Here is a 68,640-nt window from a genome sequence, read left to right as displayed (position 1 = left end):
CCCAAGAGCCTTCCAAGTGTTATAACTCTAGTGGACGCCCAACCATCTTCAGGTCATTCTGAGGCTGCTTTTGCCCTGCACATTACCATGTCCTCCGGCTATTGCTTTTGTGAGGTGGATCTGAAGTCTCTGATCTCGGACTCTGGATACACCATCAAGATACCTCTCTTAATGCAGCCCGGGAACACATACACACATGAACCCACACCTGCAGATTTTGAGGAGTCTGAGGTAACCAAAAGAAACTTATGACTTATATTAAACTTACAAATAACTAAAGCTTCTAAGCCTTTGTTTCATGTGCTTTAGTTCAACCACATTTCCACCTGTCTTAACAGAGGCCACTTTTTAAAAATATTAAAGTACAGGTATTTACATATAACCCTATTAAATTCATCTTTCAAATATGTTTTTGTATTCTATTGTCATGGTGTTAAAAGAAAATTTATAACCCAATTGTACCATCTAGTACATGTGTATTGTCTACTTATGTGGTGGCATAGCTGTCCTGGTCTCAGAGCCCTGGGACAGGAAGACTCTCACTCCCTCCTGGGAAACTCCTGGAGTCTCGAACTGTCTGCCATCTCCTGTGGCGGCATCTATGCTCCCCTGCAAGTCCTCATCTAATTTAAAACAAAAGAGTTAATCTGATTTTAAATCTCCCAGAGGAGGCTATCCCTTTCAGGACTCTGTACATTCAACCCAAATACCAATCTCGAAAAGCCAACCTTCAAGAGGCCATCATGTCACATGATTAACAGCTGAGCCAACCTTTCTACCAGGCAATGGTCTGATGTACATCATTGCACTTTTGGTGTATGTTAGATTATAAGATTCGGGGATCACCCAGAACTCATTTTAAAACTGTCAAAAAATAATATAGTATTTCCTATGAAAAGAAAGGGAAGCTGATGCTATTTTCTTCTAAAATAAATATATCACCAGTGATGTCTCAATGAAGGGATCACCTGGGTAAAGATGGTCAAGGAAACAAAATGTCCGCTAACGCAACAGGCAAAGGGTTAGGGTTCCGGCACGCCTAAGATGAATGAGAGAGCAGTGAAGCTGGGGACGTTCACTACTTTACCATGAATTTTTCTTCTCTTTCTTCCCATGAATAGGTCTCCTCCTCCTTCTTGCCTGGCTGTCAATGTCCACTTATTTCAAAGATCCATTTCTTCCTCTTTAACAAAGACATATTTTAGACTAATTCATGAGAAAAACCCGAAAGGGGGCCACTGTTTCTTCTAAATCATAGGTCAAGGAGGTATCAGCGTGGGCTGCTTGAAATAGCTACTTCCAGAATCATTTGCTGCCAACACGCCATTGGCCTCAGTGGACGTTCACGTCATCCACGTCCACCTTCTCTCCACCCTCATCCAACCCGCACACCAAATTGGCACCCTCTTCAACATCTCCCACTATGTGCACCATCTCCTCTCTTTTCGGCACTAAATATGACTATGTTCTCCAGCTCTCGCTTCTATGAGATGAATCTGAATCTTATCCTGGTTGCTCTCCTCTGGACAGCAATGTGACATTTTACAGGGTTATTCATGATATCTTCATGCTATCCTTGGGAACAAGGTAAACAAATATGGACTGAATGGCAAGTGAGTAGAGTGAGGTTCTCAAACACAGAAGATTCATGACATGAGTTATTTATTTACCCTGTCCCTTAATGGGCTGTTAGCTATAGGAAATACTGACTATGTCTCTCTTACTTCTGTGATTTACAAAACTTCAACAAAGAAATTCAAAGAGAGAGATAGAATTCATGTGAATTTTAATTGTGGTTGGTACAATGTTGGAAGAAATTTGAATTAAATTATGCTTAATAAGAAAAAGAGGACTCCCTGGTGACGCAGTGGTTGAGAGTCCGCCTGCCGATGCAGGGGACGCGGGTTCGTATCCCGGTCCGGGAAGATCCCACATGCTGCGGAGTGGCTGGGCCCGTGAGCCATGGCCGCTGAGCCTGCGCGTCCGGAGCCTGTGCTCCGCAACGGGAAAGACCACAGCAGTGAGAGGCCCGCGTGCCGCAAAAAAAAAAAAAAAAAAAAAAAAAGAAAGAAAAGAAAAAGATAAAGAGGACTCAATAACAAGGTTAGGATATTAACAATAGTTAACGGTAGGTAATAATAGCTAATATTATTGAAGGTCTACTATGAGTCAGGCACTGTGCTGAGTGCTGAGGCATTAGCTCATTTAGGCTCATAACTCTGTGAAGTAAGTACTCTTAAGATGGCCATTTACACATAATGAAAATGACAAGTAGAGAGATTATGTAACTTGCCCAAAGTCACGCAGCTGGTAAATTATAGACATAGACTAGGAACCCAATATGAACACCCAAAGCCATCCTCTTACCTAGTTTGCTCAACTTGAAGTACAAATAACCAATTGCATAAGCCCAGGATGGAAGAAGTATGACTTAGCGATGTTTAAAAATAAAAACAGAAGGGTTTTGGTCAAAGTGAATTGAATCTAATTTGCTGTGTGTTGTGTCCCCTGAAGAGTCCAGTGTCCTCAGAGCAGCATTGGTAGGAAGGGAGATGCTGATTTTCCTCTGATCGGTGCTGGTTAGACCTCACCGGCAATTCTGTGTGCAGTTCCTGGCCACACACTTGAACATATGCACAGTTTATATATGCAGAGGAACTGAGATATATATATATATTCAGAAGGGAGGAAACTCAAAACCCCATAGTCTTAGCCTTAAGTAGAGAAACTTCCAAAGTAAGGGGCAAAGGAGCCATCTCCCACTATTTGAAAAGCTGTCCAGATGAAGTAGCTTCTCTGTGGTCCCCAGGGATGAACCAACTCTAGTGGTGCATGTTGCAGTGTGGCAGATTTCAGCTGACCATGAGAAGCGACAAGCTCCCTGTTGCCAGGATTATTCTGACAGATGCAGGGTACCATGCGGTACCATGAAGGGAACCTAGAACTTTACCCTTTTGTCCTCCTCCGACTGTAGTTTTACCTCTACTGAGTCAGCTCCTCAGCTCTGCAACCCCAGCTTCGATCTCTCCAAAGCGCCCTTTCAGTGCGCTCTTCATCGTGTGTGCATTTCTCCTTTCTTTAAAGCTCTTTGAGAAGGCTCATCCCACTGTGTGAGCACCCCCTATTTCCTTGCATTAGAATTCCTACCCATGGTGTCCATTGCCACACTCCAGCCACTTAGCTGTGCTGGCCAGCCTGGGGCTGTCTAAGGGAGGATTAAATAGGAGTAGAGGAGATACAGACAGTGGACGAAGCGTTTGGCTAGATGACTATATGGCCCAGCCCACCTCTGAAGTTCTCCTGGGAGAGCTTCTCCTCCCAACCTCCCATGCTATTCTAATGGCAGCACCTGTGGTTCTCCTGGACTCCTATTCTCAGAACTGGGGCTGTATCCTTGTCTCTTCATCCTTTTCCCGCCTTCACACCCTATCTTACTGATCACTTCTTACAAATATCTCTCACATCTCTCCTTTCCTTTCAGTGCCCACTCACCACCCTATTTCAAAATCCCTCAAAATCCTTCTTCTAGACTCTTGCAGTGGTCCTCATTTGACCCCCCTACTTTCTGTATCTTCTCCCAAAGCCTCCATCGTTCTCCCCCAATCCAGCCTCTACACTGTTCACAAAATAATCTTTCTGAATCTTTACTTAAGCATGTCACATTTTTGTTTAAAAACCTTCCCTCTGCTTCCTTGTTATCAAATAGATTCCACATCTCTTAGGATGTTATTTAGAATCTGATTCTCTCTTTCTATGCTTATCATCTTTTTCTCACACTCAACTTGACACAACTTCCCTCAGCATGGTTTCTGGTACTTATTAGATACTCAATAAATACGAAATGGATTAATGAATGAAGAGGAATGTCTCCTTTTTACAGAAATTCTAGCAGGTGTAGAGTACCTTTTTACAGTAAAGATGTTCCTACAACCTTATAAGTCCCTTATTCTAGATCTGTGGAGAGAACCGATTTAACCTTTTCAATATTATTTGTGTGTGTGCGTGTGTGTGTGTGTGTGTATGCGTGTATCTGTGTCTGTGTCTGTGTGTGTGTAAGGAGGGTCACTTTCCTCCTCCCCAAATGGCCCCCTGTAGCTCTGGAGGAGGGAGGCTGAGTGACATCAGGGTACATCTGCTAGAGGCTGAATGACTCACGAAGCTAATGAGAACTAAGCATCCTATTATAATCACCTCCTTTTAGCACTGGGAGCCTAGTCTAACTCTGAACAGGTCAGTGCAGCAACCCCCGCCGTCTGGGCTCCCTCAGGCTCCTCCCTTGCTCCTACCCTTTTTTTCTCTAAATAAAAGGTTCCCTAACTCTGCTTCCAACTTATTGCAACGTATTCTGTCTCCTGTTGTACTTAGCTGGCACGTTTGACTTAGTAAGAAATTTACGTTGCCTGTTGGATAGCTCCTTCCACCTCCAAAGTTTTCTCTGCCGTGTCCCCTGATCCAGACTTAGAGCATCCTCTGTTACCCAAGGCATCATCAAAGAGTCTGTTGAGCCAGGGCTAAACAAATCTACCAGCACATTCACTGTCAGATTCTCAGCAGAAGGACAGAAGGAAACGTTGTTTTCAAGCGTGTGTCAAAACAAATCTGGAAAGAGATGCCACTAGCGTCTTGTGGCCACAGTTCAAAGCCCCACAAGGGCCTCACAGGGCTCAAAGCAGCACTCCGAGCACTTGAGCTCCAAACAAACACTGTTGTGTCTTTGCTCACTTCACGGCTAACCGCAGGGAGACAGCGACACTGAGCGCTGTCTGAAGCAGCCTCACCTTGTTATGCGCCCCACAAACCAGGCTGAAACCACAACATCCTTGTGTTCTGCATAGGGCAGACTGCGCCATGGACTCCCAAGGGCGAGGGCTGAGTCTTCTCCCACCAATGTCACCGCCTTTTGAGCCCCTTTCACGGTAAAGCTCCTATAAATCAAGGAGAGCCTTTGCCACCATGCTCCTTGCAAAAGTGTCCGCAGGAAGAGTGCCCTGGATGGAAGACATCTCTTAGCTTCTCATGCTCCAGGAGAACTTTACAACTTCTTTCTGAATGGAGTAACTCTAAAAATATGCTGCTTTTATTTCTTTCAGAGTACAACTTCCTCCAAGCTGATAACCACGTTTCTAAATATTGCATTTTCCTAGGGGAGGCGGGAGAGATAGCAAGCTGGTAGTAATAAATACTTCTTGGGTATTTGACAAGTGCCAGCCACTCTTCTAAGCACTTTCTAAGAATTAACTCATTTAATTCTCATCTATAGGCAACCTTAGAATGTAGGTATATACCTATCCTCATTATAAAGCAGAGGAAGCTAAGGCGTGAAGGGGGTAAGGAGCTCACCTAACTTGCACAGCTAGTAAGAGACTAGGATTCCTACCTGCGGGGCAAGCAATCTGTTTCCAGGGTCTTTGCTCTTGTCCCTTGGACCACGCTGCTTCTCTGTCATGTGGGCGTCAGGTAGAGGCATCCCAAGGTATAACCACGTGTGTAAAATTCCCAATAGTTCCCTCAGCTAAGGATTCAGCCCTCTGCCCTTTGAGCAATGCCTCCCTACAGATAGAAATTTGCCACCAGGGGCCTTGCCTTATGCAATCTGGTGCCACTGACTTACATACCTGACTTTTTTGTGATATGTCAGGTATTTTTTGTGGTATGTCTGTGTTCTCAATTTCTCTGTCCTTCGTCCCCCCCCTCTTCAGATTCCATATGTCTGATCACGGTATCTCTCTCTCTGACCTTCAACCAGATGGCATGTGACCTAGCCCCCCAGTTCAGCAGGAAGGGTCTAAACCCTCTGTCCTGACAAAAACACTTGAGGGCAGAGGGACAGATGAGGCCCCAGAACACACCTCCCAAGCTAAGCCCTCGACTGCAGAAGAGCCGTGCTAGAAGGACTTGGCAGGTATTTAAAAAATACATAGCAGGTCAGGATATCTTTGTAATGGCTTCTTAGTCTATCTTTAATTTTCCCACTTTTCAAAGACAGCACAGGACAGATTTCACTTCTCTTTATTCTACTACCAGAGAATAGAGCACAGGTACTATGATAAACAGCAATTAGCACTCATCCTCAGTGCTGGAGAGGCCGCAGGGCATGTTGAGGACTGTCACACACTGATTGGCTGCGACCCAATATTACCTGGCAGGGCCGAGGGAAGCCAAAAATTCTGATCCTCATGCAGAATCTCTTAAATTGTAAATATTGACAATTAGTTCAAATAGTTTAAAACGTTGTGTGGGTCAACTCTGGGTGAGCCAGACGATTACGTTCATGGGCCTTGCGTGTGGCTCACGGTCTATCAGTTTTCCACGGCTGGGTTTCCCAGAGGAGCTCACTCCAAGCAAGTCAGAGGGCTGGTCGGGGTAGCAAGGGTAGAGGCTGCTGCCAAGCCCCACGTTTCACAGCTTCAAATGCACCCTGAGCCACGGCCACCACTAGCTCGTACGGCACCAGGCACCGTCTGGGAGACACCCCTTCCTGCAGCCTGATATGGCACCATGGCAGGCCACGGCAGATCTAGTTCAGGGCTAACAGAGCTCACCCTCACTCTCCTCTCAGCTGGTCGCATTTTCACAGTACACAAACTGCCCAGCCATGCACAGCAGCCTTGAGGTGGTCCCATCCAGCACAACTGGACACTCCAACCACGTGGACGAAAAGGAACAATAATCTGAAGAAGGAAGGCAGTCAGTGGCCACGGTTCTCCAGCTATCCTTCTGCAGATCCCGGGCTGCTAGGCGTTCGACCTCCCGGCAGACTAGGAGTGCACGGCTAGACCAAGATCAGAGGTACGATCCTCTCTGCAGCCCGTCTTCTTGTTGCCTGTATCTCCCATCTTTGCTAGACACGGAAGGGTAGAAGAGAGCTATGCGTGAGACAGACAAGGCTGAGCTTTGAAGAAACCTGGAGGTGGTGAACTAGGGCAGATCCAAGAAGGAGCACACAAAGCCGCCCACCATCTGCCCAGGCATTTGCCCACACATTCCCTGGATTTGGGATTGTTTAGCCATGCACCTCTTACCGAACTCTCAATTTCACCTGCAAGACTAAATTGAGATGGAAGAGCCAGCACGGCTTCCTGTCGCCACCCCTCCCCCTATGTCTAGGAACAGGCAAGACCACGGAGGTAGTGATTATTAACAACGCACGTATCAATTGTGACCACACTGTTGTTCCGGAAACCACAGCTGGTGGATCGCTCCCCAAATTGGCTGCAGACTCACTTCGTAAGGCGTCCCCTTCTTTTTGCAGAAATTCCCAGAGACAGAAGAGGATTGTCAGGAGATGTTTTCTCCATGCCTATCCCATCACCCTGTCCCCTTTCATTGCCACCATCACACCACCTTCACTCTTTGGGGAAATAAAATAATATTTTATGAAAATAAAATGTATCTTTTGAAAAGCTTGATACTGATTTTAGGGGCTCTGTGGGTGAAGGCACTCCCGCTGTGCTCCTCCCATTCTCTGGTTCCCCACCTCCATCCCAGCACTCCCTCCCACCCACCAACACCAAACATCCCCACCATGAAGCCCGTGACTGAACAGCTGGCTGGCCCCCTGCCCCGGGAAGCTCCACAAGAATTGAGTAGGTGATATCTGTTTGGCCACGGAACCCTCTTATTTAGGTCTCAGAGCCCAGAAAGGTCCAGGCAATAAACCATTATTTCTCATGAACCTAGAGTTTCTGCTGGGGGTGTAGCAGGAACCCTAACATAAACTTGGGGTTTATGAGACTCAGAAGCCCATTGGCAGAAGATAAAATCCTGAGACAAAATGTACCTTGAGCATAGAAGGAGCTAGAGCAGGTAGATTCAATAACAATGAAATGGCTGTGAACTCAAGACAGAGGGTGATGTAAGTAAATGCTACAAGCGCTGTTTCACAAGAACCCTGGGACATGGTGCCTCTAAAAGAGAATGACACCAAAAGAAGGCTAAGTTGTTTGCTCCTCTCCAGCAGAAAACCCTGCAGCCTTGATCCCTTCCACTCCCCACATACGCTGAGGCTCCGGTGTCCCAGATGCAGCTGGAGACAGATGCCCACTAAGGGAAAGAAGATACTCTGCAGAAAAGGAAAAAAAATCCCTGACAGGAGGGGTGATGCTCAGAGGAAGGGGCCAAAGTCAGGGAAAAGAAAGAAATGGCGGATTTTTGGTGGCCCACCTCGTTGGTTCGCAAGCACATGTAAAATCTACCTCTACCCTCCCAAAGATTCCCCAGAATACTTGGGCAACCTTTTTCAGGAGGCTGGTGGTCCTGAGAGAGAGTAGGTGGGTTCAAGCGCCAGGGAAGTTTGAATTATTGTTCTTATCAAACTATTTAGACCTGTAAGGTGGCAACATCTGGAGAAGCTAGATTTAAAAGATTCATGTACTTTAACCTTCAGAGCCTGTATAAAACTTCCATATGTTTTCAATTTAGCCTGTATGAAACGTTTCCTAAGAATAAATTGTACTATACACAATGGATCACTGAGGCAGAAGGGGATTCTTGTCCTAGGAAGATTTCCAGGAAGCGAGAGGGCGGTGAGGATGCTCCATTTCTATCCTCCAGAGGTAGAGCTGCCTCTCTTACTCCTTGAAAATTGCCCCCATCTTGGTGTCAGCAGATCCAGGGTGGATTCTGAAACTGAGATGTTCCAAACTGGCTTGCCAGCTCTCTGACTTACAAGAAACCCAAGAACTCTTGTATTTCAAGAAGTTGGATCAGTCGTAACATTTTAAATGCAATTTTCTGGTGCTGGGAAATCGTATAGTATTGCAAAAAGGAACAGGGAGATGATAATCACAGTTCAAACTATGGGTATGTTACAGAAAATGTTCAAAGGTGCCCCATGACACTGACTCACTCTGTCTGCTCAGTCAAAGCTTCCTTTGTCAGATTAAACCCCCATTGACATCATTACATTTTCATATCTTCAAAAAGGAAGTTGTATGGCTTGGAAAGTTTTCCTTTTCCACCATTTTGCTTAACCCAGAGTACACTAACATGACAAAGTCAGGAGACGTGTGTGAGGAGAACACGTGGAACCACTGGGCTGCCATCTTCCTGGAGATTTGCGGGTGGAAAGTAACTCTATATTTGCAAGAAGTTGCTCTTAAATTTTTTTTAATAGATAATGCATGCTCATGGAAAAGTTCAAAGCTTATAAGGATATATGGTCAAAAGCCAGTTCCCATCTCCGTTCTCTCTGTCAGTCCCACAATACTCCACCCAAGAGTCAACTACCTGTACTAATTTCTTAATTATCCTTCCGGCGAAGATATTTGATCGATACAACCCTTCTCAGTTTAACAGATTGCAAGTGATTTAAAACAGTGATTTTCAAATGGTAATGCATGTATGAATCACCCAGGGATCTTATTAAAATGAAGATTCTGATTGAGTCAATCTTGAGTAGGGCTAAGATTCCGCACTTCTAACAGGCTCTGAGGTGATGCCAAGGCTGCTGGTCCCTGGATCACACATTGAATAGCAAGTATTTAGAACACTATATTGACTCTAATACATCCTGGTAGTAACGTGAATTAGTACTTCCTTTTTGGAAAGTGATCTGACAACATTTATTAAAATTAAAAAGATTTGAAGTCATCAACCCAGCAATTCCATTCTGAGGCTCTAGCCCAGAGGGAACAAACTACACATAACGTTTCAAGCTAAAACAGGAGACTTTGATGTACTTAGAACATGGTCTTCCTCTCGTAATTGCTTTAAAATGGCTTTGGTATGAATGTTCAAGAAGCTTTTCTTAGCTCATTGGTGCTTACATGGTACCTCCCAGTTTGGTTGCTTTCAGCAGAAAAAGAAAAAGAGTGAAGTTTGATATCTCAGTAATGACCAGAGAGGACATGATTTGAGATTCCCAAAATCAGTTGCTCCTAAGGGTGGCCTCTGTAACTGATTAAATCCCCTTGAAGTCTTCATTGAGCAGTACCATCCATTTCTCTTCATGTAGCACAGAAGTTGTCACCTATCCATAACAGTGCTCTTTTCAAAGCTTGTTCTCCCCCAAAGAAATAAACACCAAATTAGCAGTATCTATCCCACATCACGGTGAAGAATGTGGGGCAGATTACCAAAATATGTGAGGCGCACCTAACTTCAAGTCTTTTTATCCTCGGAGTTAAGAAACGTTATTTTTTCCTCCCCACCACTTACCCACATCTAACTGCAATCAGACAGACACCTAAAATACACATACGGCAGATCAGCTAGAAAAAAATATGGCCACACTTGCATCTTGTTTTGAAGATTTTTAGATAATATCAAAGATTGCCTCCAAGCCACTGTTCTGGTTTTATAATCCAGGGCAATGTTTTAACCATTTCAGAAATGGAACTAGGTTTCTAGTTCTTTCTCCTTCCAAAATGCAGAGCAGATTTTTATTTGACTTCAATGGCAAAATTATTAGACGTAAACAAACATGTAATCTAATACGTTCAGTTATTATCACCCAAAATGTTTATTTTTATGGCGAATTCAAAAGAACTAAGACATCTAGACCTCCAGACATCCAAAACATCTGTTATCTGCTTCCTTCTTTTTCTGAGAAGTTTCCTTCATAAAGGAAATTTCTAGTCAAAGATTAGGACAAAGATAGCCTTCCTTGTCTCATTTTTCTTGTCACCTGCGTTAACTTTTCTCACAATAGTGTTGATGGGCAGCATACTCTTTACTCGTGGTTTGTTAAGGTGAGTCTGTAAAAGTTGATGTTCTGAGGGCTTCAGACACTTACCAGACGTAAACATTTAGTCTTCCTTGGCAAATAACTTTGTGTACCCTCCCTCCATCTGTGGGAAACATCAAGTACAAAAAGAGTCCCCAAGCCTGTCTGAATAAGATAATGAGAGCCATCACCAAGGCAATTGGAAGAACCATAGCCGCTGATCCATCGTAACTTTCCCTTCCAGCCAAATATTACACTGCCCCTGTGCAGTAAGTATCCAGGACACCCCACCCACGACAAAGTATTAGCCTCGATAGGTTAAGAAGGCACCAGGGAGATAAAGTCCCACTCTGACTTTTCCCCAGCACCTTAAGAATATTAAAGTCAATTGGGAATTCAGAGTTCTACACCTGTTGCTGGTTCCTGGAAATGCAGCCAAAGAGTACTGCAGGGGAATCTAGGGTGATCCATGGATCGGGAGGGACAACTCATGATAAGATATAAGATTTAGCACGTACAAGTCATGTGTTTTACAGCTTTAGTACCCCCTGTCTTATAACTTCATAGCATGGTACATAGTAATTTGTATGATTTACTAGGGCTTCCTTTCTGAATTAAGGACAAGAATAAGCAATATGACATTCTCCAAGCAGTACAATTCTATTGTTTATAAATATTAAGGACAAACAGTTACAGGAACTAGGGTGACAAAAGTGCTTCTTGATCAAAGGACAGTTTTCATAAATTAGCTTTTTTCCCACAAGTTAACATCTCTGAAATTGGAATGAGGCTTAAAATTAATGTCATCTAGATTTGATGCATTGCAATAAATAATTCACATACAAATGTTTTTGGTTCTAAAGCAATTATAATACTTGTAAAATAAGTTGTTCTCTTAATTATACCATCTCAGGTTTTTGGTTTGTTTGTTTTAAATGTATTGACCTAGGAAGTATTTTATTTATTGAATTACCTAATTAAACATCCTTCTATCTTACCTAATTGACCAACATTCTGAAGTATCTGGTGCCACACTAAAAATATTTTCCTTTAAAGGTAATTTTTACTGTTACCATTGTTGTCTATCTGTTTCCTTCTTGGCTTGAAGCCTGACTGGCTGGGCCATTCTACCCAATTCCATTGAATGGATTGCAACTCATACTGCATCACTTTGGAAGAAGAGCTATGTAACCCTAACTTTATTCCTCTTTGTTTTCAAATGTTACATAGACTTTTATTGTGAGAGCAGAGCTACTTCTTACCCAAGTAGCATTGTGTTTAGCAGGACACTGACCTGACCTACTTTGATGGGAATGGGTTGTATGATTGCAAATCACTTACAAACACTGGCTGACCTCTTTCCAATTCTATAAGGTTTCTCTGAGAGGGCACATGAATTAAAATCATTATGAAATTATCTCTTCAATTAGACAGAAGCAAAATGACAGAAAATTCTACTATAAAAGTCTATTCTACTCTGCTATTCAGATGGCGACATCTTTTCTGTATTCCTCTTTTTTCTCCTTGTGTGTTCTTAATGATTCATTAAGAGTTATCCTTAAGAACCAAATTGCTCCTTTAGTCAACTCTTACCTCCTCTTAAGTGACCAGTTTAATTCATCTTACTAGAATGATTACTCATAGCTGAATGGCTTTATCTAATCCCAGAATTAAAAAGCTGTTTGCAGGACTTAAACAAATTATCTGGTAGGGTTGTTTGTTTTTCGTTTTCATTTTTGTTTTTTAGTATCATGTAAGACACTGCCCAAATATCACTTTTTTGATCCTGAACACTGCTGCACATAAAATATTCACTATTTAGGGCACATGGAAATACAACTCAAAATGGTACTAGATTAAGCTTTTGGAGGGTCTAGTGTTTGTAAGTTCTAGAATTACCCAGATAAATCATCCATCCAACCATTTTTATTATATAATTACCAAAGTGCTAATTACATGTATTTTGGGTGTTCCCTTATTGGGGAAAGTGTTTCTAACACCTATAAACCACAAGCAGAGTGTCAGATTAAACAAACTCTTTGTTCCCGCAGTTTGTTCAAGAACAATTTGTATCCGTAAGCAAAACTTGATATCAACATGGTTCTGGCCCAAAGTGCTGACTTAGAACAGATGCTGGTTAACAGCTCAAAAGGTAAAGGGTCTACAGAAATAAAGGGTCTAAGATTAACTGGACTTCAAAAACGAAGCAGAAGAGAAATGTGGGGAATCCTTTTCATTTCAATTCAAAATTGGTTCAAGATTTTTATTGCCTAGAAAACAAGACCAAACCCTACCCATTTGAACTCAGTCTCATAGCATACTGCTACTTCAAAGTGGCTCAACCCAAATCAACTTCTGGTACATCACAAAAATAAAAGCTGAATTGTCAAGACAGAACTGTTTTCTAAACTACATAAACAGGAAAACCTAATAATCTCTCTGAAGTTTCCTACCTGAGCACGTTTTGTTGTTGTTCAGCAAACCTGTTGGTAAATCAAGATGCTGCCTGCAATGGTTGAGATATTGCTTCTTTGACATAGTCATTCGCAGAGTAACTCATAGTAATCATAGCAAGATAACAAGACGGGAATAGTTGTAGCCAATCAGACCTGAGCCAATTGTGTTATCTGCAAAAAAAAGAGGGAAGGGACTGAAGAGGAAGAAAGAGGAGCAAAAATATGTTTAAGACTGTGTCTTGCTTTCATTAATTGAAATATGAATGATAGGGCATATTGAAACAGGTTGATTAACAATTTTCTTTTTAAACTCAAAGTCAATCCATTTACTTTCATATTTGAAATTTTTATATGAAAAGCTACCTTGTCCCTGGAAAAACTGAAAAATTGTTATTTTCTACTTGTTTCATTGAAATAATATCAACATATGCATTTGCCCTCATGGAAGGTGCAGGGGTATTTTTTTCAGATTATAGCAAATACGGTAGGACTCTCAAGAGTCAGTGCTGATGGACATTTGCTGGCATCCCAAATCCCATTCTGTGATCTTAAACTGAGCAGGAGCAGAAGGATTTGGAGAGACACTGGAAAACCATTCAGAGAGCTAATGGGCTGGGAGATGACAAGGCAATAAAAACATAAATAATTTGAGGTGTGCACATAATTTAGTTATGCTCTTCGTATATGTGAAGGCTCCTCTGAAAATCAATCAGTAGCAACTCTTGATGTTTACTGACCTCAACAAAAGAAAACGAGCCTAAACTCTGCATGAAGGAATTAGCTTAACTCTTTTTACTCAGTGAACTTTTCATGAGGAATTAATCTATTAATCTAGAAGACCTCTAATGAAGTTCCATATGGTTACGATTCTGTGACTCCTACTTCACAAAAATAACTACAAATATTCACCCATGCATTCATTTTCTCAATACCTATTGAGTACCAATTATGCACCAGGTACTATGATAGTGCTATGGAAATGGACAAGGCATCAAGCTTTTTTTCAGAAACTCTCCACTTAGTGAAGGACACTGACCAATAAACAGACCATTACTCCCCATTACCATGAGCACTTAGGAGGCAATGGGAATGCAGCAGAGGGACAACTGAAGTGTGTACGTGTTCAATATAAGAGGACCATCTAACATCGGAGTCAAAGTAGCTTATGGAGTCTGTTTCTCTGAGATGGGATTCAGTTTTCTCTTACTGGGATGCTTTTGAGAGAGTCTTTCTAGGTCCAGACTAACTTTTAGAGTTTGGTTCATTCCAAGGTATAAACATTATCTCTAAATTGTGTTCTTTGGGACAGATTAGTATAGCACTTAAGAGGATGGGTTTGGAATCATACAGATCTGCATTCTCCTTAAAATAGCAGCGTGGTCCTGGGAAGTTATTTAACATCTCAAAGTCTCAGTCCCCTACTAAATAAGGTTGTAATAATTAAATGAGATAAAACAAGGTGCTCAGCAATGATGGTGGTGATGACGATGACGATGATGTAGGATAGTGAGCCCGGTGCATAGGCACGTGCTAATTGGCTCTTTTAGGAACCATTGCTAATTGCAAGCCTACTTAGAGTTGCCCTTCCCTTCAGGGAATTGCTTTTTCACTCGTAGCTTTCCTACTATGAGCTGCATTTCTCTCTCCTGCCTGGGGTTCTTTCCACTCACCTTTCAGAACTTTCAGACTTTTCTTTTGATAAAAGTACGCATGTTTTCCCACCCTCAGTGATGGTCTTAGCGATTCCTAACTCTCTGCTAGCATTAATAATGAATTTTTACTTTGCATCATAGTCAATCCCTTAAATGTTTCATAAACAAACATTTCTTGTAATTGCAAAACATCTACCTAGAAAGTTGAGGGAAAGGAGGAGTGGTACCGGTTTCTTTTTTCAGTGTTAATCAGAGAAAGACTGAAAGTGATGCTTTATGACTAAACTTTTGAAGAAATGAGACCATTCAAGTTGATGACGTCTTTGTCTGGAGTTGGTGGGTAGTGTTAAGTACATACTTCCAACATTCTTTTTCATTATTGTAACTAAATTTTTGATTAAATTTTCCAAGTGATGAAATTTAAAATTTCCAAATAACTATAAATTTAAATATAGTGAAATATACTTTGGGATACCATTTCCCTATTCATTTGTGAATGTGAAGCACAGTGATGAATTATCATCTTGAGAACCAAAAAGGAGAAAATGTTCTGCACAACAGTGAGCCAAAGTTGATGGGAAAACAAAAGGGGGAAAAAACTTTATCTACATTCACAAAAACTGAAAATATGACAATTTTTTAAAATCTTTTTTTTTTTTTTTTTTGCCAAGTGAGGGGCAAATAAAAGTTCACATAAGAAGAAAAGATAACATGTAGGGAATACTTGTCTACCATAAAGTGTTGAAATAAATTCAGACTGTAGTGAAGACTGCTTATTCCTACCCTCCTTCTGTCAGCAAGACGACTTTTTAAAATCATTCCAGAGATGGAGCAGCTTTGTTCCTTCTTCCCCAGCTACCCATCTCCTCCAGCCTTGTGGGGCCAGGTTAACTTGGAGGCAATGCTCAAGGGTTGCATCTGTTGTCAAAGGCAAGTTTGTGTGCCTGACACACAGTGAGGCCAAACAAACCAAAACGTAAGAGTTTGGAGCAGAGAAAGGTTTATTGCAGAGTCAAGCAAGGAGAATGGACAGCTTGTGTTCAAAAAATCCAAACTCTCCAATGGTTTTCAGCGTGGTGTTCCATGAATCTCAATCATCAGCCTTCTGGTTTCAACCAGTCTGGGGTCTCGGTATGTAAGTACTATCATCTACCTGGTTGGGAGCCTTATTTCTTGTAGAAGAACTCAAAAATATATTGTTATGTATATTCCTTGAGGAGGAAACCCAGACTCTGCTTTTTTTTTCCATTTGTTTGGGGGGTTTTTTTGTTGTTGTTTGGTTTGGTTTTAGTTTTGGTGTTTTTTTGACTGCTCCTTCTTTGTTTCTGCATCCCCTCAATTCCCTAGTTAGAAACTGTTTGAATCTGCCCTTTGAAACTCAGGGAAGGCTCAGAGGTTGTATGAAGCCTATTTCCTACAAAAAGGAAACAAGGAAAGGATTTGTACCCAAGAGGGCCCCCAGGGTCCTGCTTGATTTCAAAAATAGAATAAAGAGTAAAATCATTTAAAACTCATAACCTAAATTTTTTTTTTGTTTAATAAAAAAAAATTATGTGAATTCAGTTAACAATATAAGACTAAAGGTTTTCCTTGGGGGGGGGTTGGTATAGATTCTTTTATTGGAGTTTGGTGTTGTTTCTCATGTACACTCCCAAGGCTTCATCCAATAATTTCCAGTTTATATTTCTTTTAAATGAACTAGTAAGCTAATTATACTTGTGAAACTGAGTAAAGAATGTGTTTAGATGTTTATGATTTTTTTCCTTACAATCATTAACATTTGTCCTACACCTAATTTGATTGAAATATTTCAATGAATGAATGAATCAACTTTTTTTTCAATAACTCTGTTGACTGGAAAAAATGCACAACATGAGAGTTGTGAGTTAAGTTTTATTTGGGGCGAAATGACGACTATAGGCCGGGAGACAGCATTTCAGATAGCTCTGAGAAACTGCTCCAAATAGGTAGGGGGGAAGGTCAGTATATATGTGATTTTGGTGAAGGGGGAGTGCATGCAATCAAGTACATATTTTTTGAAGAAAGTTACTGCTAGTCACAAGGAGCAGATGTCACCATGAAGAATTCTAGTGCTTTTCTAGATACTAAGAGATGCAAGAATTGGGTTCATAAAATCTTCTCCTGGAAATATCTAACTATCTAAAGACCTGTTCTGCTCATTTTTCCCAGAGCACAGAGTGCCTCATTCCTATTTTCCACCCTGAACTCCTTTCAGGGGATGTTGAAAGTCAGCAGCTACAGCAGCTCTTGATTTAATCCTTATAGAGGTAGATGGCAAGTGCCAATTTGTGGTTGACAATTCAAATGTGTCTTCATAGAAATAACAATTTGTATATTGTATTAATAGTTCATCAGTTCATGTAGTGTGTAACTAACGTGTATAATTACTATAAGTACATCTGGTAAAACAATGTGGCAAATGCAGTTTATCTTCGGTAAATAAACAGCTCTACTGATCAGAGCACCTGAGATGGTCAGTGTGCCCCAAGTTTATGTTTACAGAGCAGACAGAGACCATTGGTTAATCTAAAGAGTTAGTTATGGGAAGCGTCTGTTATACAAGGCTGTTATTACTGTCTGTTCTCTCTCTTTGCACACATCCTAGGACGGAATGTACTAAACACTATAATCAAAAGAAGAGAGGACAGCCGACTTTTGCCTTCTTGGATCAGTTTATCAGTTACTGATACTGCTGTACCTCCTGCATTTCATGTCAAATAACAAGATGAAACGTAAAGGAAGTAGTGCCAAATCTTCAATTAGACAAAGAAGAGAGTCCAAAGTAGAGGGACAGGATAAATAAGTTGAAGAAATAAACTTTGCCTTTTTAAGAAATTAAATTGTCACTCTTGAGTGTTCACTGTCCCCATCTGTTTCTCCTTTACTATTGCTAATAACAAAACTGCTGGAAAATTAAAAGCTCAGATGTGTCTTCTGATTTCATTCTTCAATGTATTCACATTTATTCTGTAACTCTACAGCAATGACTTTGGAGATCATCTAGTTCCTTGTTTTTCAGTCAAAAGCTCTTAAGAGTGAAATTTTCTCTTCAAAGGAAAATTTTAAAAAGAGTTGCAATATATCAAAAAATTATCAAGGGACCTGGACTAATTATAGAGGAAGCAGGTAGTGCTCTTGCCACCCTTTCTCCGTGTCCCCTGAGGACCTCCACAGAGGCCTAGAGCTCTGTGAAAGCCATCAAATACCTTTCATAACCTTGCTCCTGCCAAACAGCCATTCTGAAACAAGTCACATCAAACACACACGCACACACACACACACACACACACAGTAAAGGCATTGATATCCAATATAATTTTACTGACGATTTCTTGAGAATTTGGAACAGAGCTATCATATGTCACAACACACCATAACATAGCCTAAGACTCTCAGTTTATCCAAAGTTTTACACCATATGGCAGTTGTCATATCAGCTCAGTGTATCTCTCTCTGTCCTTCATCCCCCAACCCCTTCTCTTCTCTGGCTGCTCAAGTCCTCCACATCCACACCCATGTTTCTCCCCACATACATACAACAGCCATTTCTTTCCTTAAGGAAAACAGAGCAAGTCACCTGTCCACTAATACTAACACCTGGTTCTCAGCTGCACGTGATCACTGTGCCTTGGACCAAGCCCCTGGAGAGCCAGTCACCATTCCTTCAGCTGCACGCTAATCTTGTCCAATTTCTGAGACCCAAAGAGAACACCTCAGTGTCCTATTATTCCAATATGCTTTCCACCACGCTTGTAGCTACCATGAAATAAAATGCAGTTTCAAAGAAGAGAGATCACTGTTCCCTGTACATATCTGTGAGTTTATTACTTAATATGAAAAGAGAGATTTTCAGTCAATCCCACTGCAGTCCCCTGAACAATATATAATTTTTCAAATCACATCATCTGAACTATGATTCATCTCTTCCTGTATTTGTGCTGTGATTCTAGCTACTCAGACTAGAATATTAAAATATGACTCTCTTGTTAGTTTCTCTTGTTAGTTACTTTCCCTAATTAGATATCAGAATGGGACTTTATGGGATATTCTCACGGAGATATTGCCCTCCCCTCTTTGCTCTTAACTATTTGCTTAAAATATTTACACTCATGATAAATTAGAAACACATTTGACAAGATCAATGAAATTTACACAGACTTTTAACTAGACCAAGAAAAAAAGAGGGAAGACTCCAATTACTAAAATCAGGAATGGAAGAGGAGACATCACTATTGATCTTACAATAACAAAAGAATTATAAGGAAATATAATAAACAACTGTATGCCAATAAATTAGATAACCTATGTGGTGGACAAATTCCTAGAGAGATGTAAACTACCAAAACTGACTCAAGAAGAAATAGAAAACCTGAATAACCCTAAACAAATAAAGAGATTGAATTAGTAATTTTAAAACTTCCCACAATGAAAAGCCCAGGCTTAAATGGCTTCACTGATAAATTCCACCAAACATTTAAAGATTTAATGATAATTCTTCACAAATTATTCCAAAAAATAGAAGAGGATGGAAGACTTTTCAATTTATTGTATGATGCCGATATTACCCTATACCAAAACCAAACAAAGACATTGCAAGAAAACTACAGACAATGTTCAGTATGACTATATATGCAAAAATCCTCAGCAAAATACTAGCAAACTTGAATCCAGCAATATAATTAGGCCATAATCAAGGAATGGAAGTTTGGTTTAACATCTGAAAATTAATAAAAGTAATATATCATATTAGTAAAATAAAGGACAAAACACATAATCACCTCAATAGATTCAGAAAAAGCATTTGACAAAATGCGACATGCTTTCGTGATTAAAATACTCAATAAAGTAGGACTCGGAAGGGAACTAGTCAACCTGATAAAGGTTATCTAAGAAAATGCCATACCTAGTGTCATGTTTAATGATGAAAGACTGAATGCTTTTCTCCTGTGATCAGGAACAAGACAAGGATGTCCACTCTCTCCAGTTCTATTCAGCATTGTACTGGAGATTCTAACCAAGGCAATTAGTCAAGTAAAAGAAATAAAAGTGTTTCAGATTGGAACAAGAAAAGGAAAACCATCTATTCACAAATGACATGATTTTGTAGGTAGAAAATCCTTAGAAATCCACAAGAAAAAAATAACTATAAGAGCTAATGAGTTCAAAAAGATTGCAGGATATTCGATCAATATTCTGAAAGCAATTGTATATTTTTAACATCTTTATACATATGTCCCCATATTTCTTGCATCTCCCTCCCTCCCACCCTCCCTATCCTACCCCTCTACGTGGTCACAAAGCACCGAGCTGATCTCCCTGTGCTATGCAGCTGCTTCCCACTAGCTATCTATTTTATGTTTGGTAGTGTATACATGTCCATGCCACTCTCTCACTTTGTCCCAGCTTGCCCTTCCAGAAACTGTATTTTCATACAAGCAATTAACAATATGAAAAAGAAATTAAGAAGACAAGTCCATTTACAAGACCATCAAAGAGATTAAAAGACTTTGGAATAAAAAGAACAAAAAAAGAGTGTAAGACTTTTACACTGAAAACTATAAAACATTGTTGAAAGAAATTAATAAAAACCTTAAAATGGAAAAACACTTTTTATTAACATATTGGAAGACTTAATATTGTGAAGATGTCAATACTCCCCAAGTAGATGTTTAGTCAGCTGAATCCTATCAGATTTCAGCCTCCTTATTTGTAGAAACGGGCAAGCTAAAGTGGACCCTAAAATTCATACGGAAATGCAAGTATCCCAGAATAGCCAAAGCAATGAAAAAAAAAGAACAAAACTAGAGGGCTCATACTTCCTGATTTCAAAACTTACCACATAGCTACAGTAATAAAAACAGTGTAGTACTGGCCATGGAAAATCATCTTATACAGTATTTATGGTTAATTGATTTCAGGCAAGAATGTCAAGACAAATGAAAGGAGAAAGAATAGTCTCTTCAACAAATAGCCTTTCCAAAGATGGTATATACATATGCAAAAGAATGAGGTTCTTTTTCATTTTGTATATGGTAGAATTCTGCCTAGAGATATGGTGAGAACTTTGGGAAAGCTGTTATATTCTGAGACTGCATCGATAAGACTTTTCAGTAAGAGATCCAAAGGCTGCCACTAGCCTGGCCTGGAGTGAGGGTGAGGGGTGATGAGAGGTGATGGAAGCGCTTGGATGATAGGGGTGAGAGTATACAGATGATGATCAGCAGTGAGGAACACTCACACATTCTCCAACTAAGCTGTGGAGGAGTTTCCATGACTGTCTCTAGAGAAGGTACCAAGTTAGGCAGGCTAACTTAGTTGGAAGTCCTGATGCAGAGAGGGCCTTCTCTCCTTGTCTCATGACTATGACAATGTTGCATGTGAGAACAATGATACATGCGACACAGAATGGAGGAAAGAGCAGGACAGCACAGCAACCAGGACGGTGGTGGACCAGCCCTGCACCACTGGCCTAGGGGCTCAGGTATTCGGGAACACTGAGGGGATATAGCTGTCCTAATTCTTCTTTAGATGGAATTTATTTGGTAGTGGAGTGGGCAGAGTTTTGGCCATCCCCAGAGGCAATGAAAGCAGGTAGGAATGACCTTCAAGGACAATGGGGGTTTTGAGGTAATGTTTGCCAGTCAGGACCGATGGAGGCATGGGAAAGCAACTTGAGTTGAGTGGCTGTTAGTCAATTGCTCATTAGACTTCATTAGGAAATCTGAACAGGGAAAAGAAAACTATGCTCCCTAAACTCTTTTTAAAAAAAATTTCTTAAGATTCCTTTTCAAAATTTCAGTTCCACTAAACTGTGAGAAAGAGATTAGCATTGAGGATAGGGAGGGGCCAGAAGCGATAGCATTCAGGGTCAGTGGTCAAAGCTGCAACCAGCTCAGCCTGTTGGAAGGAGCTGGCAGAGAAAGAGAAAGGCAGTGGTTCTCCTTCGCTCCTGCATCCACAATCCCCAGTGGACTCCCCAGCCCCACCCTAGCAGATGTTGAGGCAGCAAATCTAAGGTAAGACTGGGCAGGCTAAGTCTTACATGTGCCACAGGTGAATCTGATGCTCAGCCAGGATTGAGAACCACTAGAAAAGCAGATTCTAGAGCGGCGCGGTCCCCAATCTTTTTGGCACCAGGGACGGGTTTCGTGGAAGAAAATTTCTCCACGGTTGGTGGGGTGGTATGGTTCAGGCGGTAATGTGAGTGATGGGGAGTGATGGGGACTGGTACCAGTCCGAGGGCCGGGAGTTGGGGACCCCTGTTCTAGAGGGAGTCAGGAGCAACAGTGGAGCCTGAGCCCTTGACCTGACCATTTTGTGTCCAGCCTCCTACCTCCCGCTTTAAGCCATACAAGCACTTGTTCTTAACATCTTTGAGGTCACAGACCTCTTGGGAATTTGGAGAAACCTAGAGATCTTCTCCATGCTTTAAAAGAATCTATTCTAGTGTGTTCCACAAGATTTACTTTTCTTTACATACAACCATCTCTGGAAACTCAAACCATAGTTAAGCATGGGACCCAACTATCATTTAAACATATGAATTTTATTCTGAATTGGCAAGGTCAAATTTTTCACCGTTGGTAGACTAGGGACTCAAGGTAAAAACAAAACTGAGTTCCAAAAATAAAGGATCACATCTCTTGAACATCAAAGCATTCTTTGATGTTGGAAAAATAGTGCAATCTCCATGTGGACAGAAATAAAGATAAGTTGCAGTAGAAAGGGCAGGGCATCCAGGACTCAACAGAGCTCATCGGGAATCTCTTGTTTTCCAGAAGCTCTCACAGAACCAAACCAATTTTAGGTAACATCCAAACTCATCTACCTGCAGCAATTAGAAGAACTCCACCTATAAAATTGCCCTGTGAACTCTGAAGCCAATGCTTTAGGCAGGCGTTGAAACTTGGGCTTGCTTTACTTTACTTCTCTTTAGTAAGAGGGGATCCATGTAAAGAGTCTCCTAAACACACTGCCCCACTCCCAGTTTTGAAGTTCTACTGTTCAGCTACATTAATTTGTTTGGTTTTTCCTCCTTTCCTTGCTCTTCTTCTATGGTTGACTTTGAGTTTTGTCTGGGGTTTGACATGAGCGATGGTTTTGTGATGTTATGTCATCAGGCGAGTAGCCCTTGAGCCCATGGTTCTCCAAAAGTGCTTTTTCCCCTTTATGGCATCTTTTGGAATGTCATTTTACCCAGACATCATGCACATTATCTCTCTACAATATCATCTGCTGAGGTATCTTAGGTGTTACCCAACCTCCAACATCTCCATGCATGTGAAATCTGTTGACAACAGTCCTTCACCCCAGAGCATCTGTGTCATATCTGCACCGCTGTCAGAAATGCTGAGAGAAACCTCAGGCTTCTCCCTGGGGTTTTGGGACACACAGAGACTCTGAGATGAGCTCAAGCCTTTCTGCATTGGTACCCTTGGCAGACATCTCTACTCTGTTCTCCAGTGCCCTAGTGGTTTAGGGAAATCCGTGGGGTTGGCCACCTCCAAGCATGCAAGTGAGAAGTGGAACATAGGTTCCCTCTACTCGTGAATGCCCCAAGCCTGTCCAGGGACCTTCTCCTCCTTGGATTTACAGCCCACTGCGGGGAGGTGTTAGGATGCTGGGCTCCCTGCCTGCCCCTGCCCCTGCTCCTGCCCCTTTATTAGTCTACATTTCTCATAAGTGTTCATCAGCACTCAAGTCTCTGTTTTCCACTGTTTTCCTCCCCTTTTCCAGTTAGATTCTCTTTATTTAGTTGAGAGAGAGAGAGAGAGAGAGAGAGAGAGATCTGGATTGGTTCAGGATGACGGAAGGAAGGGAGAAGTGTCTGACCTGGCAAACAATTGTTCCAAATCTTTCCTGTCTTACGGAGTGTGGCTTTTGAAATGGAAAATCAGGAATTTAAAGTCTCTGTTTCCTAGTATCACAATTTTCACTTGGGGTGTCAGAGACCTTCTGGAGGAAGGGTTAAAAGTTAATGGGAGGGGAGACATGTGGTTTAACATGTTACAATATCATTTGCCACGTTTGTTACCCTCTTGATGAAAGCAGATGGTGGAGAAAACTTACGTGCACTAAATACCTGTGTGACAGGCAATGCACCATGTACTTCGGCCACAGAGTGACCCTCAGAGTTAAATACCATTGCCCCATTTTGCAGATAGGCAAGTGCAGGTGAGCACTGGCAGGGACAGAATTGGAACTCAAGTGTGATTCTGAGACCATCGCTATTCACTAGAATTCAGAGATTGAAAAATTCGAAGCAGCAGAACTCCTTTATTTCTCAAACAAAATCCTACACAGATAACTACACTATAAAACAGGTTTTTGTGCAGAAGGAAGGTTACCATTCTGACCCAGAGTACTCTCACTCTGTTTCCTCCATGTCCGTGGTGAGGATAAAAGAACAGGATTTTCATTTCCCTATTTCCAGCCTCTTCTGAATATCCAAGACTGTACTTTTCTTCTTCTTGGGACTTTGCAATTAACTGAAACTTTTTTAGGGGGGAAACCAGACCATCTTGGAGCATTGTCATTATTGGGCAGTTGGAGGGGAAACTGATGGCTGTGTTGAAGTGAAGTCCTCACTGGCCCCATGGGAAGGACATATGGCGGAGCTCTGAGTTATGCGGTGTGCAGGGGGCCCCAGAGTGGAGAGATGGGGCTCTGGTTCACCTTGCAAGGAGGCCTTGGATATTGGTGGATGCTTTGCAGCTCTGGGCTCCATCACTTCCCACCTGATTTCCTCCAATTGCTCCTTCATAGCCTGGGAAACTGCCCTCTTTCCCCATCCTTCTCTCCCTTCATTTCTCCCCCAATATGAATCCTTTTCTAGTCTGAGGGATGGACGGAATGGTATTTTCGGGGCCAGAGGAGTTGATAATCCTTTCTTCTGTGGCCCTATTTATGCCATGTTTCTCTTTAACTACCTCCAAGGCTCAGGATTGTGACATTCAAAAGCCTGGAAGAGATTCTTCTCTTCGGTGTTTTCAACTGACATCTTTTTTCCCCAAGAGTTCAGAATGCCTGGCTCTTGCATGAGGAGCAGGGGATAAGAAAAGAAAAGAAAGAAAAGGGAAGTAAAACCCATGGGCAGGGTTAGCGAGGGACAGTGATTAATATTTCCAAACCACCACCATGCTGGAGCTAGACCCATAGCATGCTGGCTCAGCCTCTGCCTCTTCCCTCCCACGTCCTTATGAAGGCCTTTATGAAGGACACTCTGGAAACTTGAGCATAAAACACTGCCCAGAATGACCTGATATGTTACTTAAAATAGATTTTTTCCTTTGGGGGAGACACTGTAAAATGATCAGGGTAAGCAAAATTCAGATTCCCATAAGGAACTGGAAAAACTGAGTCCTTTGAGTGAAAAAACAAGTACAAGATGTGCACTGGTATAAAGTCTAAAGTTCCCTGCCTGCCCCTGCCCCTTTATTATTCCACACTTAGCAGAAAGAAATCCCATCCTCTCTGCTTCCAGCAGTGGGAGAGAGTTTAGCTAAGAAAGCACACAACTTGGTCAGAGTTAAGGAATAGACTACGTCGTTTGTAAAGAGGAAGAGAGTTGCTTTGGAAAAGGCACAAGCAGGGTTTACAAAGGAGAAAATGGTGAGAAGCCTCCCTAGGAACAAGACCAACCTCCCTCCTGTCTCAGGGCTGGAATAAGAAAGGACTGCCTTCTGCCATCTGCTCCTGAGTAGGGAAGGTAGGACCAGCCCACATGCTCAATGTGTGAGTTGCACTGTTGGACATACCTCCCCTCACCTGCCAAGATTGAGGGGAGAGAACTGGCTAAGATCCTGCAGTATCTCAATACACAGAAACCCAAATCAAGAGTCTCAGACACAGCTGCCCGGTCTCTCATAGTCCAGAGGACCTATGATGACAAGTCAACTGCTTTGGCATGGAATCCCCCTCTGGGTCAATGTATGGGAATTTAAAATTTTGAATCACTGACCCTTTTAAGATTCTAGCAAAGGAAAAGGACATTTTACCCCTATATATTGCTTAAAGTTTCAGGAGATTCTCAGATGGAGTACACAGATTTGGAACCCTGGCTTTAGACTTTTGATTCTTTTTAAAGCCTCTCGGGATCAGAGATTGGAGATCAGAGAAAATGGCCCTGATATAAGCCTTAAAAGTCTTACTTCCCCAGTGGCCAAGTGCCAGCTCTGCCCTGCCCAGATTTAGGGACACTCTCCTGATAGGTCATTTCAAATACTTTAATCCCAAGATAGAATGCCTACCCTCCCCTCCCACAGGTGGAGAGAGATACTACTACCTGTGTTCTTCCTCGAGCACAATTTTGCAAAACTACTGAGTGTACAGCTCTTGCAGAGGCTACTTGTTCTCCCCAACATTCATTCTTCCCTTCTTCCTTTTACTAATAGAACCTCTAGTTTTAGTTGGGGACATAGTTACCCCTTTGCAGACTACATTTACCTTTTTCCTTTGAAGCTAAAGATGGTGACTATTTTGTGGCCAACAGGATAAGAGACGTGATATATGCAACTCTCAGATCATGTCCTTAAAAAGGAAACTGATTTCTCTTCACTTACTTGTTGTCTCTACTTCCCAAGGGCTGGAGTGGGATCGTGGTGCTGGTAAACTAACCTCAAATCTGTAGACACAAGCAACATCCCGGAAATAAAAGAGTAGGCTGGGTTCCTAACTAAAGAACTCGTGGAACTTCCAGCTGCCAAGGATCATCTACTATGAAAGAGTAAGAAATTTGCATCTGTCTTAGAGCCACTGCATTTCTGGGCCTCCTTGTTTCAGCAGCATGGCCCAAGTAATACATACAAAAACCATGAAAACATGTTATATTCCATTCCAAAGTCTCCTGAGATTGGTAAGGAACAAGCATAAAGGCTTACATGTGGGTAAGCCAAAATAGGAAGTACTTTCTTGAAAAGTTTCTGGAAGTGACAATTGTATCTTAAAAACTTGGCCCAGGGTCAAATCGTATGGAAACAATGCTGTCTCTCTGTGGCAATTCCATGAACCGTATCAGTCAGGGTCACTTTTCGTGTGGACTTTGCATATTCCACTTGGGTCATCAGAGGATGCCAACGCTGTTCTTGGAGATGCTGGAATCTAAGAGGGCAGGGGAAGTGTAAGATGTAGAATTGAGGGCTCTTGCCAATTTTCCCAGTTGTCTGGGTTTGGATGCAATCAGCATGGCAGTCCTTCAGAAAGTGTTCTGTGAGAGGGTAGGCGCTCACCCCAAGGCAAAGAAATCTGTGCAGGGCCATGGGCCACAGTCTAGGATGGTGTCAATCCAGATTTTTCTCCAAAGCACAGTGGGGCACTGTGTCTGACAGTTATAAGCAGGACCCTGCCGTGGACCGTCTCAGGAAGGGCTCAAAGAGAAACCATGTGCTGTACGTAGACCCATGTCCTGCCAGATGCCTGCAGAAGCTCCGGGGTCTGCAGCCATGGCCAGAAGGTGTGCCACTTTCCCGAAGGATCGGCACTCGTGATCACATTTTTATCAAAATGAGGGCATGTCCTGGCATGAGACTATTCACTTTCTGGCAGAAATGTCTTTAGCAAAGAGTGACCAGTTGGTACTTAAATATTCCATTTTTGTTGCCTCCAAAGACAGAGACTAAAATCTTGTAAAGACAAAACAGCTCTGGCATGTCAAACTCTGCCCAGAAAAAACACAAGCAACAGCAAGTCATGAGGCTGAAGACGTGGGGTAAGGAGGAAAGGGAAATGAAAGAAGAGCCACAACAAGGAAAATATTGTGCTCCTGGAAATGAAACTTCACGATGCTGGGACTCCCCCTTAGAGGCCTGGGGCCTGACTCAGCACACACTGATAAAATGCTAAAGACGAATGACTTAGGACTAGGGCAAAGTTAGATTTCCCCACAGCCTTCTTCGCCCACTTGACACCCTTGAGTGTTTTTATTTCTCTTTTCCCATAGTGCTCGGGGGTCCCCAGTCACACCACTGAGCTCACCTGGGTTTCTCTTTTCCGGCAGAAGGCAGGGCCAATGATTGCTTTCCCTCTTATGGGTAAAATCTAATCTTTAATTTTAAAAGGAAAGTGACAGTGGGCAGAGGGGAGGTTAAAACAGATTACAGATTTCAAAGAATGTATTTTGGGACTTTTTGAGTATTTTTTCCAGCGTCAGATTTTGCCCAGTACATCCCTATAGCAACATACTGCCTATTATTACTATTGTTGCTGTGTTTTCACTTTTTTCTCCTTTAATATTCAATCTCAAGGTGAGTGACTTTTACATCTTTCTCATTTAGGAAAAATTACTAAATGCTTGGGGCTATTTTATAAGCTTCAGCTAAAACCTGACTCAGAGAAATACTTTTGCTTTTGAAACAGTTTGTTTCCCAGGGGTGTTGAAAGAGGCAACACATTGGTGTCTATCCCACTAACTCTATAATTTCTGTCAAGGATGGAAATAAAATTTCTCTTCCTAAGAGAAGAGTCGAGATAGTGAAGATTATCAATAAGTTAAGCTCTCAGCCTGAATTTGCTCAGCAATATCTTTGTCCTTATTGACTGGGGAAAAACAGAAAACATGGGACTTCCTGGGGGGACTTTTACCAAGTGAACAAACAAGAAACAATCAAAGAGTGTACGTACTCCTCCAACTCAAACATTACAGAATTTCAAATCTTGCTAGAAGGTCAATTCTCTGAGCTCTTTAGGACCCTAACCAGTTATACACAGAGGGCACGTAACTTATTACAGTATGAAAATAAAAGAAAATCTTTGTGTGCTTTGTCAGCTTCACAAATGGTCCAAATAATCACAAAAAAGGCAGAAAGGAGAGATGGGATCAACTGATCCTGGGAATCTTACAAGGTCACTCTGTTCTCTTTGTATATGAGAAATAATAAAATGCCTTTGCTACGATTCACCATATCATAGGAACTCCAGAAGCTAAAGGAAGACAACATCAGAAAGAAGAGAAAGGTAGCGATGAGAAGAAATGATGAGAGAAGAGAAGGAGAAAATGTAAGCTCTGATCAAGTTGCCCCATCAAAGACTGCTTTGTGCTCAGATCCTGATTCCACAGTTGGAGGTTCAGGTGCCTTGAGCATCTTTCCACATCTGCTGTTCTCATCTCTCCACTCTCCCTTCTCCCGTAGCCAATAATGACAAGGCAATATAGTAAATGTCTCCTTTTGGGGGGCAGGTGGAGTAAGGCAGTTCTTCCTCAGCTTTTCTAAGCTTCCAAAGATCTGGGTAGAGAATGTAGGCAAGGTACCATTGTTTCCCCAGAATGTCTAGAAGGACTAAGGAGGCTTCTCATTTCTTTGAGCGCCCCACACTTAATCTAGGTTCCTCTCTGAGGTCCTTCAGCAACTCCTGCCCCACCCAAAGAGAGTAAGTACACCCGTGGAAATCCCCTGAGCAAACTAGCACATGCTGTACCAAAATATTGTGTCTTGGCTTTGTTCTTTTACGTCTTCACAACTAAAGGAAAGAGATACAATCAAAATGATAGTCCACTTAAATGATAAACAAGAGAATTTAAAGAGACATGACCCAGTTACTCACCCGTGGAAGTGACAGCCTGTGAGCAGTTCATGAGGTCTGTGTTGGTGGATGGATATGATTTGTGATTTCTCTTTGAAGACTTATTTAGTTCATGGAAATTTATAATTAGAGCTTTCTTGAAAGGATATTCAGCTCAAGATGCAAAACACACTCATTTTTGTGAACCAGGCTTATGATTTTCTAACTGAGCATTCAAAACAAAATCAGAGACGAGAACACAAATTATTATTTGAGGCACAAAACTGTCACCATTTCTTTGGTTTGGAAGATGTGTGAAAGATGCAGCAGGTGGAGGAGGTAGATTATATCCCATTCAGTTGGCTTCTTGCTCTGAAATGTTCCTTGAGCTTGTAGTCCAGAGTGTGACTATTAACAGGGCATCCTGTATCTGTCACGGATCTGCCTCAACCCTGAAGAGGGGCTTCCAGGGGCTGATACAAATGCCCCACCTCCTCTTTTCTCATCTTATGAGATTGTCACAGTAACTGTAACGATGACAAGCTAACTTATGCAGCTTTCAAAGACTCTCTGTTTTACACTTGGGGAGATGTTGTTCATCTTGGTTACTATAGCCATTTTTACAAGCTCATAGGACCGATTTTACCCAGTAACAGTGAATTAAACAGAAGTTCAAAAGTCACTGTCCACTCAGCATCTCTGTACTTGTCACCTTATAATCCTACCCTTGTGGCTTCTTTCTAAAAGAGCCAAGGTGAATCAAGACAGTAGTGTTTCATGGCTGGAATCCAGGCTAGATTATCCGTGAGAAGACATGAGCAGAAGAAGTATGCCTTTTAGGAGCCCTGTCTGTGTGTTGATGACAGAACCGCTATGTACCTGTGCCTTCAAACGTGAATGATGGTTTAAGGGGGAACATCCAACAATTACTAAAAAGTCAGCCAGGCTTAACAAATATCACTGATTTAACCATGAGGCCACGTTGGGGACAATTTTGATGGACAAACTAGTTTAAGGAGAGTCTGAGTGACCTCTGTCATTGTCTCAGGCTTCTGCCCCGTATAAATAGGTACCAGTGTGGTCTGCATGTACCGTATGTTACTGCAAAGCAGTGCGGCAATCAGATTTTCACAAATAGAATCCCATTTTACATACATGGGGAAGACTATTTAAACAGGGGGTCTTTTCCTGTAAAGGGCTAGATGGTGAAGATTTTACACTTTGTGTGCTGTACGGTTTCTGTCTCAGCGACTTCACCGTGCTCTTGCAGCCCCAAAGCAGCCATGTTACAACAGAACTTTACTTACGAAAACAAGTGGTAGGCCAAATTTGGCCCCTAGGCCATAGCTTGCCAACTCCTAAATTAAACAAATAATTCTTGAACGCCTACTATGACGGGTGAGGCATCAGTAACCACCAGGGATACACAAAGAACAAAACAGAATAGTTACTGTGCTTGTGGAACTCTCTAGCGTGTATGTTCTGAGATGAGAGGTAGACAATTTAAAGTATACCTGCCATAAATGACTTCATTAAGCGCAGAATCTTTCTTTAAAGCAAAACTCACCCCAGACATACAACTGATAAGTTTGTCAGTTTAGATTTTTGTTTCATGATACTTTTAAAGCGGGCCTAAGCTAGTCTGAACCTGGGTTTGAATCTACCACCTTAGTCCGAAACAAGCCTAGTACGTTTGGGGGCTGCCAGGGACAAGCATCTCAAAGGCTCCATCCCTTCCTTCCCTCCACTTCTGCTTATAGCAACACTCCTTTTACCCACACTTCCTGTTTCTGGCACTTGCCTTCTTTTCTGCTGTTTATACTTCCCCCAATACTTCCCCCCTGTGGTTAAACAAGTATAAAGTCCTAAAGCTGTAGATTTAAGTTGCTCTCTCTCTCTCTCTCTCATTCATTCCTCCCTACACATAGGCTCATGCGCCTGCCTCTCTCCTCTCTTTCTCTCTCAGAATGACACCTCTAGGTATTGCTTTGGGTATGGTTTTCTATTTACTTCAAGCCGTTTCTGGAGAAAGTGGCTATGCAGAGAATGGTGAGTCATTTCTAACTTTTCTTTAGGATTTCAGATGATCTCTAGCATGTGTTTCAGGTTGCTCAGATCCCTAACAGACCAAAGTGGGGCACTGGGTTAGAAGGGAGTTTGAGGGCTTGCCATGTAGTCAGTCGTTTTGTGCATTCTAAGCACCAGGACAGGGGGCCTGGGGACAACACTGTGAGTGGTTTGTACAGGCTTAGAATTGTCAAGGGATGCACTTGACTCTCTCAAGGTGGATCTTACATGTTGGTCAATGCCTCTGCTCTTACAAAAAGAACACCCACAGAGACACGCTGGTTATGCTTGTTGGAGAATCTTCAAGGTAATTTTTCCTTGTCAAGAAATGAAGCTCATTTTGTTTTGTTTAGCTTTTTAGAAGGTTCTGAAAGCTTCACTTTCAAGATAAAATAATATCCAAGAACAACAGCTTTGTCTGCACTTACCTTTGCTATATCCTCAGCACCTACTCTAGCATCTAGGACATAGTACACATTTAACAGATATTTGAAAATTTCTTCAAAATACTTTAGTTTTGGTAGAATCGTGTGGTATTCTTAGTGAATAACTGAATAGGGTTAAGATCTGAGCGAGTTCTCATTGAAATATATTTAACTATCTCCATGTCAGCAATTTTACCATCATATAATAATTATCTCTGGGATCCTTAAAATACTTAGTATCTAGAGGCAGATGCTGCCTACTTTGTAAATCCCTTGTAATTACAACTGAACCGTACACAAGGTGAAGTAGTCCAGAGGAGCCGCCTGGAAACTTGGACCACCAAATTGCTCCTGAAAATCAAATGCTTTCACTTTAAGACTTACAAAGTGTTTGCTTAATGAAGATATCAAACACATCAGTCTAATGAATCAGCTTGGATATCTTAAGTCACGTAATTTCTAAGGATGGGAATCCCTAGAATATTTTCTTTAAGGGACTTTTCAGAGGGTTGACATTTTTCACAGTGTGACTGTAAATAAATCACTTTGTGGGAGATGATGATTATTTCATGGTAAATGTCTTGTGTCTGTAGATAGATACTTGGCACGTAACACATAAATCTTACTCTTTGGAGTATAGTGTATCCCTTCTATTTCTCCCTGCTGGTCATATTATTTTGAAAAGAAATTAACAATTTTAATTGAAAGCTGAGTTTTCACTTCAACTTTTTAAATTTCAGGGTCTTTTAGGAGATTTGTAACCACCCATCCACATGACTACATCAAAATACTTCCCGGTTTGGGGTGTCAGAAATTCCGAATAATCAACTGTGGTTTGTTGAAAGATAAGTTAGTTCTCTGATAACCACAAGAGTGATCAAGAGAAGAAAGGGAGACTTTTAAAAAATCCAAACCATTTATACTTCTACTCAACTAAGCCCTTTCAGTAGGAAGCTTTTAAACCACACCGCCTTGTCTATAATACATAGACATTTTAACCTTTTAAAAAATAATAGGTTAACTCACTGTTAAAAGCTCTATGTAATTTCAAAGCCATAGTCATAATAACACCTTTGACAGAGAACTCTTTTTCAAAGGAGGCCCAAATGTTTCATGTATATTCTCAGAATTAGAATTCTTATTTTACCCTTTCATTACTTATTTCTCAAAAAAATGTGATAAAGTAGCGAACCCTGATTGAGTGCTTACTGTGTTCTAAGAAGTCTTTGTATACATTTATTCAGTGATTCCTGATGATAACATGAATTTAAATATCAGAACTCTGAAGCTTAGAAAGGTCAAACAACCTGATGGAAGACCACAGCTACACAGTAGAATAGCCAGGATTTTAACCCACATCTGTTCAGCTCTGGTGCCAGAGGTCTTAACCACTGTGTATATGATGCTTAGCTAAGCTTGGAGCAGGTATAACATTCTCTTTGTAAAATGCCATGCGATTTTGCAGGTTATTGAGGAGAATTTTTCTTGTATACAAAGCAACTTGGCTCAGTAACACCTGCTAAAGAGGCAATGAGCTGTTTCTCAAAACATGGCCATTTTAATTGTATAACCACTGCTTTTCTTCTCATTTATTGAAGTATAGTTAACTTACAATGTTGTGTTAGTTTCAAGTGTACAGCAAAGTGATTCAGTTATACATACATATATTTTTTTTTCAGGTTCTTTTCCATTGTAGATTACTATCAGATATTGAGTATAGTTCCCTGTGCTATACAGTAGGTCCTTGTTATTTACCTACTTTATATATAGTAGTGTGCATATGTTAATCCCAAACTCCTAATTTATCTCCCCCCCCTCCCACTATCCCCTTTGGTAACCATAAGTTTGTTTTCTATGTCTGTGAATTTATTTCTGTTTTGTAAATACGTTCATTTGTATCATTTTTTTAGATTCCACATGTAAGCAATATCGTATGATATTTGTCTTTCTCTGTCTGACTTACTTAACCCCTAGGTCTATCCATATTGCTGCAAATGGCATTATTTCATTCTTTTTTATGGTGGAGTACTATTCCATTGTATATGTATACCACCTCTTCTTTATCCATTCATCTGTCAATGGACATTTAGGTTGCTCCCATGTCTTGGCTATTGTAAGCGGCCACTGCTTTATAAAATGTATAAGAACATACAGCAAGCTCACTTTGCCAGGTTGGATGGTTAAGGGTAGTGGGAGTGCTTTGTTCTGTTAATACCCGGCATCTGCTAGACTCTGCTCTCTCTGGCTTACGTTGTATGTTGAAGAATTTTTGAGTCAAAGATGATCCACGAACGTCTGAATCCAAATAGTAATGTAGGTTCTGTTGTACAAGATTGGTGGAAGTTCTAAAGAAGAGAAAACATTAAGAGAGCATGAGTACTGCCATATAAGGGCAGGCTAAAGCCACACAGAACCATTCCATCAAGAAATGTGCCAGCAATTAGGGGACTAGATCTCACTCTATGAGATTAGGAACGAATATGTTTTGAAATGGGAGCCCTAAATGGTGGGCTGCCCCTCATTATTTAAAATTGTCATTAATAAGAGGGCCATACTCTTCTGAAATTACATAAGGAGTCTTTGCTGGTGGCAGAATTGTGAGCCGGATGGGTTCTAGGTATAGTCAGAAAGAACAGTGCACACAGCTCTTATCTAGATGTGGCTTTTTGAGATTTGTCACTTTGACTGAACCGACCTTTCTCTCAACTGGTTGATGCACTCACAACCAGCTTTAGTAACTTTCCCATAGAACTAATAGGTTATTGAAGTAAAGTGGATGCTGCTTGCAATCCCATGGCCTACAGGACACTAAACCGGGGTTTGATTTTTAGTATATTGTCTATCCTATTTAAAGCCCTAGAGCATCTATTTTCTAGTATCAATGGGCCAAAGTAATTTCTAGTATCATTGGATTTTGAAGCAATCATAGCTCACACTCAGCCTGAGAATGGCTTTTGTTACTCTGGATTTTCTCAGATCCCACTTGGAGTATATTTGCTGGCATAGTTTTCTCTATTAAATATTGTAAAATATACACACAATATATCTATATAATCTTAAGGGCCTCAACCCAGCTTAAGAAATCAAATACTATCTCTGACAGACAATACTTTCCAAAAGTGGTGGCAAAAAAATTCTGGTTCCCACATACTTCCAGAATTTTGCTAATACCTAGAAAGTGCAGTATCTCTAAAAGAAGGTTGTATAAGCACAGAAATAGTATCTATAAGATTCATGGGAAGGCCCACCAGATCTGAGTCCTGTCATGTAATTTTTCCTAATCATGTTTGCCTCAGTTAGTAGCTTAAGACAAGTTGCCTTATATAAATATTCACACAATGGAGATAATGGTACTTTTAGTTAGGATGCCTATTTAGGCAAGGGAAAGCTACCATTTCAAAAAAGGGAACTTCTGAATGCAAGTTAGCTATCACCTTCTTTCATCAAAAACAATTCTTGGGAGGGAATAAATGAAGATTAGTAATAAAGCCCAAGACTAGATTAGGTAGCACATAAATAATAAAGTATCTCATTTGAAATGTATACAAACAAAAGAAATTCCCATCTATATAAAAGAAAGCGTGTGTTTAGTGTTTCATTCTAGACCTCCAATGCACTCACCCAATGGCAGAGATATTTAGAAATCTTAGGAGGCTATTTACTAATTGTGATGACTTCTTTTCTATTAGAAAAAAATCTGTGCTCATTAGGTTTTGTTTTGGTTTTGTGATTTTTTTTTTGTTTGAAATCCTATTTCTTGTCTATGTCTTTGGGCTTTCCTTCTTTAGATAAACAACCATCACTCCTTTATGTCCACCACAGAAGGCTGCCATTTTATCAGTCCCTCCAGATTTCAAAAGGATGCACTTACTGGCTTCATTAACAGCTGTAGGTTTGTTCTTTCCCAGGAGACTTTGACGATGCAGAAATGGATGACTACTCATTCTCGTGCTACAGTCAGCTGGAAGTGGATGGATCCCAGCACTTGCTGACCTGTGCATTTGACGACCCAGACGTCAACAGCACCAATATGGAATTTGAAATATGGTAAGGAATGGTGCCTTCAGTGGGTGCTTAGAAATCCTCTGTCTCTCTTTCGTATACTGTACAGCACCAGCTGCAAAGGTGAGAGTGTGGGAGCTAATTGTCAAATATTATAATTGAGTAAATTCCAAAAACTTCCTGGAACTCCTTGTCCTTCACCAAGAGACTCAAGCAAAGCAACTCCCAAGAGCCCATCTGTCAGGTCCCACTGCTACAGCCAAATGATAGTATGGATGTAGGAGATCCCACATCCCTCCTGACTTCATGGCAGAATTTAAATTCTGGTTCTTCTGGGACACTCATCCCCCAAAAGCTCTTTGCCCAACATGAGACAATGTAGTGTCTTGAAGCTGCACTTGAGGGCAGGTGCCTGGTTTCTAATCCCAACACGAGCACTTACTAGCTTTTTAATCTAGAGTAAGTTGTATAACTTTTCTATGCCTTAGTTTCTTCACCTGTTAAATAAGATATACCACCTCATAGGGAGATGTGATGCTTAAATAATCTTTAATAATTTAATTAGAAGACATATCTGGTATATAATAAGGAATGAAAAAGAGGCATTAAGTCAAAGCTCTATGAATCTAGACTTAACTGCCATCCTCTTGACACAGTTTGACTTCAGATGGTACTCTCAATACCAGTTTTCCAAAAATCCACAGAAATAAAGTGGCTCTTGGTTTCATGGAGCCTCTGAGAAAAGGTAAAAAGAAAGTCTGTGTCTGGTTTGAAGGTTTGGTAAAGAACTCAGAACTTTATCTTCTCCCTCTCTCGCAAATCATCTCTTGTTGCCAAGGGTTGCTATCTCTAATGACTTGAAAAAAAATACTCGACCGTGAAATTCTGACTTGTGGCTATTTCCAAATTCATATCAGATGACCTAATTTTAGTTAGTTGCCTAGTAAGGAAAGTAAGTCAAGATCCACCAGTACTAAAAGAGGGCTTCTTAAATTCCGTAGACACTCAGCCAATCCTCCACAATATATAGTCTAGACAAGCCCTGAATCCCACGTCTTACATTAATTCCCTACATCTGTTCATGAAGTGTCTTCTGCTATGGTCATTGGATAAATATGACCTTGGACTTGAATTCCATAGTGTGTTCTCAGTCTGCCTCTGTCAGTTCACTTCTATAACATGCTTTCCAGGAATAAAATATATCAAGAGAAGAGGAACCTACAGTGTTCAGAATCTGTGCAGCAACTAGACTCCACTAAGGCAGCTGAACTCATTCAAAAGATGCACTCATTTTTGTGGGCAAAACCCTCTCCAACACAGAGGTCTGCTTTGGGCTCTCCAGCCAGCCGGGTGGTGAACTGTAGTGGTTTTTCTTGGGGAGGCTGAGGCTGACCTTCTGTCCACTTTCATTCACAATGGTATTTGACCACTTCCTTGGCCACTTGAACAAACTTTCCCGCTTCCTTTAACAAGTCTCTTGATTTCTCCTGTCATATTTTAACCTGTCCATAGCCTCCGTTTGGGTTTTTCAGTTGGGTTCAGATATTTCTGTTGGAAAGCGATTGTTTTAAGACACGTTTTCAGTGTGAAAGTATAAGTATGAAGCCCTTAGTAGGTTAAGGTGCTTCTGGAGAAAAGCCATTTTCGCAAAGGTATCCACACCTTGAGGGAGAGATCCGCGCAGCTCCTGGGTTCAGAGTAGTGATGTAGCTCAAGTTAAAGCCACTTAAACAGAGTGCTGTACTTGCTGCTTTGGTTGGGCTTCTTTTCCACAATGAAACTAGCTTTATTCGAGCTTGTTTTTCTGTGAACATAAATTTATAAAGAAAGAACTTGTAAATGATTGAAAGCTGTGAGTTCTGCTGAAGTCATTACACAGGCGGGATTGTTGATAGAAAGCAGGCGTTGTTTCCCAGAGGGCTCACCAGGGACGTTTTCTAACAAGCATTGCCTGATCTGGCCGCCAGTCTCCCAGGCTCAGAAACCCATTACTTAGTGTTCAGTGTGCAGTTCCATCTCTCAGGGATAGACTTGGATTAGCCAAAATCACAGAGTTGGATCGCCAGCACTCCAGTTGACAACTTTACGTGGACAGATGTAACTATCATAGTGACCCAAATGTTCACCCCCGGCTCAGGTGTTTGGGGGGAGGAGAGAAAGAGAGGGCCAGTAGGTTGTACATCAATATAAATCCACTCTCACTGGGGGATCTAGAAATTCTTCATTCACCAGAACCCTAACCAGCTCCCAGGTACCTGGAGTGACAAAGCAGAGGCGCTGGAAACAGGCAGGGAGGTTGGAATCCCAGTAGCGGCACTAGCTCTGTGACCTGGGGAGTCGTTTAAGCTCTGATCCCAGCAATCACCTTGCGCTGGGGTAGAAGGTTTAGTGTCTGGCTTATGGCCTGTAAATGGTACTTAATTCTCTCAGTGTCGTCAGATTTTCATTGAAAATGTGATCCAAATGTTCCGTAAATACAGCAAAACAAAGGAGATTTGTTTGTTGATTTTAAGACCAGAGTTAATTTGATTCATATCTCAAAGTGTTAATTTTTCTAAATTTAGTGGCCATCATTTAAAAATCTAGGTATCTCTTTAAAAATCAGATCTAGTAATGCTGGGCCTAGACAGCAAAAATTAGCTGAACAAAATTCTGATTGCTTCTATAGATGGGAAATTAAATCTCAGTCCCGAAGTTAGGCTCCCTTTTCTCAATTCTATTACCCACGTGGACACCACAGGCATGTAAATGTGGGACCCTGCTTTTTAGGTGTCTGCATAACTTTCGTATTCAACTCAGAAGGTAATTATATTTCCTTTATTTCCACATTCTTGGGGGCACCACAGTCACTCCCAGGTACTGCCTACAGATACCACTTCAAATATGTCATTTTTTTGTTTTCATCAATTACCACCAACATCACAGGCTGCATCCTGCCAAATCTACTTCAAGCTCCTGACTTAACTAGCAATATCTGTCAAGTGTTTTTAATTTAGTCCTTTCTACGGTAATCCATACTAACCTTCAAAGGTGTTTAATACTTTTGAGAAGATTCTGTCTTTTAGGGCCAAATGAGGAATAAAATCTATGGCTGTTTTTAGTATTTCCATGTAAATATCTGTTTGTACCAACAAGAGAAATGTATTTATCACTCTAAACTCCCGGCGATTGCAGGAGGCTTAGGAAGGTGGCATTGGGGTGAAGAATCAGGTGCAGTGGTCCCAAGCAGTCTCGCCCTGTTTTCAGAACAAAGGAATTTGTGTGAGTGGCTTAGGTTTGATGTCCCTTAGGAAGGTCCTACAGGGCCAAATTTGCTAGCCTATGGTACTACTTGGGTACGTGTAGTGATCTCTTCACCAAAATACCCTAGAACAGCTCTATCCAACAGAAATACAATGTAATCCACAAATGTGTGAGCGATATACATAATTTAAACTTTCCTAGTAGCCTCATTTAAAAAAAGAAATAGGTGAAAATTAATTTTAATATTTTATTTAATGTAATATTGCCAAAATATTATCATTTCAACCTATAATCTGTGTGAAAAAAAATATTCATGAGCTATTTTACACTCTTTTGCATTCTACATCTTCAGAATCTGGTATTTCATATCTAGAGCACATCTCAATTTGGATGAGCCATATTTCAAGTGTTCAACCTCCACATGTGGGGTTATGGCTATTGTGTTGGCCAGTGAAATCCCAGAACATTCCCAGTCCTAGCAATACACAGTTAGCAACCAAGTAAGCTGTTTTAATTTAATTAAGTGAATTGAAATGAATTGGATTGAATTGAGTTGAGCCACTCATGGGGGGACACAGAGTTTCCTCCAATCTCCTAAAGCCAGGGTTAGTGGCGCAAACCAAGGCTGTCTGTTCTAGACGACAGTTGTCTCTTAGTCTTCCGGCGCAGCTTCCCCTCCACGTAGGGCAGCTCTTAGAGCTCAGACCCCATAAAAGGATGCCCAGGCTCACAAGACAGCAATATGGTGATCCTTTATTTTTCTTGCTCATTACTTGCACTCCCTGAAGAGCAGGAATGAACTAAGAATACCATTTTAGATTCTTCTTAAATGTCCAAGAGTACCGGGACCTTGCTACATGTTAAGGATCTGCAATGGAATATTCCACACATGCTTTACTTACAAATATATCCTAAACTCAATGATTGAACCAAAAGCCATTTCCTTCTAATTCCTCCATAGCACATTTACCTAAAGTTCTCCATAGCACATTTACCTAAAGTTCAGAAATGGGATCCTGACCCAGTTCTCCTCTTCCATCCTTACTCATCAAACCGTGTTGCCATCTTCAGAACTTTCCATCTGACACTCTTCTCAAGTCTGTTCCTTGGTATCCGTCTAGCTTACCTTAAAATTTTGCTTTTTATTTTTACTCTTCTCTAAATGGGAAAACCCATGTAGCCCAACAAGGGGCATACTCTAGAAACTCCAACACACACACACACACACACACACACACACACACTCAAAGCCAGAACCGCATACCCTAAATAACAGTTAACAAAGAACTATATTGGGGGGGAAATTTTTAAGGAATGTCCCACAAACAATAAATATTTTTAGCCAATTATTAAACTTAAAATTTATTCATCAGTCTTACGTTTTCATGACTACAAGAGCTTAACCACAAAGACCACAGCAGCCCAAAGGTGAGAGGTTCTTCACGTAAAGCTGAGGCATTCTCCTCAGATTTTAACTCCATGCCCACCTCGCCTCAAGCCACACAGACATGTTCCTTCTGCTCAGACTTCAGGAATGATCCTGGAAAGGCTCACATGGGCACATGCACAGAAGAGAGCACACACATCCAACTCACCACAGAAAACCAACACACATTCTTGGTTGTTGGAAGTAAGTGACCTTTTTAGACTATACTCCCTATAATTTTTTTAAAAATCTGATTAATGAGAAGAATTCTCTTCATGGAAAGCAAACTTTTTTCTTCCACAATCCTCACTTGCAATTTGACCCAACTATGCCTCTTTTTGGGGCTATCTGGCTGGATTTAAAGACCATGTAGGAGAAACAAACTGGTAATCATGGTTATCACAGGAGATGTGAATTAAATAGAGAGTTGAAGGAAAGAAATGAGTAATTTTACGTTTACTCTGCACTGTTTATTTTTACAGTAAGAATACATATTCTGCTTTACTTCCTTATTGTTTATGTGGTTTATTAATTTAATTTCACTTTCTTTTTGGATTACCATTCATTTGGGGGTAAAGTTTACCTATGGTAAAATGTACAGATATTAAGTGAGTTTGGTTTTTTTTTTTGTAAATACTTCAACTCTTTAGTCAACTTTTTTTTTTTAATAAATTTTCTTTTTTTTTTTTTTTTTGAGTGCGTTGGGTCTTCATTGCTGTGCGCGGGCTTTCGCTAGTTGCGGCGAGCGGGAGCTACTCTTCGTTGCGGTGCACGGGCTTCTCATTGCGGTGGCTTCTCGTTGCGAAGCACAGGCTCTAGGCACGAGGGCTTCAGTAGTTGTGGCTCGCGGGCTCCGGAGCGCAGGCTCAGTAGTTGTGGCACACGGTCTTAGTTGCTCCGCAGCATGTGGGATCTTCCCAGACCAGGGATCAAACCCATGTCCCCTGCATTGGCAGGTGGATTCTCAACAACTGCGCCACCAGGGAAGTCCCTTAAATGAGTTTTGAGAAACATATTTGACATGTTGCCATCACCTCAGTTGAGATATAGAACCTTTCTTTCACCCTAGAAGGATGCCTCATGTCCCCTTCCAGTCTTTCCTCATCTCCTGTGGGCAATCACAGTTCTGAAATCTATCACCCTTTGGTTTTGCCGGTTTCTGATCGTTCTCATAAATGAAATAACACACTGCTCACTCTTTTCTGTCTGACTTCTTTCACACAACAAAATGTTTTAGAGATTTATCTATGTTGATGCTTATCTCATAGCTCATCTTTTCAGTTGCTGCATATTAATTCCACTGTTCAAATATATCACAAATTTTTAATCCTTTCTTGATGGATGTTTGAGTTTTTTCAAGTTTGAAGCTATTCTTTTTAGCTACTATTAACATTCTTATACAAATCAGTTTGTTGGTACATATTTTCATTTCTCTGAGGTAAAAACCCCAGAGTGAATTACTGTATCACAGGGTAGGTGTGTATTTAACGTTATAAGAAACTACCCAACAAGTTTTCCGAAGTGGTTATACCATTCTACTACCAGCAGTGTATGAGAGCTACACATCATTTCCAATATTTGGCTTTGAAAGTGTATCTCATGATTTCATTTACATTTCTCAAATAACAAATAACGTTGGCCAGCTTTTCAGGTACAGTTGGCCATTTGTATGTCTTCTTTTGCCAAGTATCTGTTAAAAGTCTTTTGTCTTTTTTCATTGAATTATTTGTCCTTTTATTATTGATGGATGTGAATTCTTTATATGTTCTGGATACAATTCTGATGTTAGATATATGTACTACAACTGTTTTCTGCTAGTCTGTAGCTTGCCGTTTCATTTTATTAATGACATATTTTAATAAGCAGGAGGTTTTCGTTTTGATGAAGTCCAATGTATTTCATTTTTCTCTTTTATGTTTAGTGTTTTTGGTGTGATGACTGTCTGTCTACACTCAAATCTAGGAGGATATTTTCTTATGTTTTCTTCTAATCAGTTTACAGTTTTAATCTTTAAATTTAGAGCTATACTCCATATCCAATTAATTTTTGTGAGATTGAGGTTCATATTTTCCACACATTTGCTCAGTTGTTTCAGGACAATTTGCTGAAAAGATTTATTTCCATTGAATTGATTGAGTGCATGTTTTAAAATCAAGTAACCTTATGTGTATGAGTCTATTTCTGAACACTCTATGTTTTCCATTGATTAATATTTCTGTCATTGTGCCAATGCCAAACTGTCTTGATTATCATAACTTTATAGTAAGTTTGAAATCAAGTGCTCTGTGTCCTCCTTATTTGTTCTACTTTTTTCAAAGTTGTTTTGACTATTCTGAGTTCTTTGGGTTTCCACATAATTTTTTTTTTTTTTTTTTGCGGTATGCGGGCCTCTCGCTGTTGTGGCCTCTCCCCTTGCGGAGCACAGGCTCCAGACGCGCAGGCTCAGCAGCCATGGCTCATGGGCCCAGCCGCTCCACGGCATGTGGGATCTTCCTGGAGCGGGGCACGAACCCGTGTCCCCTGCATCGGCAGGCGGACTCTCAACCACTGCGCCACCAGGGAAGCCCTCCACATAAATTTTGGAATCAGCTTGCCGACTTATTTTAAATCCTGCTGAGATTTTGATTAAAATTACATACACCAATTTGGGGGAAATTTCCATTTTTCAGCCCTGAGTTTGCTAATCCATGAATGCAGCTCTCTATTTATTTAGATCTCCTTTAATACCTCTCAGGAATGTTTTGTAATTTCCATTGCAAAGGCCTTAAACATCTTTTATTAATTTTATTTCTAAGCATTTTATGTTTTTATTGCTATCATAAGTGGAGCTATTACTTTTTAAATTTATTTTCCAATTTTTGGACACTAGTCTATAGAAATATAATTGACTTTTGTATACCGACCTTAGTGAATTTACTATATTCGCTCCTGTGATTGTGTTGGAGAGCCTTTATAGTTTTCCATGTGAACAAACATGCCTGCAAGTAAAGAAAGTCTTATTTTCTTTCTTTTCAAACTGGTGATTTTTATTTGTTTCTCTTGCCTTATGCACCGGCTAGAACCTCCAGTGCACTGTTGAATAAAAACTGTGAAAAATAGATATTCCTGCCTTGTCCTTACCTTAGGAGAAAACTGTTCACTAGTTCACCATTAGGTATGTTATTAACTATAGACCTTTTGTAAATGCCTTTTATCAGGTTGAGGATGTGTCTGCTGAGAGTTTTATCATAAATGGATGTTGAATTTTGTCATATGTTTTTTCTAATCACTTGAGTTGATCAGATTATTTATGCCTTTTATTCTGTTCATGTGGTGAATTGTATTGATTGATCTTTGATTGTTGAACCTACCTTGATTTCCTGCATGCATCCCACTTTATCATTATGTGTTAATATTCAATGTATTGACATTTTCTTGAGGAACATTCATTTGTAAATTTCTTTCCTGTAATATTTTTGCCAGCTTTCTGTACCAGATTTGAGCTAACTTCATAAAATAAGTTGGGAGGCGTTCATTTCTCCTCTATTTTCTGAAAGAATTTGTGTAGGAGTGGCACTATTTTGTATATATACAATAGATTTCACTAGCTTTATCTGGGCATAAAGTTTTCTTTGTAGGAAAGCTTATTAATAATAAATTGAACTTCTTTGAAAGAAAGAGAACTATTGCAACATTCAATCTCTTCCTTATTTTCACTTTTGGGCACTATCTCTTTTTAGATTACTCTAACTGTTGCAATATTCAACCATTTCTTAGAGTTTTCTTAGAGTTAATGTACTATTTCATGTAAAATATAAGAAACTTGCAACAATATCGTTGTACTTATCACATTCTACCCTTTGTACTACTGTCATATATTTTATATCTACATATATTGTGTTTTGGGGGGGTTTTTTTGGCTGCATGGGGTCTTCATGGCTGTGCATGGGCTTTCTCTAGTTGTGGAGAGCAGGGGCTACTCTTCATTGCGGTGTGCAGGCTTCTCATTGCAGTGGCCTCTCTTGTTGCGGAGCATGGGCTCTAGGGGCGTGGGCTTCAGTAGTTGTGTTACGTGGGCTCAGTAGTTGTGGCTCATGGGCTCTAGAGCACAGGCTCAGTAGTTGTGGCTCACAAGCTTAGTTGCTCCACAGCATGTGGGATCTTCCCAGACTAGAGCCCAATCTTTGTCCCCTGCATTGGCAGGCGGATTCTTAACCACTGCACCACCAGGGAAGTCCCTACATATACTGTAAATGCCACAATAACGCTACAGTATTTGCTTTAAACAATCTTTATCTTTAAAGAATTTAAGAGAAGAAAATATGTATTGGCTTCTTTATTTATTCTGGTAAACCTAATTGCTTCCTGTAGATCTGAAATTCCACCTATTATTATCTCCCTTTGGTCTAAAGTACTTCCTAAAACAAATTATCTCAATTTTTATATAGCTGGAACTATCCTTATTTTGCCTTCATTATTGAAGAATATTTTGTAGTGTAAGGATTCAAAGTGGACATATTTTTCCCTTTCCAGAGTTTTAAATAGATTATTCCAGTGTCTTCTCATTCACATAATTTCTGATGAGAAGTGATACTTTTCTCTGGATGCTTTCAAGATTTCTTATTTGCCTTTGCTTTTCAGCCATTTGACTATGATGTACCTAGGTGTGGTTTCCTTTGTATTTATCCTGCTTGGATTGGCTGAGTTTTTTAAACCTAAAAGTTGATACCTTTTGCTACATTTGGGAAATTTGAGAACATTATTTCTTTAAATATTTTTTAGCCAAATTCTTTCTTTTTGTTCTGGAACTCTAATTGCATATTTATTTATCACCTTGATATTGTCCCACAGGTCAATAAGACTTTCTGTTGTTTTAGATTAAATAATTTCTATTGATCTATCTTCAGCTTCACCAACCTTTTCTTCTGCCTTCTATCTGCTATTACATCCATCCCATACATTCAGTACATTTTTTAAAACTTTAAATTTGTACTTGTCAGTTATAGTATTTTCATCTTGTTCTCTTTTATAGTTTCCACTTCTCCACTAAGATTCTGCATTCATTCAATAATTATGACCATATTTTGTTTAACATATTTACAAAAGCTGTTGAAACGTTCTTTTCTGCTAGTTCCAACATCCAGGTCCTCTTGGTGTCAGTTTCCATTGACTGCTTTTTATCTTCACCATTTGTCACATTTTTCTATTTCTGCTCTTTTGTAGCAGCTTTTGAATGTAGGAAGGACACTATCGATAATAGGGTGCTTTGTTGATTGATTGATTGGATTCTGATAACTTCCTCTGGCAAGTGTTAATTTTAACTCTGTTACTCAGTTAACTTGGCTGGATTAATCTCCAAATTCTTCTTTTGAGGCAGCACCAAAAATATCTTCTTAGTTCCTTCTAGAGCCATCTAGCTATTGCCATGGTTTCCTTGGATTTTCCTCCACATCTGCACAATTAAGGGGACATATAATAATTTAAGCAGAGTTTATATGCAGACTTTGTGTCTTCTATGTCTAAAGTTTCCTCATTTCTAGGCTTTTCTCCCTTAAAAATACCCAGCCACTCAGGCCAACCGAAACTCTGTCCTCTAACTTCTCAAGACAGTAAAACTGTGTCCTTCTGTTAGATTCTAAATGCCCATCATAATGTGACCTGAGAAGTGCCTTCAGATAAAACAAAACAAGGGCTTCTCTGGTGGCGCAGTGGTTGAGAGTCCGCCTGCCGATGCAGGGGACGCGGGTTCGTGCCCCGGTCCGGGAAGATCCCACATGCCGTGGAGCGGCTGGGCCCGTGAGCCATGGCCGCTGAGCCTGCGTGTCCGGATCCTGTACTCCGCAACGGGAGAGGCCACAACAGTGAGAAGCCCGCGTACCGAAAAAAAAATACAACCTAAAAACAAGGATCTAATCCACCCTTTTCTAAAGAATTAAATTCTCCTAGTGTCTGCCTGCTTTTGGTTCTTCTCCAATGCTTTTAAATAGTATTTTCAAAAATATCTTGCTCCACGTTTTTAGTAATTATATGTTGATGGTTAGTGTGATATAAGCTACTCTGCCACTACTGGAACTAAAACATACTTTCTTTTGAAAATAGGAATTTTTAAAAAGAGTACAATTTGGAGCTTTTGATGTGGTCGCATAGTAGGCAACATTCTCTTTTCTTCCGTTTCCTGAAAGCCTGATTTTCATTGGGAATAGGAGGTCACAGAAGTGACAGAATTCAATTCCTAGAACATTTAATCTAAGGAACATGGGGAGAAGGGTTGATTTTAAAGTCTGTTGATGAGTTAAAAGTGGAGCTCAGCCAAAATTACCTATGAAAATTCCCAAATTACCCATTAAGTGTATATGGTTTTATGTATATAATCCTTTAGACTATTTTATTATTTCCTTTAACCCTTTTTTTGTCAATATTTCTTTACAGGCTTTATTTTTTCAATTTATTCCTGCAGGATATCAAAAAAAGAAATTACCTTCCCACCTAAAGAAAGTACTTATCTTCTAACAATCAGTTATTACAAGATAAGAATTTTCCATTATTTTCATGAACATGCTTTAACTATTTCAGGTTCAATTGCATCTAATGCCTGAGTAAATCAATGCTGATTATAATGGCAGCAAAAAGCTATTTTATTTTAATTCTCTCTCTCTCAAATATGCATCTACCCTATGGACAAATTTAAAGCCACACAAATGAAAAGTAGATGTGACGCTATTCCTTCTACACAGAAACTCCTACTTGAATTAAGACAAATTCCTTTTTTGTTTCTACAGTGGGGCCCTTTTGGAGGTAGATTGCCTGAGTTTTAATAAACTGCAAGGGATGTATCTCATCAAGACAAAGAAATTCTTACTGATTGGAGACAGTAAAATATGTGTGAAGCTTGGAAGAAAAAGCATGACTTGCAAAAAAATGAACATAGTCAAAATAGGTAAGAAGTTGTATATGGGGGTATGTCACCATTTTTCAGATATCGGAAGACAGATATCTGTGTCTGAACTTTCTGTATGTTAAAGTAGACAAATCATGAAAACTATTTACAATAGAAAATATCAAATTCTCTAATGCATATAATTTCTTAAGAGAAATGAAAGTTTGAAGCTTATGCTATTTATTCTTACTGTGAGAGAACTCTGAGGGTCTTCAAACTGAGCTATGAAAAAGGGTGATTGACACTTACAGATTGCAGGAAGAGTTCATCTGTGTGAAGTGTCTAACTGGAGCTGGGCCTCCTGTACTTCACCCACACGCGTCTTTTCCTTCCTCACCTTACCTTTTCCTGAATTCCTTGTAATCTTCTCCCCACATACCTACCTGTGAGTGTATTTAGCAAAATTATCAAGTTATTTTTAAAAGTAAATATGCCTTCTGTATTAGACTTATCCAGAGGAAACAGAGCCAATAGGATAGATGGATATACATAGATACATAGATGAGAGATAGATAGATAGATAGATAGATAGAGAAAAAGAGATTCATTTTAAGGAATTGACTGCCATGATTTTAGGGGCTGGCAAGTCTGAAATCTGTAGGGCAAGCCAGAAGGCTAGAAATTCAGGTAAGGGTGGATATAGTGGTTTTGAGTCCAGAGGGCAGACCAGGCAGTCTGGAAACTCAAACAGCATTTCTATGTTGCATTCTTAAGACAAAATTGCTTCTTCTTCAGGGAACCTCAGTGTTTGCTTTTAAAGCCTTCATCTGATTGAATGAGGCTTACCACATTTTAGAGAGTAATTATTTTACTCAAAGTCTCCTGATTCAAATGTTAGTCATGTCTTTAAAGAAAAAAAAAAAATACCTTTAGATTAGTATTTAGCCAAACAACTGGGGACCATAGCCTAGCCAAGTTGACACATGAAATTACCATCACACCTTCCTAGGAGACTCACTATTGAGTGATGCATAGTCATATCTGATTTGGCCTAGAATATACATACAAAGTGTAATATGTATGTAGAATATACATATTACACTTGGCCAGAAAAAGTGATAATTATTATATTCCCAAAAAAGTACAATTTGAATTGCTAAATTTATATATATGTCTCCCTTGGTTCTATATAATATACATAATAATATGAATCATGGATTTCAGTAAATCCATTCGATTATCAGGTTATAAGTCAGTATTAATTACCAATTCACCATTCGGTTACCAAGCAAATAAAATGATCAGAAAGACTGGGAATATAGACACAAAAAGTCTTCCCATTACTTACAGATTCATCACACTGAGGTAAAAAAGGTTCTTTTTCAAAACCTCAGAGATACCCTGGTAGAGGGGAATGTCTAAGCCAGTTATGGTATATCAGTGCAATGGAATCCTAACTTCTTGTATTCATTCTACCTATGGAGATTTACAAGTGAAACCATATATGTAGGGAGAAAACTGTTCAAAGTGATTGAAGAGGTGCATTCTCTTTCTGGTTTTAAATACTATGGCTCTGTCTCTCCCTCTTCTCAACCTCCTCCCTTCACCCTCCTAAAAGAAAATTAAAGGTAAGAGAGCAATACTCATTAGAGGTGACAAAGAGAAACTTGGAATCTAGTCTCGGTTTTGTACCACTAATATAGTAAAGGGCGAAAGCAGAAGCTCCATGTTTGAACAGTCATCTTGTAGAAAAAGCAGAGGTAGAGTAGAAAAGAGACATTAGTCACGACCAGTGTGAGTGCTTAGGGGCGGTGGCACGACAGGATATCTCTGAGTATTGGGACACAAGCAAGCTGAGTTTTGGTCATTTGGAGACTAGGCTGCTATGGATGGATGTTCAGTTTGTGCGCAGGGCACTATATCTAGAAGTTCATCATTTACTTTGCAAATATGTATTTACTCTCGGAGAGCAGGCAGAGAGGGCAGAGACTCAGTCCTGTGACACAGTCCTGAAGCCCCAGGGGAGAGCCCCTTCTTACGGAAACCCACCCCAGCACAGAGGGCCCACATGCGTCTTAGTGCGTGAGCATGTGGACACTCAGGGCACGCCCACAGGCTCTTGGTGGCAGTCTGCCCCATCGGACTCTCCAGATCTCATATGCCCAGTGCTCTTCGAAGTCCACATTCTGTACCACCCGGCAGATGGAAAACCTGACCGGCCGCCACCTCTGAGGCACCAGAGGAGAGACAGGGTGTGCACTCTGCTGGTAGCATAGGTGTACAAATGGGTGCTGTGACCACCTCGGGGCTTTGGAAAGCAAGCCTGGGCAAGCAGCATGAGCGGTGGTGGAGGCGTGTCTCCCAGTAGCATCGTCTTCTGGTTCCTGATGCTACAGTTCATTAATAGAACTGTTATTTAACTAAATTGACATTAGATGCTGCTGATTAAACCCCAGAGCCAAAGGTCCCCTGCAGCCACCAGTCCCCTCACTCACAACTCCTTCTTTAGGTGTGGGTCCCCAGTCTGGAGGGGCAGCTTCTGTCTCCCCCCTTTTCTTGTCAGGGTAAATTCATATAATAGTTCAAGTTGTGCCGAGAATAAATGAACTTTTTAAGATGTTGCTTGAGGAATGAGCATCCTTTTCTAATTTGCTCAAATGTACCATTGGGTTTAGAAGAAGACCTGTGTGGGGAGAGCCTGAACAAGCCAGTGGGATAGAGCTGAGCACAGAAATAAAAGCTCAATGAAGGAGAGAGAATTCATTTGTATCACTTTTTAGATTCTGCATATAAGTGATATCATATGATATTTGTCTTTCTCTGTCTGGCTTACTTCACTTAGTATGATCATCTCCAAGTCCATCCATGTTGCTGCAAATGGCATTATTTCACTCTTTTTAATAGCTGAGTAATATTCCATTGTGTATATATATAGCACATCTTCTTTATCTACTCCTCTGTCAATTGACAGGTTAATTCCACGTTTTGGCTACTGTAAACAGTGCTACAATGAACATTGGGGTGCATGTATCCTTTTGAAGCAGGTTTTTCTCCAGATATATGCCCAGGAGTGGGATTGCTGGATCATATGGTAGCTCTGTGTTTAGTTTTCTAAGGAGCCTCCATACTGTTCTCCATACAAATGAACTTATTTACAAACCAGAAACAGACTCACAGGATAAACTTAGAGGATGAACTTATGGTTACCGGGGGGAAGGGGAGGGGAGAGGGATAGATTGGGTGTTTGGGATTGACATGTACACACTGCTATATTTAAAATAGATAACCAACAAGGACCTACTGTATAAATAAATAAATTTTTTAAAAAATAAATAAATGAAGGAGAGTGAGACTCAGGATCAGACAGAATTGGATTTACATCTTAACTCATCCTATGGGGGCTGAACTTAGCTAATTAACCCCTCAGACTCAGTTTCCTCATCAGTATACTGGCAATGAGTGAGTGTTGATGCAAGATGGCATAAGTTAAGAGCTTGGCACTTAGTAAGTATGTAATCAGCATTAGTCTGTTCTTCCCTGAATTCTTCCATTTTTGAGAGGCCTTGGGAGATGGGGATGCAGCAAGGGATTCAGTGTCAAAGGTTTTGTTGAGAATGTGAATCTTAATCATTTCCTTGAATGGCAGGTAGAAACTGGCTTGGCTGGTGTCAAAGGACTGACAGTCTTCTCTGTTGTTCTGTTCCTCTACACCCACTACCTTTCCTCCTGCTTCCCTTTGGGGTATCTTCCCTGTTTATAGTGCATCTAAGGGTAAAAAAAGGGTAAACTTCCCATTGCAGAAGACATCCAAGGGTAAAGAAAGAAGCACTTCTTCTTTTTCAGTACCTCTGGGGGAATCAAGGCAGGAGACATTTAGGCAGCCACCACTACGAGCAAGTGATTATGACAAGGGGGCCAAACTTCACCACATGAGCTCATTTTACTGGGTCAGCAAGTCAGTCTTAAAGCCCAGATCATATAGGCTGGAATCCAGCTCAGTCTACTGTGTGAAGTTGTGATGAACACTCCCTCATTAACAATAGGTTTAGGTTAGATTTTAACCTGTGCATCTCCCAATCTCTGTCTGAGATCAGCCATGCAAACAAGTGGCTGTCCCATCCCTAGACAACTAAGTTCCCAGGCTTTAGTGAAAGAACAGCAAAGAGGTCAAGACAGGGAAACCCCAAGTCAAGGGTGGGAGGTGTCCTGACACACATGTGCTCGTAAGATTTCAGTACCTTTCTCTGGGTTTGTTCTGCCTGAAATAATACCTCTCTCCCTCCCACAGTATTTCATATATGGTGCCTCTGATCCTAGGCAGGTAGGCAGGAGGAAGAAGCCAGAGAGGAGTTTAGAGCTAAAGCAAACAAGACTGAAGGAGCAGGCAACCTGCAGTTACACCAGAAGTTACGAGGCAGGGCCAGGATGCAGATCCCCAGTTTCCATGTAACTGAGATGAGGTGTTAGGCCCCCAGTTTTAGCGGAATAATGAAGACTCAAAGTTCAAATTCTCCTGCTTCGGGGCTAGTTAGGAACAAGTCCTCTAGTACTCAAAAGGAGAAGAGAATATGTTTTCTGCATAAAATTAGCACTAGCTACTGTAACCAATACGCCCTAAAACATATATCTCCACCACCATAACTTTATTTCTTGCTCATGTAAGAGCCAAAATGGGTGTTTCTAACCTGTGGGTGGTGCTCCTTCAAGCAACATTCAGGGCTCCTCCATCCTGGGGCTCCACTCTCTTCAACATATGGCTCCAAGTGGCAGAAGGGGACCGAGCATGGGGTCACACATGTGGGGTTTCTGGGCCAGGAAGGGAGGCGGTGCACATCACTTCCACCCACATCCTTCACAAGAACACACCCAACTGCAAGGGAGGCTGGGAAATGTAGTCAGGCTTTGAACCGGGAAGAAGAAGAAATGGTTTTTACTGACCCAGAATAGGAATGTGATTTTCAGAGTAGATGAACTTTAAAAATTATAATTATTTCCTTGACTACCCTATGGAATGACTTCATTTCTTTTTCCTTTTCAGTTAAACCTGAGGCTCCTTTTGACATAAGAGTCGTCTATCGCAAGGGAGCAAATGACTTTGAGGTGACATTTAATACATCGCACTTACAAAAGAAGTATGTGAAAGAATTAATGCATGAGGTAGCCTACCGTCAGGAAAAAAATGAAAATGATTGGATGGTATGTAGGTCAACTACATTTATACGTTATAAAATTTATGAAGATGTATATAAAAATATCTTAATAGGGCTTCCCTGGGGGCGCAGTGGTTGAGAGTCCGCCCGCCGATGCAGGGGACACGGGTTCGTGCCCCGGTCCGGGAAGATCCCACATGCCACAGAGCGGCTGGGCCCATGAGCCATGGTCGCTGAGCCTGCACGTCCGGAGCCTGTGCTCCGCAACGGGAGAGGCCACAGCAGTGAGAGGCCCGCGAACCACAAAAAAAAAAAAAAAAGAAATTGGTCTTAAATTACCACACATACAACTGACAGATGGTTAATATTCTTAAAATATAAAAAGGTCTTATGAATCATTAAGAAAAGGACAAATATGACAATAGAAAAATTAGCAAGAAAGTTGGAAATGTCTCACAAAATAGAAAATATATAATTTCAATAAGTATAAAAAACTAATAATCAAATAAATCTAAATGTACATAACCATAGGTATTACTTTTTACCCATCTAATTGATAGAGTACTTTTTCCTCCTAAGGATGACACACATTATTGGAGAGACTCTGTCTCTATATTGCTATTCACAATGTAGAATTATATCTTTCCAGAGGAAAATGATTCTTGCTCACTAACCTTACCATTCCCTTTCATCTCTCCATGGGATGTGAAATGGGAGGGAAAGAAAAAGAAGAGATTAGAGTGTGGAAAGGAAGGCGGGAGCCTGGGAGTGATTTATACCCTCCCTGACTGGGAGAACCCAACTCACATGAATAAAGAAAAAGACCCATTTTATCACTGCCCTCCTTGACCACTTGCAGCATTGTTTGTGAGCTCACACACCCTGCCCCAATTCTGCTTCCAACCCCTCCACGTCAGAGCTCCTTTTGCTAACAAATATGAGAGAACCTCCAGAGAGTGCCCACATGACTAAAGACACTCAACTTGAAATGATTTGGGAGATGTGAGCACCACCTCTTTTTCCACCTTAAAAATGTAGTGGCCTTTTTTTGCTCTTCAGCACATGAATTTATCCAGTACAAAGCTGATGCTCCTACAGAGAAAGCTACAACCCAATGCAATGTATGAGATTAAAGTTCGGTCCATCCCTAACACCAACTATTTTGAAGGCTTCTGGAGTGAATGGAGCCCAAGTTTCCACTTCAGAACTCCAGAGACCAATGACCCAGGTGAGAAGTGACTGGAGTCTGTTCCCCCCCACCCCCATAGTGCTTTGCATGTCAAAGTCTGTGAGAGACAGTGAGAGCCAGAGAGATGAAACAAACCCACAAGTTAGGACTCCCCAGAGGGCATTCTTACACTTTCTTTGAAAAATGACCTGCCATCTTTGCCCCTTTTGTGAAGAACGAAGAAGGGGTGGGAGTAGGGCTCTTAGTCACTGATCAGCTGATGTAGGCTGTCTGGACTTTACTGTCCTGGGCACTCCTGGGAGCCACTAGTTCTGAACAAAATTCCCACCCACTACCTCTAGTTGACCAATTCAGACTGGGATCCCAATGGCCGGTCCCGCCAAGTCCCTCTAGGGAATACCATAGAGAGTGGCAGATGGGTAGGCTGGTGTGGCTTTCCCATGTCTCCTTTTCTAGAATAATGAAGATATCCTGGGGGTCTAGGAACTGAGAACAGCCAGAAGAACCAAAGGGCATAGCTCAGGCAGACCACTGGGGACCCAGAGCACCCCACATATACCTTCCCTTTGGGGGATGCACGGAACAGCTCTGCTGCACCAGCCTCCCGTCCTTACCCTAGGAATTGCTGAGGCTGCAGGGTAGAGCATCTCTCATCATTCCTCTGCTCAGCTTCTCTCTCTTGGTGGTGGAAGTTAGGCAGGGGGTGCTGCTGTCTTTAATGTTAGGTCACTTTTAAATTCCAAGTGACAGATGTTCTGGACCTGGTCACCTAAGTCGGTGCTGAAACCGTGTACAAGCTCCGGTGTCCTTGTCTTTTGAAGTGAAAGGCTGACTCAAGAGTTAATGATTGAGAAATGTGAAGGTGTAGAAACAAAGAATAGCTATTGGGCTGGGGAACTGGTAACAATTTATGGATTATAAATCCGCCACATCTGCCACCGAACTCATGGTTCCCTGAGAGATACAGATAAAGGCCTGACACACATTCCTAAGTTGTTTTTAACAGGAAGCACCCCCCTACCAGATGAAAACTGCTGACCACAAGAACGTAGACCCTAGACTGTTTTGAACCAGAAGGTTGATGATGCTGACTCCCCATTTCCTCCCCACCAACCAATCAGAAGAATGTCCACAAGCTGGCTATGCCCTGCTCCTTGAACACTCTAAGACTCCTCACTACCCCCTCCAGGGTGGGTCACGTAGTCTTGAGGGCATTAGCCCGCTGTGGCCCCATTTGCTTGGCAAAGCAATAAAAGCTACTCTTTTCTATTTCACCCAAAACTCTGTCTCCACGTTTCTATTCAGCACCAGTGAACAGAGGCTTTGTCAGCAACACGGTCACTTACTGAAGCCCAAATTTCCCCATAAAAGCTAGTACATCATCCTGTTTACTGAAAAGCAACTTTCACGAAATAATAAATGGGCCCAAGTTACTAAATAAACTCAAAGCATCCTGAAGGTCTCCCCCACGGCACGCTTCATGATCGCTAACCAAGATCTGTCCTTGCCTTCCAGGGGAGATGGATCCTGTTTTACTAATTATCATCATTCTGAGTTTCTTCTCTGTGGCTCTGATGCTCGTTCTGGCCTGTGTGTTGTGGGAAAAAAGGTGAATTTCTTTAACTAATCAAGAGAGTGTTGATGTGGGATTCCAGACAGTCAGAGCTCTAGTCCTGTTTAATGATGAGAAAACTGCAAAGGGGAATAAGACATTTCAGGAATTGCAGGGCCCTATATCCCTCTTCATCCTCAGGCACTGATGAATTTCCATAGTTAATTTCACAAGAGGTAAAAATATATAAACTGAGCATAGGGCAAATCCTTCCCCTCAAACCTTTCCTCCCAAGTGTCCTCAGTGGGTAAGAGCCATCCTCCCAGAATGCCTGGGCAGCTGGAGGGACCCATGGGAAATGCAGAATGTTTCTGAGGTCTTAGCTTTCAGCACACAAATTCATGAGACTTTTGCATTCTACCCCATGATAGGGCCATGCTTGTTTCATCATTTAGACACACTTCAGTAGAGTTATTAATGTTTTAGGAAGATGCCCTCAACGCAGGGTCACATACCCGCCGCCCCCCCAAGATACTCCAGTTTCTAAAGTACCACCCTAAAGCAATTTCCCTGTGTAAATTTGAAAGTATGTCTCACTTCCACCAAAATGAGAGCAGAGGAGTTGCTGCCAATGATGAGAAAAGAAAGATGACAAAGCCTATTTTGGGGAGTAGATGAACAGATCAGATTTTAGTTTCATAGCTACATCATTGCCAAGACTTATTGTTCCTTTTCTCCAGGGCTCTTGGCCAGGGGTGTATCATTGTTGTCTGGTTCACAGAGTAGATCAGTGACAATGGTCTCTGGTCCAACCCCGCCATGGACTGGTGGGACTCTGAGGCCCAGAGAAAGCAAGTCACTTGTCCAAGATCACCCACCTAGTTGTGGCAGAGCCAAGGCTAGAAATCTGCTTTTCTGACTCCTGGCTCAGAGTAAGTGGGAAGGTCTACTGTGCCTGCTCCCTCCACCATTCATTATATCTTCAACGTCCTTTTATTTCAGAATCAAGCCTATCATATGGCCCAGTCTCCCTGATCATAAGAAGACTCTGGAACAACTGTGCAAGAAACCAAAAAAAGTGAGTGCGTCTGGTGCTTCCATCACTATGTCAGAGGCATCCCAGCAGCCAGTTTCTAAAGTACCACCCTAAAGCAATTTCCCTGTGTAACTTTGAAAGTATGTCTCACTTCCACCAAAATCAGAGCAGAGGAGTTGCTGCCAATGACGTTGCAGGATGAGGAATGGCTGAACCTCAAGTGTCGGTCTTTCATGTATCACATAACTAGGGTCCCTCATAAGATTCCAGCTGCAGGTTCCTGGAGGTGGGAAACTAAAATGAAATACAAGTCTCAGAATTTCCCAGACTTCCCCAGGGGTACTTCAGACCCTGAAGTATCACAGCACCTCCAGAGGCAAAGAGTCAACCAGAACATGTGGGTAATTCTCTGACATACCCTGGTAAACCCCTGTTGGAAAGTTCTTGAGCTCTTTTCCTGAACAGAACATTTGCTGATGTGTCTCTCTGGTGCAGTCTTAATGCCTCTCTCTCTTTTTTTTTTTTTTTTTTTTTTTTTTTTTTTGTGCAGAATTTGAATGTGAGTTTCAATCCTGAAAGTTTCCTGGACTGCCAGATTCATAAGGTGGATGGCATTCAAGCTAGAGACGAAGCAGAAGGCTTTCTGCAAGATCCTCTTCCTCCACAGCTAGAAGAGTCTGAGAAGCAGAGGCTCGGAGGGGGTATGCAGGGCCCCAACTGGCCCTCCGAGCATGTAGGCATCAGCCCAAAATCTTTCAAAGGAGAGTCGTCATTCAGGTGCCTGGCTGGGAACATCAGTGTGTGTGATGCCCCTGGGCTCCCCTTCTCCAGGTCCCCAGATTGCAAGGAAGGTGGCAAGAATGGGCCTCTCCTGTACCAAGACCTGCTGCTTGGCCCTGGAACTACAAACAGCACCCTGCCCCCTCTGTTTCCATTCCAACCCGGAACCCTGACATTGAACCCTGCTGCCCAGGGGCAGTCCATCCTCACTTCCTTGGGATCAAGTCAAGAAGAAGCCTATGTCACCATGTCCAGCTTCTACCAAAACCAGTGAATTGCAAGAAATCGATGGCCAGAACCATCATGATGAACAAAGATAACCGAGTCCCACTCTCGCTCACAGCACAAAGAAGACAAAATGAAAGCAGCCCCTCGACATGGTCCACAGGATTCTGAAACAGTGTTTCGACCACACCTCCCTGCTTCAGTGGCAAGAGACAGGAGGCAGGGGCATTCTGCTTCAGGCAATGCAATGATTCATTTATTTCAGAAAGGAAAAAAAGCAGAAAAGCGTGAAAGAAAGGGTGGAGGAAAAGATGGAAGGGTGGGGAGGGCAAAAGGGAGCAACGGAAGAAAGAAGGAGAGGAGAATTAGAATAAGAGATACCATTATCAGGACTCACTATGTACACAATGCTATTCTACATGCTCTACACATCTTCGCACTGCGTCCTCACAATAATCCTGGGAGGTGGGTGCGATTAGTATCATTCTCTATGTTACAGATGATGAAACTGTGGCTTAAATTAGCTTATCCATGCTCCCCACTCAGCAAGGAATAGAATCAAGATTTCCTGCCCAGGAGTCTAACTGCATCTCCTCCAAGTCATGTGCCTTCCTCTTAACTAGGGACTGTCCCACTCTCGAGCGCCAGACCTCACTTAGAACAGGGTGACTGTATAGTGTATTGTCCAAACTGGGTCACTTTTGCAAGTGAAAGGGGAAGTTATAAATAATCACTCCAGGACAACAAGCGTAAACCGGGACAGTCCCAGGCAAATGGGGACCTATGGTCACCCGAACTGAAAAGGCTACAAGGAAGACAGGGGGCGAGAGGAATGGCCTCATGACATATGAGGCACCATGGCCAGCCATGTCTACAAAAAGTGGAGAAGGTAAGACGAAGCCACAAAGACCATTTTATTCCATTTTTCTGAAAAAGTGCTCAAGAGAGAATCAACTAGAAGCCTGGAATTTCTATTTTTAGTTATCAAGAGCACGATCCACTTGCTCCTCCCACCCAGGGGCATCCATTGATGATGGAAGAACCTGTTACTGACTCAGGACACTGGTGCGTTCGAGCCGTGAGCCAGGAAATAATGTTTCTATATGCGTAGAGACTTCCCAACCCAAATCCATCCACCATCCTGATTTCTATCACCGTGAATGTTGCCACAAAACTTCAGGGAGAAGGAATTACAAGCCCATGCAGTGAGTGAGCCGACTGTGGCCATTTTCCCGAAGATATAGAGAACATCTGACATGGGTCCTCTTGCATTTCTTGGTCCAGATAAATTTTTAAAGGCTGTCTCAAGCCAAATCAAGGCAGCGAAGCAGTCTCAGCTCAAGGCAGTGCAGCTGATGCCTCTACACAGGCCCCCATACCATCCCCATCGCCACTCCGGGTGTACACAGATCAAGAAGGACATCTGTCCAGGATTGATATTGTTGTTTGGGAGTTTGTCCTCATTGTTGTCATTTATGTTTTGCCTTTTTTCTTTGTTGTGTTTTTAGTTTGTTTGGCGGGAGATTAAGTGCTTTTAATTTTTAAAATTTTCTTTTTGGTTTTATTTTGTGATGTCTGTGAAGTGAGTTTTAAAGAGTGGACTAATAGACCTTATCTGTTGGCTGAGAGACCTAATGATAATCAGACTAGTTCAGTGTTGTACCTTCCAGTGCTTTTCTCTGAATCACTAGCAATGACTATAGTCCCATAATCCCTTAGATTTGCTCAGCACTTCTGTGATTTTTCAAAGCACCTCTGTAAGCGTTACCCCTTCCGTTTTCTTGACAAGTATTTATGGAAAGCTTGCTCTGTGCCAACCACAGTGGTAGGCTGGGAGGTCTAAGACAAACAAGGTTGGGACCCTGCCCTCACAAAGTGAAAAATCTAATGAAAGGTAGCTTGCAAACAAATCATTATAACACAAAATGCGGTCATGGAGGCATGTTCAAAGCTCCCTGCTGGAAGACAGGCAGGGAAAATGCCACAAGAGTGGTTCACATCTTTGTGGAAGAAAAGCAGAATCTGCCTGGCGTGTGGGCAGAAGACATCTTCCACCAGGCAGAGGTGGGTTATTTACCTTCTGTAGAAACGTGAGCCAAGTCTCGAGGAAGAGGTCATCACAGGAAACCTCACGCCCAGCCTAGCTGTCTTGCATCTTATTCACAGAGGTCCTATGAAGTACTTACCATTATTATCTTTGCCTTGTGTGAAAATGGGGACACAGACAGGACAGGTAAGTTACTCAACCTTACATGTTAAGTCAGGACTGGAAGCTGTAAGTTTGTATCCCTCACGTAAATAAACAATCTCTCAAAGAAAGGAGGGGATAAGTCTCAAGGAAGATCAAGGTCCCTCCAGCTTTAAAATCCTGTTAGCATAGATTATCATTTGAATTCAGTGTGTGAATGTCTGTCTGTTACCGGAGGTATGTAAAATCTATGTATCATACTCTTATAATCATAACTGCTGCTAACGCTTGATTATATACTGTATAATGTAAGATTACAAATTTGTTCTGACCAGCCCACTTTGGGATTTCATTAAGAAAGAAAAACTCCTGGTCAGAGACAGTGCATAAATCAGAGATGCAAACTGCTAGTTCTATATGGCGTGAAATGAAAAGAAAACTGATAAGTAATTTGGTCAATTAAACAACCATGTCTGAATCTAGGGCACCCTGGCTTATTCGACTGACTTTCTACCAGCCTTTGCCTCTCCCTTCATTCTCATTTCCAGGGGAATTTGCTTCAGAAAAGCCAAGTGTGGGCTGTTTCAGATGTGCATGCTTGTGTTTTCAGAGCATTTGTAGAGAGGCTACAAGACTTAGAATTGGTCAGGAAGGCAGTGAGCATATGTGATCAGACAGCTGGAATGATGGAGATCAGATGGCATTTCTGCCAGTCCCGTTGTTTCTCTTCGGGGTTATTCTTTAAAATATCCATTGTTCACTACACCGAAAGTCTCTGATTTGACTGTGTACTTCCACATGCATTACAAACATTTTGCAGTGCTGCTAAGTGTATTATAAGTATCCGATGTGTGTTACAGTCATATATTTAATTAAACACTATGGAACTCTCTGTGACTGCACTTGTCTTCTATGAGAAATACGAATAAAAGGATAACCAAAATGGGCCATGCTTCTCCTCAGCCACTGGAAACATCCCGATGTCATCTGCTGTTACTTTATGGACTGAGATTTTCAGAGGAAACTTTTTTCATCGATTAAGTAATTCATTTACAAATTAATGAATTAGCAATTCGTTGAGGATCTGCTCTGCATTACTTTGCACTAGGCTGGGCACTGGGGTGATGGAGATGAGGTGGGATGTCGCCAGCTTGCAATCACACGGGGACAAAGACACATTGGAACAGTCGACAATGTCATATGGGGGTGATGAGTCAAAATATCAGCCATGAATCTTAGCTTTAGGCAAATAGGAAACAGCTTTAGCTAATTTGAGCAGGAAAGGAATTTATGAGAGGCTATCAGGGGGCTCCCAGAATACCTGGGAGGGCCAAAAAACCAAACACACGGAGGCCACAGAGCCATCCCGCATCTCAACCACTGGCACCTCCAGAAATAGGAAACAGCCCTTCACTGCCACCACCCGCTCCAGAGCAGACTCGACAGCAGCGTCCCAGAGCTGCACATCACCAGCTCTGGTTTAAAGGCAGGGCAGGAGCCTGTGGCTGAAAGCAGCTATGCCTCGTCCTGTGTCTGGGCACCAGCAGTGGGAGTCGGGGCAGAGAATAGCTGGTATTTGCCTCTTCTGCAGTGAGAGGCAGGCTCTGCTTCACAGAGCCGGGAGCTCCTCAAATGTAGGAAGGACCTTCTACTGCTGGGTGAGGAAAACAAGGACAGCCAAGGACGCGTTAGGGAAGAAGCACGAAGAAGAGGTGGCGTGAAGGAAGTGCAGAGTAAATAGGAGAGTGCCAGCTAACTGAGCCTGGAGTAGAGAGAGGGCATTTCCCGGCAGACGAAACAGCATGTTCAAAGTGATGGAGCTTAGAGAGAGCCTGGACCATCTGGGGAGTTACAAATACAGTAGGTAATGTCTTCTCATCTGTCTCAGTTGGGAACAGTAGGGTGTTGGTGGTTACTTCCAAGAGTCAGACACAGGACACTTTGGTCAAAAAACAATATGTGTCTACCTTGAACATCTTATTTGAATTTAAAACATATGAGTGGATGCCCATTCATCCCTCTTTTATTACAAGGCCAAGGCTGTTCCTCTGGGGTCATTGATTGTAGTTCCATGTTGTCTTTCTTAAGTAATACACACCAGGAACACTTCATCTACTCCTTCTAGTTTTGCTTTCTTTAAGACGGAAAAGAACTTTCAAACACTTTAGAAGATATCTAAATGTAGATGCCTAGCTTTATCTCCCCACTCCAGTCTCTTACCATCACTTTTCCCACCCTGTTTGCTAGCAATATTCTCTCAATATGCCTTTATCAAGTCTCTTCAAACCATTTCAGTAGTGCTCCTAGATCAGCAGCAGTCCTTCTTTGCACGCTCACATTTTGCCAGCTTGCATCATGTAATTACAGTAACAAGTCCGACTGGACTAAATGAGTTTGGGAACACACACAACCGACCTGGGTGAGTTTATACCTTACTTGCTGGGCACTAGAGATAAACCTGCCAGCCGCCAAATCCCGATGTAGGTGTCAATGTATCTCAGAGAGAGAATGGAGTGTGCAGGTTCATTCAGCAGGTGCTTCCGTGGAAGCTGTCTATGGGCATCTACTCAGCTTAGCATCCTTGGCTGAGATGGCACTTGGCAGAATTGGTGGAGCCAGTGGCATTTGACATGCCAGCCTACGAAATTTTGATTTAGTCTGTGGTGGAGGAGGGTGCTTAACAGGGTTTTAATCAGGGGTGTGGCATAATAACTTTCACGTGTGTACTTACGCCTATTGTCACCACACTGATTTGGAATTGCCTAATTGGTCTGATGTCCCTAGGGGCTTCTGAGCACTCTGGCAGAGAGGATTATGACTTATTGGGGTTTATGTCTGCTGCTAAACACAGCACGTAAAATCTAGAAGGCAAGCAATTATACTCCAATAAACATGGTATAAATAAATAAATAATTAAATAATGTCAAAACATAGAATGAATGAATCAATATATTAGTGAATGACATTTTATTAGTCAAGATAATTCCTCATTGCCATTCGAGACAGAAGAATGCCAGGTTCAAGCAGAGGCAGGCACAGCATCCCTGAGAGAATAGCTCATCTGGGCAGCCACGTGCAAGGTGTCAGTTGCCTCCTCCATCCACAGTTACCTCCACAGCTGCACTCTTAACCACCATAACCACAGAAGTGGAAAAACAATAGGGCGAGGTGGTGTGGGGAAGAATTTTCCAAAGCTTCCTTTCTTTGATGAGTACCTGCATTTAATTCTGTTTGTTCATTTATTTAGTATATTTTAGATCCACATTTGAAGGCTAACCCAGCTTCTGAATTTTAATAGCTTGTGGCATTTGTATGGAATTTGTGTACAGCTTGCAATGAGGCAGCTGTTCAGACAAACAAAGTGTGTCACGTAAAACCTGGTGGGTCCTAGGGTACGTGAACACTGCTCAGGACACTAGTGAAAACCAGCTGTGAAGCAAACAACACACAAAGCCCCTGAGATTTGAAAAATAAAGTTTCAGTGCTTAACACTTGAGTTAATCTGGTGGATCCCTCAACCATAGATCATGAGGGCGAATTCCTTTCTACTCTGGGTAAAGATCTCTCATCAAGGAGGAGAAAAGAACCTGCAGAGACTGAGAAGGACTTTTTCCTTTTTTATAACAAATTAGTCGCTGCAAAGTGCAAACTGCACGAGTCATTAGACAAAATGCAAAATAATCAGAAAACATTTTAATATGAAGCTAAAGACACTGCTATTCACTGATAACAATGAAATATTGCTTTTATATCCTATGAGATAGTTTTTTTTGTTGTTTTTTTTTTTGTGGTACGCGGGCCTCCCACTGCTGTGGCCTCTCCCATCGCAGAGCACGGGCTCCGGACGCGCAGACCCAGCGGCCATGGCTCACGGGCCCAGCCGCTCCGCGGCACGCGGGATTATTCCCGGACCGGGGCACGAACCCGTGTCCCCCGCACCGACAGGCGGACTCCCAACCACTGCGCCACCAGGGAAGCCCCCTATGAAATAGTTTAATTAGAGTTTCAATAAATGCTTCAGCAGGATACTGATGAATACACTTCACTGTAAAATCCCTTTTTTGCATATGAATAAACTTTTTTGAATCGTAGTATGAAGTTGCCAACGTAGATATGAGTGGTGCTTAGGATTTTTTTTTAAATAAAAAGCTTTAGTAAAGTAAGAATAGAACATAAACCAGAATCATGCTCAATGATGAAGTATTAAAGGTTATACTCCATTAAATTTACAGATAGCACAAAAGAAATTCCATTGCCATCACATTTAACATTGGCCTAGAAATCTAGGAAATGCAAGCATACAAGGAGAAAAGTAAGAAGCATAAATATTAAACAGGAGGGAACCAAATGATCATTACTGGCAGATGAAATGATTGCACATCTTGAAAACACAAGCGGATCAAATTTTAAAAATACACTAAAAGGCACAAAGACTTCATTAAGGTCTTTGATTACAATATTTTCATATGTTGAGTCATTTATTTAAATCTTTATTGATGTTTATTACTAAAATAATACATGCCTCTTCCCCAAAATTCAAGAAACATAGACATATACAGTGTAACAAGTAAAAGACTTTGCTCGCCAATCCCACTCCTCCGAAATAATCACATTTATTAATTGATGTGTAGCCTTCCACATCATGTACATATATACATATGCTGTTATTCCAGATACTATGTGGAAAAATACATGTTCAAGAAGAGCTTGAATGACTCTGGAGAGGAAAAAAAATGAGAAGAAACTAACTACACAAAGGATTTTAAATTTTTACTCTTTTTTTTTTTTTGCGGTATGCAGGCCTTTCACTGTTGAGTCCTCTCCCGTTGCGGAGCACAGGCTCCGGACGCACAGGCTCAGTAGCCATGGCTCACAGGCCCAGCCACTCTGCGGCATGTGGGATCTTCCCAGACCAGGGCACGAACCCATGTCCCCTGCATCGGCAGGCGGACTCTCAACGACTGCGCAACCAGGGAAGCCCTATTCACATTTTTAATGGCAATATAAATTACTATCATTATACATTTATAAGTGACAAAATTACAGATATCCTTAGTTATATTTTCTTCTTTTTCTTTTATTTTGTGACAGAACAATCAATGGAATATATTTGGTTGGCCAAAATGCTCTTTTGGGTTTTTCTGTAAGATGTTACAGAAAAACCAGAAAGAATTTTTTGGCCAGCCCAATAATAGAGAACCTGTGTCCAGATCCATGTACTTACAAAAAAATTCATTATTTCTAATTAATGTAGTAAAGGTGGATTATTTAAAAGAGAGGAAGAGAGAGATTGGAACAACACACCAGCCATTTCTGGATAAAAAGGAATGTGCTGACCAACTTCTTACACCAAAGTAAATCCCACATAGATCAAAGATGTAAATAATGTAAAAAAGGAAAACAAATATGCCAGAAGACATAGGTGAATCATTTTATACATTTTGGATGTGGAATGCATTTCTACATAAGACATAAAACCCAAAAGCCATAAAGATTGATACATTTGACTACAAAAAAATTTAGAATATTGATAAATTTTTATTGCATTTTTAAAATCCACAACAAAAAGAAAAGATAAAAACAAACTGTAAGGGCGCAGTGGTTGAGAGCCCACCTGCCGATGCAGGGGATATGGGTTCGTGCCCAGGTCCGGGAAGATCCCACATGCCGCGGAGCGGCTGGGCCCATGAGCCATGGCCGCTAAGCCTGCGCGTCTGGAGCCTGTGCTCCACAACGGGAGAGGCCACAAGAGTGAGAGGCCCGCGTACCGCTTAAAAAAAAAAAAAAAAAAAAAAAACTGGAAAAATATAGTAACAGTATGACAGGCAAAGTGCTAATATCTTAACATCCAAAGAATCTTATATGTCAATAAGTAAAATATGAACAATCCAAGAAGGAAATAGACAAAGCATACTAACAGGGTTCACAAAAGAAATGAAATTGATTATAAAAATATGAAAATGTGCTCAATCTCATTCAGAATCAAAACATGCAAATAAAGTGAATGAGATAGATTTTTTTGCCTATTAAACTGGGAAAATTTACAAGCTTGCTAAACTTCAATGCTTGCCAAGGGCATGGGAAAAGAGGCTTTCTCATATACTGTAGGTAGGAATGCAAATTAGTACAAATTTTAAGAGGGCAATTTGGAAAAAAGAGCAAAAATTCAAAGGTGAATACCCTGAAATTTCACTTTTAAGAATTCTCTACAGAAGAAATCACAGAAGGAGTCAAAAATATAGGTACAAGAAATATCGATGAAACATTGCTTGTAATAGAGAAAAAAAAATTAATATTCTAAATAAAATATGCTATATCCATACTATGGAAAATTAGCAAAACCATTAAAAGAAACAGGGCAGAGCTTCATATACCATAATAGGGAAAAATGTCTATGCCATTTTTCTAGGAAGAAACTCTGCAGAGGTCTCCACCTCTCTTCCCGATCATTCCCATGAGGAGAAAATACCAGATTAAGCAGTGTGTCTTAGCTATCGCTACAATAATGCTCAGTAACAAACCATGTCAAAGCTCAGTGGCTTCAAACAACATCATTTATTCTCACAAATTGCCCATTATGTGGGAGTTGACTGATCTAAGTTAGGTTCTTCTGGGTAGTTCTACTGGTATCAACGGGGATGACATAGTCATCTGCACCTAGATGGAAGTCAGCTGATTTAGGCTGAGTCCCGCTGGGAAAATCACCGTTCCATGAGTTCCCTCTCTTTTTCCTGAGACTAATAGTCTACCCATACTTCTTCTTATTTCACAGTAGAGGTACTAGGGGACAAGCAGAAACACAAAGACCTTCTGAGGCTTACGTTCAGAACTGGCACACCGGTCACATTACCCTATTGGCCAAAGAAGTCACATGGCCAAAGTCAGAATCAAGGAGTAAAGAAATATACTCCCTCTTGTATGGGAACTCCAAATCATAAGGTAAAGAGTATGGATGAGGAAAGGAGTAAAGAATCAGCAGTTAATGCAAATTACGCCAGTCAGATATGAGGAGAGTCATGACACCACATTTACAGGAGGACGCAAATGTTGCCTGTACCTAAGGAAGCCCTTCCTATCTCGTCGATACAGCAGCAGGCTCACTGTCACCTTCTCTCCATTACTTAATGAAATGCCTTTAATCTATAAATTTCCTGAGAACATTTTGGGAAAGAAAAGTGGTTGGGCCATGGAAGGATTCCAATATTTATAGATCCTTTAGTCTAATAGCAAAAAAATGTAACCATTTCTTACATAAATTAAGTGGGGAAAAAATTCTCTCTTAAACATGAAATTTACTTTTTCCCTTCAGTATGATTGACACAACTGAAGTAATGTGCACATCCTTGGATCAATAACAGTCACTAAGAGAATGCCATGTACTGGTTGACTTGGAAATGGCTCACCATCTCTGGACCTGAGGATGAGATGGACACCTGGCCAAAACAGGGGTGACAAAGAAGGAAGGAAATAAAGGATGTTAGAGAAGCAAACAAAAGAGTCTACTAAAAAAGAACCTTTTCAAAATTATATATAAAGATAGACAGAATACCAGACTTAAGAATATGCTTATAAAACAGTCTGGAAGGCAATGCTCCAAAGAGTTTTCAGTGGTTATTATGGGGGAGAAGAATGAAATGGTAAGTGAGTACATGAAAGCAGAAGACTTTCCATTTACTACATTTGTCTTCTTTTCCTTTTGGGAGAAAGTGTGTATGTTTTATTATTGTAATAAAATAATTAAAAGACCAAAATGTTTCTCAGTATAATTATTACTTGGAATTAAAATTTTCATTTTTTTTCTAGAATAATCTTGATACTGCCTACTTTGATAAAAAATGAGAATTTGCTGTTCTAGAGTCATTGTCTGATTTCTTCCTTGTGATATGGGTGGTACAACAGTGAATTTCAAGATTCCCCATCTTCCCATCTTTTAAATAATTTTTTAATTCCACCCATTCATTGAGCACCTCTTGTATGCAAATGGCAGTGATAGATGTTATGGAACAAGATGATATGACATGTCCCTACAATTCACATCTCTCCCTATCTGCTGGGTGGTCCTGGTGAAAATTTCACAATGTTGCCAAATGGGGTCCTTACAAATTTGTGCTTTTCTTTATTCGTACTTGGCAGCATCCTCTCCCAATGCACTCCATCACTAGCCAAACCTCCACCTCCTACTCCAAATCCTCATTGAATCTCAGTTCTTCTCATTCCCAGCAAGTGACTTTACCTTCACTTTGAGAAAACTGAGTCAAAACTCATGTTTCCTCTCTATTTACTAACACCATCCACACACTCCCAAACCCCCATAAACCTCTACCAACTCTTCCCCTAGGCAAAGGATGAGCTTCCCCTCCCTCAGTAGAGGACAATGTCAACTGTTAATGTCCTTTACCGCAGTCCTTCCTCCTTCTCCAGAATCTTGCTCCTTCTGTCATCCAGTCTCTCCTGTACCTTTGCTGTTTTTCATTACGTTCATCGGCTCTTCACCTTCCAGATTTTCCTATCCGTCCGGACCTACACCTTGAACTTTAGAATTGTGTCTTCTATACTGAACTCTCATGAGTAAATATATCATATTTCTTTTGTTCAAGGCTAAATCTCCAGTACCTAGAGTAGTAATATTTGCTAAGTAAATATTTTCTAAGTAAATACTTATTGGTTGAATGAATGAATATCCAAATGCCCGTTGTATTTCTTCCTTAAATATCCATAGCTTTCTCAAAAGTGAGCTCCTCATTTACCCCATTGGCAGCTCTCAAATTTGTCATTTCCCAAGTATGGTAGAAAAGCTGCCGAGATTCAGTGGGTGTAAGAGAGGCAGCAGACATCTCAGGGAAAACATGTGTGATCTGAAGTTACACCCTTCCCCTTCCCCTGCTTGCCAAATTTAAGAACCATAGCACAGCCTTCAGTGGGAATCCCAAGAAAGACTTAAGCTACATTTTCTGCCAGACAGCTTGAATAGAGCAGTGCTCCAAGTTTGAATGAATGTCTACTAGAGAAAATAATATTTCTTATACATCTGACTAGTAGACTATGATATAAAGATACATATATCCTCAACAAAAGCAGCATAGAAAATGAAAGAGCAAGTCAATCTTGCTAGAAGATTGAGGAAATCTCTGTAAAACCTTTTAACTTTTGAATTGAACTTTGAAATATGAGCCAGTTTAGCAAATAATGACTTAGCTTGTTGCTGTTGCA

General features: G+C 41.1%; 1 protein-coding gene across 2 annotated transcripts; it reads left to right on the top strand.

Moving 5' to 3' along the window:
• The first annotated feature begins 31,180 nt into the window (after positions 1-31,180).
• Positions 31,181-60,344, top strand: IL7R (interleukin 7 receptor). 2 transcript variants are annotated; one of them, XM_032627698.1, is made up of 8 exons: positions 31,181-31,340; positions 35,692-35,830; positions 47,213-47,370; positions 52,349-52,506; positions 53,520-53,688; positions 55,165-55,258; positions 56,204-56,283; positions 56,788-56,948. In XM_032627698.1, the coding sequence occupies exons 1-8, from the start codon at positions 31,259-31,261 to the stop codon at positions 56,811-56,813; spliced, it is 906 nt and encodes a 301-aa protein (XP_032483589.1). In that variant the 5' UTR covers positions 31,181-31,258; the 3' UTR covers positions 56,814-56,948. The 2 variants fall into 2 exon arrangements, with proteins under 2 accessions (XP_032483589.1, XP_032483588.1); XM_032627697.1 differs by having other exon boundaries at positions 31,183-31,340; positions 56,204-56,279; positions 56,788-60,344.
• The last annotated feature ends 8,296 nt before the right edge of the window (positions 60,345-68,640 follow it).

Source organism: Phocoena sinus, chromosome 3 (assembly GCF_008692025.1).
Source record: "Phocoena sinus isolate mPhoSin1 chromosome 3, mPhoSin1.pri, whole genome shotgun sequence".
NCBI classification, from domain to species: Eukaryota; Metazoa; Chordata; class Mammalia; order Artiodactyla; family Phocoenidae; genus Phocoena; species Phocoena sinus.
The sequence above is the reverse complement of the archived record's forward strand: the minus strand, read 5'-3'. Positions and strand labels throughout refer to the sequence as shown.

Bases quoted from the DNA above. Each gene is read 5' to 3' on its own strand.
- IL7R (XM_032627697.1), top strand. From the start codon at position 31,259: ATGACACCTCTAGGTATTGCTTTGGGTATGGTTTTCTATTTACTTCAA. The intron at 47,371-52,348 runs GTAAGAAGTTGT...TTTCCTTTTCAG, and splicing joins AATGAACATAGTCAAAATAG to TTAAACCTGAGGCTCCTTTT. The intron at 56,280-56,787 runs GTGAGTGCGTCT...TTTTTTGTGCAG, and splicing joins TGTGCAAGAAACCAAAAAAA to AATTTGAATGTGAGTTTCAA.